Source organism: Anopheles cruzii, chromosome 3, assembly GCF_943734635.1.
Source record: "Anopheles cruzii chromosome 3, idAnoCruzAS_RS32_06, whole genome shotgun sequence".
NCBI classification, from domain to species: Eukaryota; Metazoa; Arthropoda; class Insecta; order Diptera; family Culicidae; genus Anopheles; species Anopheles cruzii.
This window is the reverse complement of record NC_069145.1, coordinates 66,949,109-67,020,757: the sequence shown is the minus strand read 5'-3', so window position 1 is coordinate 67,020,757 and position 71,649 is coordinate 66,949,109. Positions and strand designations below refer to the sequence as shown.

At 48.9% G+C, this 71,649-nt stretch overlaps 4 protein-coding genes across 4 annotated transcripts; 2 read left to right on the top strand and 2 right to left on the bottom strand.

Moving 5' to 3' along the window:
- Positions 1 to 15,019: 15,019 nt before the first annotated feature.
- LOC128270828 (uncharacterized) lies at positions 15,020 to 39,899 on the top strand. The gene is made up of 7 exons (XM_053008250.1): positions 15,020 to 15,023; positions 37,232 to 37,922; positions 37,980 to 38,438; positions 38,505 to 38,918; positions 38,994 to 39,154; positions 39,345 to 39,521; positions 39,700 to 39,899. Exons 1-7 carry the CDS (start codon positions 15,020 to 15,022, stop codon positions 39,822 to 39,824), a joined length of 2,031 nt encoding a protein of 676 aa, XP_052864210.1. The 3' UTR covers positions 39,825 to 39,899.
- A 2,172-nt stretch (positions 39,900 to 42,071) lies between these two features.
- LOC128273170 (uroporphyrinogen-III synthase-like) lies at positions 42,072 to 43,092 on the bottom strand. Its single transcript, XM_053011094.1, has one exon. It carries the CDS (start codon positions 42,991 to 42,993, stop codon positions 42,214 to 42,216), a length of 780 nt encoding a protein of 259 aa, XP_052867054.1. The 5' UTR covers positions 42,994 to 43,092; the 3' UTR covers positions 42,072 to 42,213.
- A 415-nt stretch (positions 43,093 to 43,507) lies between these two features.
- On the bottom strand, positions 43,508 to 44,243 carry LOC128273171 (exosome complex component CSL4). Its single transcript, XM_053011095.1, has one exon. It carries the CDS (start codon positions 44,170 to 44,172, stop codon positions 43,528 to 43,530), a length of 645 nt encoding a protein of 214 aa, XP_052867055.1. The 5' UTR covers positions 44,173 to 44,243; the 3' UTR covers positions 43,508 to 43,527.
- A 906-nt stretch (positions 44,244 to 45,149) lies between these two features.
- Positions 45,150 to 62,672, top strand: LOC128273172 (putative odorant-binding protein A10). The gene is made up of 2 exons (XM_053011096.1): positions 45,150 to 45,738; positions 61,554 to 62,672. Exons 1-2 carry the CDS (start codon positions 45,531 to 45,533, stop codon positions 61,694 to 61,696), a joined length of 351 nt encoding a protein of 116 aa, XP_052867056.1. The 5' UTR covers positions 45,150 to 45,530; the 3' UTR covers positions 61,697 to 62,672.
- Positions 62,673 to 71,649: the final 8,977 nt, after the last annotated feature.

The following is a 71,649-nucleotide window of genomic DNA, read 5'->3' as shown; positions in this document are numbered from 1 at the left end:
GCGCAACTTCAGCTGTCTGCACAAGTAGCTACGCAAAATTAGATGATGAAGTTGATATTGAGGCTCTCCAATCAATTGGTTCCAGTGTCAAACATCCCGGGCCAGACACTGCCCGAACTCGTTCCGTGCGCCCCCGTTGCCCGACGGGACGGGAAACCCCTGCTCGCTGACGGCCATTTGTGACAGCCGGCAACGGAGCCGGGGCCTTCGGAATTGGTTTATGCGCAAGCAGTGGCGCTACCTTAAAAGGAAGCGTTGATTGAACCTCTTAATCTTCGGCGACGAAAAGCCGAAACGAAACGTGCGGTCCGGGGACGGGTCCCGCCCGGGCCTGCGCACGAGTGAAAGAAGACTTGAACTAATTTTCTGCCTCATTTGGGCGTGCACGGCACGGTGTAGACCGCGTGCGCGTGAAGCTCGGGAAGAGTTTTGCGAAACTCTGACGTGTGGCCAAGACGGGCCACTAAATGGGGCGTTTAGGGCGGAAAAATAAGCGTGGAGTAATAAGCGAGGCGACGGCGTCCGAAATCGCTCGCACTGACAGTTGAACCAAAGGACAAGCGTTTAACGAGAAGGCGTAAGGAAGCTGCAGCGGGTTGACCGGTAGCAAGGTTAACTACGGCCTGCCAGCTTACGCCGTCGATGCGAGCAACAAGAAAGGCAACTTCAGAACAACTGACACCAAGAGAGGCGGGACGTTTCAAGAGCCAATCCTTACGCCGTTTTATTTACACACCTCTTCGAGACTCGTGCCCAAGAACACGGTTGACAGCATTGAAAGATGATAAAGCGTTATTCATTTGGACCCTTAAAAGTGGTTACAGAACCTCCTGCCGTGGCTTGAAATTGAAATTCGGAAATATAATTTGAAATTTTGTTTCGAAAACTTTTTCCCATCCGCCGATCGACGATCGATAAACGACTGGCAGCCTGGACTTCAAGCGACGTCCAGCGCCACGAAGCGTGAACTTCCACCACATGGCCGGCATGGTGATGCCATGCAAATCGGCCATTAATGGGTTCATTTTTGCGACCAACCGACAGTTTCGTGGCCGACAATTTTATGTTACCCAGGTTTCATCCCAGGCACCCTTTCCCGGTGCCCTTCAATGTTTCAAAAGCTCTGTCTCTCTCGCTTGTCGAACAAGGCGGAGCCGATCCGACGTGTCCGTGGCGGCCACCCACAAACTTCGAATGGTGGTGACCACCGCAAAATCGAGAGTCCGTGAGGCCATTCTTTAGGTGGCAATTACGCCGTCGTCGTCGTCGTCGGTGGTCCGAAATCGCTTACCACCGGAGGCAAGGTACGAGCATTCTGCGCACGAAGAAAGTGAACCATTTAGTCCGAAAGGCGCAGAAAAAGCCATCAAACCCGCGAACTTTAGTGATGGTTTTTCCGTCTCTTGATTCGCGTGTCCTTTCCGACCAATCTGTTGCTATAAGTCCCTTTCCTTTTTTTGTTGTCCGACGCAAATAACCGGCGGACTGGCGTCGGGGACGGGACGCACAATAAAAGTACCTTCAAACAGGTAATTAAATTTGTGTGTTCGCGACTTGTACTTTCTGCTAGCGAACCATAAAAAAGCATGTGCAGCCGCAGTGCATGGGGAATTCGGGCGCAAAAGAGGAACGTGGGCAAATAACGGGCGCGGCCTTATCAACAGAACAAGACACAAAAATCGCACCATTCGGCTTGTGGTTTTCTCCGTTCCCACAATGTCCCACAGTGGCGCAATGCTTCCGCCCGGAATGCTCGGTTGCTGATGGCAGAAGTGTAACGATAAGGAATGACTGGGAACCTTTCTGGGTTCGTCGATATATCAGTTTGCAAATGCAGCCTGCAGCCTGCAGGGATGGGCTGTCGAAGATTGTGGAGCTGTTTATTTGCTTCTTAATTAACGCAAATTATCGCGTTGCTGGCACAAAGAGCGGACACTGCATTGGCTTCTGTTATATAAGATACAATTTGTGGTAATGAAGCCTTTTTTGTCATTTCATACGTTTTATTTTATGCTATGACAGCATAATATTTTGAACATTCTTGTTTGAATTATCTTTCTGATTTATGCTACAGCAACCGATCATAAGCTGTGAAAATTTGAATTCCCTGTTTAGCTTATTTATTCAAATTTCTTTACTCTTTTAAAGTAATACCAGCAAAAACGAAAAACGGACACTTCAGAGCGAGTAAAAAAATCCCTCTTGAATGTTGTAGCATTAAAGCACACCAAAAACCCGTGGCCGCCACCAAATTTACGAGCAATCGCAAAGCTCATCAAGCGAAACATGAAACCGAAACCAAACGGAAAGCTTTGAACAACATGACGAGAGCCGCCGTTTGGCGGAAGATTTATAGATTTTCAGCAGATTGTCCCGATTCGCGCCGAAGACAAAGCGGACAAAATGTACGACTGCAGCACCGGTGCACATCGTCGTCCGCGCAGCAGCATAACCTTTGCCACCAGCCAGCCGGCCAGGCCAGTGTGCGCCCCTTTCAAATTCACCGATACCGTGGCCTGCCGCCGCCGACCTGCGAATGTCGGGAATGTCAGTTTACCATTTCATTAGCTTGGCGGTTACGGGTTGACACTAATTAGGCGCGATCGGATCGTAGATTTTTCTCGCAGATGCCTTTCGCCTCGCGAAAACCGGATGGCAAGCGACCGGGGCCAGGCGATTGGGCAGGGCGGCTCGCGATAGCGGACTCATCCGGTATGGCCCCACCGGTGCGCGGGCCGATTCAGGGTTGCGAACCGTTGAGAATGCCGGGTCGATGCGAAAACCGCCACATTAACAGGGCCTGGCACGTACGGGACCCCGGAGATCGGCGTCGGTATTTTTGCACCGTTTGGCCGTGATCGGCATTATGCATTATGTATATCGCAAAAGGGTATCATGGAGCTCGCGGAGCCCGGTCAACCGTGGACAGACCCTCGGGTCCGTTTAGTGTCTAATGGTTGGCTTTCGCTTATTCGACAACCGAACAGACAGCGCACTTCAAAACACTTGCAAACAAATTTCATACATTCATTCAACAGTTCCCTGTGGCTCATTGCCTTCCCGGGCGCAGGAGCACGTGACTGGTGCCAACGGCTGGCACAAGCGAAGGCCCACACCCTAAACAATCCGCCCAGCGTTATGGTTCTGTCGCACTGCACGTGGGGCACGTCGTCCATGCGCGGCAACCCTTTGGGGTTGCCGCGAGGAGGTGTAACGATTTTGACATTTAAACGCACACGCCTTGCCATGGCAGTAGGAAGGCTTAGTGAGGATGCATTTCGGTGCGCTCCGTACGTCGAATGTTTTGTAATAGACCATTAAATCACACATAATTGATCTCACTTGTCACGACCTTCGTTAGGCGCGTGAAATTTCGTGTGGGCCGAAACTTCAATAGTAAACCAATGCTAAACGACAATGCCAATCGCTAGTCAACACATAACGGTGCGCCGTGTCTGATGGTTAGAAACGGTGACGGGGCCGGACGGACCTCGGACTGGGGCAGAGAATTTGGAAAACAACAAACACCGTCGGGTGACAGTAAAGCTTAGCTTTTACTGTCGCATTAGGTGCTCCCGTACTCCCTGCCGCTTGAACTAGATTTCCTACCGCCGGATGGACGGCGAAACGTCGTATCTGATGAAACCTGTCCTTCGTGTTTATTCTCCGTTTCATGGCATTCCTTTTTGACAGGTCCGCTCTTTCGTCGACGGCTGGCCAGCGGAGTTGGCGGCGCTTGGTGGCAATGTCGATCTCACCGGTTTGGGAGGACTTTTGCGTGGAATTTTCAATCTTCTATGATAACTGGTACCACGTGATCGCTCCGGCAGGATGTGCCGGGAGCCACATGAAAAGAGCTCCTTCTTTCTTGGCGCACTCCAAAAAACGAGTTTCTGCTCCCATTGCCGTCCGGGTCCCGTTGACGGGCGAAATACTTTACATTTGTTAATTAACTAGTTGTGAGAAATGATTGTGAGATAGGCGGCAAAATATGCCGTCTGGCAAAACTCGAGCAGGTTGTCTGGGCGTGATCGATAACATTTTATTCCGGGCGCTGGTTCTCATGGTCCCGGAATCTACAAACTTGCACGCGACAGGGGTCTTGAGTAAAGGTGCTTACAGATTTGATGATAACTTCCCAAGAGTTCCGAATGAAAGGCACTATAATGTCGTGCGGTGGCGAAAGCGACGAACCTCAGAAAAACCAACAAAAAAAAAAAGCCAACAACCGGTGGACTGTCTCCCGCGGTTGTGTTAAACTAATTGGAAGTTTACAGTCAACCGAGTTCCACTCTGGTGACCGGCGAAGAATGCGGGATTCATGAGTGCTCGCAAATCATGTTGATCGTTTGCTGAACCATCAGCCGAGTGCGTAGTGTCAACATAAAAGTGTAGTAAACAAACACGTTACTACCGCGCTGAGCTTCTGGACGGCCGCCGTGGGCTTTGGAAAAAAAAACCGAGGAAATGTTATAATCAAATCCAGCTCATGATTTGCAAAGTTGGCCCCGAGCGGGTCCCGTGCGGTTTGCCGTTGTTACGAGCCTGCTGGAATCCGACGGGCTAAACCGTTTCGCTTTCTATTTTGTCCGTCCGGCTCGTTCACGGAACGGTCAAATATTTGCGCCCACCGGCGCGAGGCCGCTGTTCACTGGTGTTTGCTTTTCCAGACAAATCTTGATAAATTGCGTGCGGCACCTGTGGCCGGTATTTGGGTTGTGCAACGTGCGACGTATTTGTCAGGATCACGGTTTCGGTCAAAGAGCACGGCAAATAATTTCTTCAATGAAGTGATAACTGTTCGTGGCTCCACACGTACTCCGTCATGTTTTGTTCGCATGCGGGCTTTCCATGTGCCCATATGGGGCCACAGAGAATTGTATTTATCGCTTTAGCTTTAATCCCGTTTTGTGTTTGCCACGAATGCTTGATCTGAATATGTGAGAAATCAATTTAAATGCAAATCGGATACAAAGGGAATGGTGTCAGGAACTGAACGTCCCCGACGTGGCAGAACCCTCCCGAAAACAGCCATCGGCTAAACGCCACTCGACGGTACAAGTGCTCAAATAAGTGGTTACATTGAGGGGCAAAACACTGAAATGCCATTTGGGGTTAGGATTTAGCTGCCCCTCGCGAGAAGTACGGCCACGTGAAAGAACCCCCCCAAAAAGTCAACAAGGTCAATAGCCCCGTGCATATTTTAACCGTAAAACACTTCCAACAGCAGCGCAGCATAATCAGGAAATGAAGTGCTTTCGAGCGGCTCACGGCCAAACCAACCAACAATTTTTTTTTTTTTTTTTTACTGCATCCCTCTATCACTTCCCGCGGCACGCAACAGGTTGCGTGGCCGCCCGGGGAGGGGTGGCCCATTCTGGGCCCCTTATGCTGGGGCAACCAATAAATTCAATAAGTTTATCTTGCACTCAATATCTTTTTTCCCTCGCGGCCAAGACCGGAGACGCTCGAGACGTGTAGCGTCGTCTAGCGTTAGGTGTTTCCCTCGGGCTGCCATTGTCCCACTCCGGCCCTGGCGCAGTGGTCCACCGCAGGAGATTTCGATCGGCTCTTGGGGAGGGGGGCATCTGATTTCGTCCGATAGTCCGATCGAGTTGATGTAGAAGAGCGAAAGAGACGCTACGAGAGCCCCGGGTTTCCTTGGCTATTATTAGGTCTGTATGGTCCGTCCACCGACTCAAGTGCAAGATTCCACTTTTCTCCGGGGCCGGCCAAACTCCGCGCCCCGCACAAACACCCTGCCGCCCGTCGCTGCGGATATTATCGATTGGCGATTTTTATCGATTATTAGTCGCAGCTTATTAACTCTCGAATAAATTACGCCTCGCAATGGGTCTATCGGAAGGTGCGACCCGTGGGGCGCTGTGAGTGAGTGTTGTGTTTGATGCCGATGCGGTGCTGGCTGGCTCCGATGGTGAAACACAAGCGGCACCAAGAGAGAGAGAGAGAGAGACCGAGAAGCATACTGCTCGAGGACACCACTCCGGTGCGGTGGCGCAGTGCTTTACGCGAAAGGGGTCCCGCGATTGTGTAGCGGGCACCCTCGTAAGATCATGTGCGAGGTGAATCGATTCGAGTTCAGTCGCGGTTTTTTTCGCCGCCTTTTTCTTGCCGCGCGCGCGAATCGCTGTCTCTAAAAGCTACTTCGGCGCATAGTTTGCATACAGATTCGTCGAGTTTATGTCACCTTCAAGCGACCTCGTCCTGTCGTAATCATGGCGGCACTCACGCTGTTTACGCTGGCCGCTGGCAGGTCGCGGCATCGCACCGCCGCCGCCGCCGCCATCAGGAGCCAATTACGAGAAAGCGCAAGAAAATTTGCATTTCGGGCTCGTAAATTAGACGCAAAAATTGCGCTCACACTATCGTCCCGTTCCGTATTTTCGATTCGAGATCGTTGTCGGTGTTATCGCGCCCCGATCGCGCGTTGGTTGAAAGAAACCACAATGTAGCGTGGCGAAGCGCGGACACCTGTACGCGGACAAGGCATCTCGCCCCGGTGCGCTTTATTGATTATGCTCACGGAATGCGGCATATTTAATGTGCACAACAAATTTCGGTTATTGTTTATCTCACCCGGGCAGATTGGACCTATTCGAACATGTTTACTTTAATTAATTCTCACTCTTTGTGTTGTGTATCTCGCCTCAATCTGCCCAGCATTTCTACCCCATGAATTCCCGTTTGTAACACCGGCCCTCAAACACCGAAAAGGGGCTGCGTAGTGGGAAGAAAACTAATTAAATTTATATCAGATAGACGCATACATCTGACGCCCCTGATCGCCACCGATCGACCCGCTGGTGTGGTGGTAGCCCCGCGATTTGGCCTCTGGCTGGTTGTTTTGAAAAGTTGCTCGACAAACACTTTACAGGCCAACGTGAGCTGCAGGGCAGACCGCATGTTCGGCCACACACGCCTGGCTTCAACTTTTCTGAAAATCAAACAAACAAGTGACAAGCCTACTTTTCTCTGGCTACGCACCGAGAGGGAAAAGTCACGGAGATCGGGCATCATGCAAGCCATGTTGCATGATGCCCGATCGGTGGTTCATGCAACATCGCAGCGGACTTCGAAGAGCGAGATATTTTTGCATGACAATTAAGCGTTGCGCGAGAAGAAAACCAGTGATTCACTTTTCACACTGAAAAAGTTCAATTTAAAGAGTGTATGATTTTAAAAAGTGATTTCGAACAACGAAAAGTCATCGTCATCTTATACGAGGATCAATAATAATGATTCGATATTCATCATACGTGAACGCGTGCATTACATAAAAAATGGGGAATTCAATCAAACACAACATGCAAAGAAAACAAAAACGTTGAAAATAGTCTGTAGATTCTTCCTAAAACCAAATATGTCTGCCTCACCCATACAAATTCCCCACAGCGCGACGTCGAAGAATTAAATCGAATGGGAAAACTTAATGCATCCTGCTTCGCAGCTAGAATTGACACACACGACACGCAAGTTTATAGCCAAATAATGGTGAGAGACTTAAAAATTTATGAAACACCTGAGAAATAAATTATTTCGTCCATGGCGATCGGCAACCTATTCCGGCGAATTCCGAGCCGCCATTAGCAGTTTGCCATAAAATCGGCCACTGGTCGGTTATCGTTTTTGCCTCTCCAGATGTGTTTTATGTTCCGCCAGAGTGAGTGAAGTCAACGAGTTACGATCGTGTTCCAAAAACGTGAACTTTTTGGTGCGGGTTAAACATTATTTTGACCGAAAGTCAACAAGTCACCCGACGATGGTTCGATGGTTTCAGTTATCTTCGCAAGTCCCGCGCTGCCATGGGGGCCACTCCATTAGGTGCACTGGGACCGCGAGGGTCGCATCATAAAACGTTTCATCCGTTATTGTCACATCATTTTTTCAGATCTCTTCCCATGCATCCCAAGCAGTGCATAAAATGGACGGTGACGATTTATTTTAAGCCGATCGGATCGAACGAAAGCACGAAAGAGCTTTCGGGCGATGGGAGCTTGTACTTTATGGATTCATAAACACAACAGCTAAGTGTGGTGCTAGCTAATCGGTTGAAATACGCCAGAAATCGGTAGCCGATAAGCGATAAACGCATATGGAAATGGATGGCACGAAACCCGAGGCAAGGTTTGCTTAATGTTTACGAGCGAGTGGTTCATGAAGGAGCCAGATAGCTTTCTTCCCTTTTCACAACACTTTACATCGTGCGCGTAAATGTGCTGGAAACTTACACCTCGGCTCGGTCAGAACACGCCGACGTAGCCGACCGGGGCAAGCCGATTGACAAACTGGTTCCCGGGCCACGGCAGAACGCTGGCGACAGGTTGCGGTGTATGAATTATTGTTAACCTCCTATAAAACATCACGAAAATTGCGTCCGGTCGCGTGTACGTTTCATCGCATGGTAATAACTTATGCTGGGGGCGACTCAACATGTCGCCCATCTTGCCGCCATTCGCTCGATTTTCTTCTCAGAATCTTACTTCTTCTCGTTCGCTCCACTGTCGTGTGTGTGTGGCGAAAAAAAAGGTTATTTAATCTCCAGACTTCTCCTCAGCCTCCGCCACCACCGCATGGCCGCCGCATGTCATCGGCGTACTTTCCATTCATCTAAACTGACGACGGCTGGCGGCGTCCCAGGCCTTTCTCCGCTGGTCCGTCGCGAGGAAACATGATCAAGTGTCGGCGGTTCTGTAACGGCGCGCCAACGGAAGAGGCGTCCCGAGGCGGGCCAATGCAAAGAATGAACCGTGCGCCGGGCTCAAAATATGCTTCGCAGGCATTCGGTGATGTGTCGATGAGCAGTGGAGCACCCGTGGAGAGTGCGTGGAGCCCGATGACTGGATTCTCCGCGTGATTCCCCCAAAAGGTCTGCCCACGGGCACCCGTGGAGCACGTCGCGGAAGGGCACCGTTCGGCCCCGGGCCCTACGCTCACACAGCACGCACTCCGGCCCGCCGTTACATTGCTTAATTTGTTGAAATGTAATATATTTTAATGGTCCGGTCCATTGAACCGTTTTATTATTTATGATGTTGTTTATGCTCAATTAGACCAAATATATAAATATGGAGAAAACCGATGGGCCAGACATCGACCACTCGCCAATGGTCCGTGACCCAAACCGTGGCCCAAACCCTTCTCGTCTTCTCTCGGTGGCTCGTGATCGTGGGCAAACGCGAACTGGAGCGCGAGTCGTCTGAATGGCGGCCCCGACTGCGAGCTGATGGCGGCCAAGATGGTGGATCATTGTTGCCCATTTGAAGCCGTTTTTTGGAGCAGACCGGTGGTAAAAATCCCGCCGTTGGAAGTGGGTTGGAAGAGGATTGAATGCCCTGTCCACTGACCGAGGGTCTGTGCATGCGAAACAGGGAAGAGCTTTGGCGCAGGAATGATTTATTGATTCCCTGTTGAGGGCCACAACATATCGTGCGTCGAACGCAGGAAGACTCGTTTAGGTGTGTGGCTAGACCTGAAGCAAGGAACACCGCAACGGGCGCTTGTGAGAGGCAGCGGACGCGGTAAGAACTAGATTGGTTGTTAGATATGGCTATCGCTCCGTAATGTAGCCCGTCTGGAGCATGAGCCAATGTTGAGCGAGCGAATTTATTGCACGCTGAACCCTTTTTGGGAACCTGCCCTGGTTCGCATCCTACTTCGGTCGGCACGAACCGAGCGTTCCCGAGACTATTGTTTGTTTGTTTAGTCGAGGGTTTCCACTTCTGACACAATCGCTCTTGTAAGGATCGACGGCTCGCGTTCCGTCGATCGTTTACGGAAAAGGCACTTGCTTGGCATATTTCGTTCACTTTTACTTCAGTTCTGACAGATTCAGTTCTGGCTGAACACAATGTAGTGGAAACAGTGTTGCTAATTTTATTATTTTATACCGTATCGGTTTACAGTCGACATTGTTGTCGTCCGTTTGGCCGGGCCAACCCGGGGCCATACGTTAATGCGATACGTTAATTGAAAGGCAAAAACTCTCCCGCGGATCATTTATTCGCGAGGACAATGATTGACAAATTGGTCCGTCCTCCGTGGCATCCACATTTGGGCAATGGCTTTATTTCCATGGCCCCCGGGAACGCGCCTTGGGGCGCCCATCGGCGGTGAATCGGTGGCCACCGTTCGCTTTTCGCGGTTGCCGCGCCTGTTTTGTTTGTTTCCGACGCCAATAAAAGGCACGACGCCAACCGCGAAACTGCAAGAATTGAAGGTTGTGACAAATTAAAATGACAAAATTTCTCTGGACACGAGGAAGCGATTTTCCCTTTTTCCTGCACCTCGCCGCCGCCGGCAAGCCAGACCAAAAAAAAAGGGGGCTCGCGAAACTGATAGCCTTGTTGCAGGCGTCAATTTGTCATCGGGTGGCAACATTTTTGTCATGTTTCGCCGAGTGGCGAAAGGTGCGGAAAGTTTTCGAAATTTTTCGCTGTCTTCGCCATTTGTTGTGACGGATTCGTGAAAACCAAGGGGTCCGCGAAAGGACCAAAACCGCCGTTCGCTTGTAAATTATTGGCTTCCATGGTGCTGCTTATTGGTACGCATAATTCTTGGCACATTTTTGTCCATTTTTGTGTTAAAGTTTTTTTTTGGCGCTCGTTTCATCTTTGGTCTGAAAATTATCGGCATCGTCGGTGCGATGAAAATGGAATCGCGAACGGAAAGATTAATGACGCACCACAACCCGAGGACCACGGTGAGGAACGTTTTTGGCGGCGCCGTCGGACGTTTCGCACCATCCTCGCGGTCCTCGCGGGCTCGCCGGGATTGAATAATCGTTTTCTTACAAGTCGCTCCTCCAGAATGCAATCGGCATTTCGGAAAAAGGACGCTACACTCGTTAATATGCCCATTTATTTGCCATTAGCCGGGGTACAGTGGTGACACAGGCTGTCGACACCCGACGGAAGAAACATTTGGGATGCGGAATCGGAATGCCTGGCTCGTTTAGTAGTGTTTACTCTCGGGATTCTTTTTACAGAAATGCGTTTTACAATTTCTCCTTCTAAATAAATAATTATTCAAGTGCAATTGATCAAGCAAAAGCAAAAAAGGCAAATCCTTCAAAACTAACCATTATTTAAATGAGTTTCAATCAGTCTTGCAAAAGCTCATTAAGAGTTTTCTTGCGGCCACGGGTAATTGACCATCTGTTGCGCTACGACGGTCTTCGCGGCCCAGGGCAAACGCGCTCCCGTTTGTCGCTAACATGCACATTTACGATCACCGATCATAAAAGAAGACCCATTCCCATAGCCTGAAGGTGCTAAATTTATGAGCATAGCGTACCATAAAATAAATTGCGTACAGTCGATGGGAACGCTCGCTACTCTCGCTGCTGCTCTTCTCCCCTTTAATTGCCTCTGAATGTGGCCGGCATTAAAACACCGCCCAAGTCTGGGGGCGCAGCGGCGTTAGAAAAGCAACGGTTTGGCACCAGCTGCTGGTTCGGGTGCAGTTGCGCGTCAAGACAGCAACCCAGGCCACTCGCCAAGCACGAGAAGGTCAGCTGTTTGAACGGCCGATGAAAGCACGACCGCCGGCAATGTAGCGGTGCATCGAGTGCAACGAATCTGCACGCATCATCTCTCGTGCACCGTACAGCGGGCCCCAGCGTAAGCGTGTACGGCCATTTGCATGCCAATTCATGCAAACGGAATGCACACCGATGGAAAGGACTTCACCACAATGGAGCACGCAACGCACTGCACTCGGCTGCTCGGCCACGGGGCCCCGTGGCATCTCTGGGGCATTATCGAATAATTGAGTGAATCACTTCAATAATGAAAATATTCATCACGCCACACGACCAGCGGCGGTAAAGATCGCAACACAACACATCGCCCTCGACACGACGCCGACGGAGAGACTTCAGGGTGGAATTTTGCAAATTCTTTTATCGCCGTTCGCTTGCCGGAGCAGGCAGAAGGCCAACCGAACTGAGGGCTGAGGCGCTGAGCATCCAGATGCATCATCATCATCATCACGATCATCGGCGTCGGCCTCATAATTGCGAACGATGCATCACACTGCACTTGCACTTACACATTGTTCGGACTGCGAACCGTGCGCCGCGGGCAGGGTCGGGCGCAGGTCAGCCGCCGGTTGCGGCGCAAGCGCATCGCAAACTTGTCATGTCATCGGGGGTCATCTTCTTTGCAGCACACACACACCACGTCCGGACACAACCACCGCGGATGGTGGACCGTACACAAACACACCAGAACAGGACGGACCACGATAATAACGGGCGCGATGGATGGGATCGATTGCGCAAACCACACAGCGAGACTGACCCGGACGGCGTGGCTTCGACTCACCTGCTCTCGGAAGATGCGCTTAAATCCATCGATCGAGTGCTTGTCCTCGCCGAGGATCGCGCTCAGCTCGGATATCATCAGCCAGCGGCGCTTGTCGCGGCGCACCTCCAGCTCCATGGCACTGACGGACGGCTTCCGTGGCTCGGTCTGCCCCGACGGAGGCTCGACGCTTCCGCCCAGCCCATTAACGAGCCCGGCCGCGATCGGATCGAACGGTTTTGGGTCACTGGGTTTCTCCGCCACAGCAATTGTTGGCGTGCTGCCACCACTGCTCCCGTTGCTGCTGGACGTGGTTTCACTTTCGTTCGAATGAACCGATGCCCGCCGTGGTGGACCTGCCACGACTGTGCCAGAACCCCCCGCAGAACCGTGCAGATGGTCCAGGTAGCTGTTGTTCTGGCGCAGGACAAACACAAACGGGTTCTCTTCGACGGCCCGGCCACCACTTTCACTTTCGTTGGGGAGCCCCTTTTTCTCACCCACGGCACCGGACGGAAGCGATTGCGGGAGCTCATCGGAAAAGGACACTTTTTTCGGTTGCTTCTGACCGACCGGCAGCGGCGACGGTGAGCGCGAGTTGGGTGCTTCCGTTGGAGCACTTTCGATTTCACCGGTGGCCAGTGTGGCGCTGGATCGGTCGCCGGGAAGCGGATGGTCCGCCATCGCTACGGGGCCAACTATTCCTGCACTTGGACTGCGCCGAAAAAATCACTGCGGCACGTGGACAGTATCGTGGGTCGGGCAGATAATGGGCATGAAAATTAAATACAACAACCAAACTAGCACTCAACACAGAACCGACCGAACGCACGAAACAAGACCCCAGACGGGAAAAAAAACAGTCGCACCAACGCGCCGAGCGAACCAGAAGAAACAAAAGACTTCAACGCGTGGCTTGGGCAATGACAGCGACGAACCCCGGCTTAAATAAAACCGAAACGAGCGCTAAGTGCCGTCGTCGTCATCGACGGTTACACTTGTATCCTTGTTGATCGCACCGACGGATCCGCGGCTGTAAGCGGCCAGCTTTTTCCCAACACACGATCGATCACACATACGCGCACACACACACACACAGACACACAGACACACAGTGTCAGGAAAAAGATATCACAAAACAGCACGGGGCACGCGCGCGAACCTACGCCCTGGCGCAAGGGTCCGTCGGGACGTCGGATGTCTGTCGGGGGGACCCACCTCGAACGCTGGCTGTCGAACGAAACGAAACGCGCGAATCGAAACGCGAACGATCGGGGCTGAAACTGAACTGTGACATCGAGCGGCACTCAGGCGCGAACGCAGCGCCGCGAAGACGCGCTTCTTGCGCTGCGCGAGGAGCGTGGTGCGTGCTGCGTGTCGCGCATGAACCACCGTTCTTTTGGTCTCGTTTTCGCTTCTTCACCGGCCAGTTCGCGCCGCGGGGACCAGCAAGTGAACCGACATAGCCCGCCGATTGAGTGGCGAACTCCACGCGATCCACGAGGCTAGCCCGAGCCGCCGGAGCTCGGATCGTGACCGAGTGTTGGGGTTCACCCGAACTCGAATTCGTTTTATTTGGAGCCGTTGCCGGCGCAGAGCCCTACCGCATTTGAGGGTTTGTTCTGTGAATCTGTTGGGAATCGTCGAATTTGCCTTCGATTTCTTAACGGTCACCAGAGGGTTGGTTAGACACATTGACTTATGGGGCTGTGTGAACACTGTGTAATAGGATTAAATCGAATTAATTGTATTCAAAATTAATCGCTTTTTTATGGCGCGGCTGGCAGCGAAAAGTGCAACAGACGCGTTAAGCTTCACTTTCACTCGCGCCGTGGCCATTAATTTTAAGAAACACAAAGCGCAACACAAAGAACCAATGCTCATCGATATTAAGTTTTCGGTTTGCGTGATCGTTTAACACCCAGCGGGTCCCGGTGCCCCGTCGCCCTGATGGGATTAGAGGGTCGGGTAAGTGATAATTATAAATTGAATCCAATTATGTTCTTACGATCGGTGGGCGGGCGTTTCAAAAGAAAGCCGTGCGGCCGTGCGCCGGCTCCTTTCGCTGACCGCTGCTTATTAAATCCTTCCTTGCACGGAGAGCACTTCGGTTTAAGCCGACTTTATTTTCATTACCACTCCGCGTGCCGCTAAAAGGCGCACGCGCTCTCTCTCACTTTTTAAGATGACGCCGGCCAAACGGGTGGCCAGACAGTTTTGGAGGACTCGTCTGTTTTTTTTTTGTCAATTTCGGCGCGATTCGATTGATCCGTTCGCGCTGTGGATGGGCTTATTATTAATGAACTTGAGGCCGGCGGCAATCGGAGTGACGGTGGCTCGCCGTGAGACGATCGATTAGTTTACCATTTTGTGAAGCCACCGGGTCTTCGGTTAATGCTTGCGTCCGGTCGTTCGGTCGCGTTTCCGTTTGACCATGTACGCACCGGGTTACTGGAACGGAAGCTGCGATTTGAAAGTCAACGGTCAAAGAACTCTCCGTTGATTAGGGTCCGATGGATGTGAATGGCAACCGCCCGAGTCAGGGGCAAAAATCGCCGATGTGAATGAATGCAGCTTGCGGCATAGTAATGTTTGCGTAAAATGCTTAAAACAACTTCAAACTTTTGGCCCCAATAATCGATCTTTTCAACACTCTTCTTGATAGGTACTGCAGTAAACGGCAGACACATGCAGTGATGGGTAAGGATCAGTCACTTACGGCCAGCTGTTGGTTTGGAGCCGCAGGTTTTGGAGCAACCCCGGGGTTCGCAAGTGCCCGCTGCGAAGGAGCGATGAAAAAGATCGAGAGCAGATTGGGTTTCATATAGATCGCCAATTGCTTCGCCGAACTGCTAGCCGGGCTAGCCGACCGGAGAATCGACCGACGGCCTGCTGTGCTGGATCGTCAATGTTGCACACCACGCCACCATCATCGTTCACCCCGTTCGTACCATTCGAGCATTGCACCATTTTGCTCGAGCACCACCGAACGGCCGGCGGCCGGTAAGGTACTTGATTGCGTTCACCGCTAAAAAACATGATAAACTGTCGTAAAATGAGTGTTCCCCGGCCAGCCCGTCAAGGAGGACGCTTTATGTGTTTCGTTCGCTAATGTGTAGTTGCTTTCCTCCACGAGCGTGCGCGCGCACAGCGAAGGGACAGCCCGGCCGGCCGGTTCGGTTTTATTGAAAATTGAAATTTTAATGACCGAGCGTTAAAACTGGTGCAGCCAAATCCACCCCGGCCGGCGACGGGTCGGTGTGATTCGGCCGAAGATCGCACGGGTGCCGGACGGTGGTGCCTTCGAAGCGGACACAGGTGCTACACCTTGCGGCCAGTGCTTCTGGGAGCATGGCTTCGCATGGCTGGCCTCCAGGTAGACCGCCCGGTCTACGGTGGATCGCCTGCGGCAGTACCTTTCAATCGACGAATCGTTCCCTTCGTGCCGACCGTTGACAAGATCCGAAAAACCATCAACCGGCGACGCAGAGTGTAATTTCGGTGTTGTTCCGCTTCGAAATATTAAGATTAATTGGCGTTGTTTTTCATTCCGCCGACGGCTCTGCTGTGGCTGCTGCGGCTGCGTGCTACAGCATCATCGTGCGTCAAGGGACCGGCGGATGCCATGGCCTCAAGGCTGAACGGAGTAAAGGGCCGAACAATCGGGCCGAAAGCGCGGCCAGGAAACAATCGTCTGAAGGGTACCTGAATGGTGAGAAAATTTTTGACAGTTATTGCACGTTTTCAATCACTCATTTGGGGCCCCCACAATTGGACGGTCCCGGATGTTTATCATAATTTGGTCGATCGCCAGAAGAAAAAAAAACAACAACCAATAATGAATTATCCTTCCGCAACCAACGGTGAAACAATGGCAAACGATGTACATTATGATAAATGGCCTGTTCGACACGAAATGTAATGGCTTCAGCCTCACGAACGTGGCTGACCGAAGGGTTCTGTCCCGTTCCTAAAGACGTGCGCCTTCAAAAGGTTCCCTGATCCGCCGGGGCCGAACATTTGCTACAGCCCCATAATCACTCGAAGCGATGCTTTGCGGCGTCCCTCGCGGTACATAATGTACCGCATAACGGCGATTCAATTAAAGCAAGTAAATCAACCTGATAGCGATCGGTAGTGAAAAGCCTCGGTGCCCTACAGCGACGCGACGAGCCAGCAAAACCGTGACAACCGTGGAGCAAACCACTACTGTGCCAATCCAATCTGCAGCCCAAATCAATCCACCCAAACGAATCGTGAGTACTTTGCGCTGAAATTGCCTTTAAATTATGCAAGTCCTTCTTAGCTGGTCCCAACATGATAAATCGAAAATGGACATTCTCATACAAAATATCAACACTTTCAGTGGCAGGGCGAGATATGGGACCCGAATCGGTAGCCACAACACGCGGACATCTTTCTCTCTCTTTTTTGGAAGGATAAAATAATCGCCGGACCGACGCCCACCGCAGACGGATTATTGAATCGAACAACGGTGCAATTTCTGGTGTTTCTTATCGTTTTTGCAAGAAAATTACTGCACGAGCGGCGCCTCGAGACGCCCGGAGCATAAGCCGAATTAACACAGTGCACGACCGATCGGTGGAATGATCGGTGTTTTCGGGCCGCGTCTGGTAGCACCCGGGTGGCTTGAATTCGTCCTTCGCCCGTCAAAGCCAGGGAACACTCATTACCACGGATCGGGCGGATCGGAACGAGAGAAAAGTTCGCGCCGCCAATGACGTGTACTTTATTTTGTCTCAAATTTACATCATTATATCAATCACTTCAATTACAGCGCTGGCGTGACGCGTAGTTTGTTGTCCGGGCCGGATGGCGTGACATTATTCGCGGTGCGCCTTTGCGGCGCGCGCTCTGTTCTCTTTCGCCTCGGCGGAGGCGATAAACATATTCACTTAAATGCCGTGGCTTACCACCGAAGACGACGGAAGGAAGGCCAGAAGGAAGCTTTAATTGTGTGGTGTTTTATTTATGCGCTTTAAGATGCGTTTCGGGCCGCCCGATCGATGCCCGAGATCGCACTTCAGCGCGCTGTGCCCATGCCGGTGGCTTGAATAAATTAGTGTCGCGGCGATGGCGGCGATATTGGACTTCAACGTTGGTGGTTGCTTTCTATGAAGAGGAAGATAATTTGCATATAATTTTACACACAAAAACATTTCACCGTCTGCCTGCCCAGTCCAATTTGGTAGTGTTCGTAGCACTTCGTGAGTCAAACTGCCTCGGGGGAAACTTCAATGCTAGAAACAGTCGTAACCTTGCCGGGACGAAGACTCCCGAACAAGGGCACGCGCACCCAGCGTAGCTTCACTAATCTTATTCACCGAATCTCCTTCTCCGGAACAGATCTGATTCATCTTCCGGCCCGCCGCAGTTCCAAGCTGGGCTGCACCAATTGGAAGGGCCACCATGTGGGCTCGAAATTAGTGCCACTTTGTTTCGCTAACGATGATTAGTTCATTCATTACGCCGATCAGTAATCGCTCGCACGATCAGCGCCAGCCACCAGCCACAGTAACAATTTATCAAAGGCAACGCTGCGAAGCATCGGGGACCAAGCAGCTTCATCTTCATCAGCATCGGCTGGGGTAGTAATGAGAAAATGCTTACTCTCCGCGGGCGGCACGGATGTTGCAGATTGGACTGCAGACGGATATGATCTCAAACAACACGGGCCAGCACAGCTGTTAGCCACCATGCTGGGTGTGATCTATGGGACCTGCCGACGGGGAAGTCCCAAACGGCCGCGCAGACATACTTGAATTCGGCAGATTCGGTTCCTAATTGCCGGTTGGGCTGGGCCTCAGCCTCTTTCCTGGGTCAGCATGAATTAATGGCGAAGGCCAAACGCTGTCTTCTGCCTCGCTTTTCACGGCACAGCAGCTTGCCGCAGAGCACTGTGCCGGAACAATGTGCCATTCAATTCGAACGCGACGTTGGGCGAGTCGCACACTCGGGCAAGGCACAACGGTGGCCCAAGACGCAGGACGGATGCTACGCCGAGCGTCTTTCGAGGTCTGCCGAAATTACGATTACAATGAAATTTTATGGTTCTATAAACTTCACGGTTTATAACGATCATTTTATGCTGATCTGGTTTTTACGCCACTCCGATCGGCACTGTAAGGCACTGGTAAGGATAATGAAGATACACGGTAACCGACAACAACGTACCGATGCTGCTGCTGTAGGCGTGACCTTTTTTGTGGGCTGAATGCCACGCATGCAATGCAATATTTTAGCATCTTTACCCAAAGCTACGCCCTGTTGACTGGGAAATGGATCCCGGTTCGGTTTCAAACCTCAGGAGAGTATAATCGATTTATGTTTTACCACAAGTGGTCCCAGAAGACACAGTTATGCAACGTGGCACCGCACCTTCAAGGAGCTACTTTAAATCCAATTTTAGTAAGAAAATGAAACATTGCTCCAGTTATTTATGAACCTTGCCGTGGCCCCCACCCGAAAGGTCATCGCGCATATATAGTGCAGCGGGGTAGAGTGCAAAGCAAACATAATAACAATGTTACCATGCAGTCGTGACCGTAATTGAACGATAATTTTCTCGCGCAACGCTCCAGACCCGGGATTCGCGGGGCACCGAACGCGAAAACTCAGGCTGATGCGGTTTTAATATTCCCGCGCAGGCCTAACCGGAGGCGCCGATTATAGGGAGCCACCGGAGGGCGCTTGAAATAAGGCACAAATTGTGGGGTTATCGAGAGAAACTTACAGTAAACCCGGGAGTACAGTATCGTCTGACGTTACAGAACTGTCTTAATTTGTATCACGGCACACAGGGGGGGATTGATCGTTAATATATGTGTTGGAATCAATGCACTGACGTAGCAACTATCAAAATGGGAGACTATTATTAAAAGACTAATTGTCAAAAAGGTAGATTGGTTGGATGGGATTTTCTTAATTTGTGCTTCGAACATTGTCCTCTCTTCGTGAGAATGCGTTGCGCTAATAACGATGTGCGAAACCAGGATGCTGTATAATATCCTCAACCTGTTCGGTGGATAATTATATAAATCATATCCAGCTCTATCTAATCATTTTCATCCTCCTCGCCACGCATTAGAGGGCCAATCGTCAAGGGCAATAGCCGATCGACACAGGGCCCTCCGCCACCGGGAGTAGATCCGTAGGAAGCGGATTATGCTTTCAGCAGTCTATCTAGGCTTTCGCACACAGAGGGCAGAGAGGGGGAAAAAATAACCCATACATGATCTATTGATCCTCTGCTGCTTCGTCGTTCCTCGGCCCCAGCCCCGGCACCCGGACCGGATTTGTTCGCAAATGATCCCCTTCCGTGCGCCCGGCGGGCGCGCAAAAGACAAAACCGAATATGATTGATGGTTTCGCTGAAAATGTAATAATTAGATATGCTCCGTGGGTTCCTCGCGCTCGCGCTAATGCTACGTATGGCACGACCTCCTGGCACGCCGGCCGAGGTCTCGATGACGGAATCCGCGCGCGGCAAGCGCGCGACCGTCTAATAAATGAAATCAACAACGGTGCCAACGGGAAGCCGATCGCCGTCCGACATCGGGACCAGGTCCGACCGCCGTCCGCACGCTCCGATTCGATCTTGTTTATCCGGCACCCCAATAAACGGCTATCCAAACAAATCCGGGGTCCGGGCCGCGGACATTTCGCGGAATCGGTTCGATCGCTTCGGTTTTTGGTGCATGTTTTTGGTTGTCGGTGGTTGGAGGAGCAAAAAAAGCAAATAAAACAAACACTAAACACACTGAACCACGCAACAAATCTCTTCCAATCGGGCTAAGCTGTCGTCAGCCGTGGGCTGAGTAGTGTTGATTTGTTTTAATTATTTTAAAAGGCTTTCACCCCCGACGAGGTCAGCGGTGGGACATCAAATGGGTAGTTTTGATGTTGAATGTTTGAACATGATTTAATTTCACCCATTCGAAGGCCGAGGTCTGCGCAGGATTGACGTCACCAGCGGTAGCGACCAGACGTCGTTAAGATTGATTTTCTGTGTGTCAGAAACGGTTCCCAAGGGCAGTCTTTTTGGGCCATCTGGGTTTACATATATTGTGTCTGGGCTTTTCCGTAAATTTACTTAAATCAAAATGAGGAAAACTATTTAAATGACAGTACAGCTAAAACACAAATTGTAATAAACATAAAACTCCATCCCGAAACGGTTGCGAACCGTGTAAACCGTAACTCGTACATGGTAATCTACCCATTAATTAAACCTTCGTTAATCTCCATCACCGTGGCCGGTACGGTACGGCACTTCTTTCTGGTGCGCTCCGTAAGAAGGCTTCCGAAATAAGATAAATGCGCCCATAACTCTGTTTCACATCGAGCCGCCTTTACACCGGCTACGAGAACACCGATTAGCGTACGAACCGAGCGAGAGTGAGTTCTCTTTTTTACTTTTTTGCACGAGAAAAATGGCAACCCTACCATAAACGCATCGGTGCCATTTTTCACGCATCCGCACCGTAGGCACGGTTTCCCACTCGAATCGACGCCGGATTTCGGTACGGCACATGTTCCGCAGCCGCACCATGCCCTGCCATCTGTGGTAGCGGCCGCCAGCGATAAAGGAGCATCCCTTCACGATTCGGCAATTAAAATTCAGCATTTCGCCGTGCACTGACCGGCGGCCAGTGTAAATTTCATTAAAGCATCGCTCTCTCTCACGGTCTCGCTGGTCAAGAAGCCCCACGGGTGCCTTACGAATGGTTCAAGATCAAACGCTAAAGGTGGGTGTCACACATCCGTTCCATTTGTCCGTCCGCCATTTGTCGGGGAAAAGTTATGAAACGTGACGCAAGCGAAAGTGCGGCGCGGGGAGAATAAATCACTGCGGACCCCGGAGGTCACACCGAGTAGTACGCATAATTTTAATTCCACTTTATCGCAGGTGAAGTGCTCATTTTGGGGACTATTGCGCAGCTGCTTCGTCTGAAGCAATTCGCGCAACATTCGCGTACAATGTTGCCGTTTGATTGATCATAAAAACGATCTCCGGTGTCGTTTATCAGCTGCCAGCGAACAGCGAACGGCACTCCACGGGAACGTGCTTTTCTCCGGTGGCATTCGTCCCGAACCGGATGCCACCTAACTAGGCAGATGATGGATCGAACCACGGCAGCTGCGGCCGATGCAAATCAAGTCCGAGAGTACGGGACCAACCGGATGGTAATCGAGCGGCCGGAAAGAAGGCCAAACAGATTAAGATCTAATGTCCGATCGACGATCTCGATCAAATGTAGCCCGACCCCGCCGGGAAACCTGATTCTACAAAGTATCGGTCGCAACATTATTTCACACCCGTTTTACGCCGTTACATGGTTCGGTCCTCTGGTCTCTGGTCAATGCTTTCCATTTTACAAAATTTGAATCGAAATACATACAAACCGCACAGCCCTCGGTGGCTGAGAACGCGGCCATCGACAGCTCGTTACAGACGATGACTTTCCGATTCGATCGCGGCCCGATCGAGCATTGTGTCGCGGCGGAATTGCCACCGCTTTGCTAACGACATGTATTTTCGCCGGTCCATCGCAGGGTCATTTGCGCAAAACGCCTCCATCGCTCCCGAAGGAAAAGCCGCAGCTGGCCTCGTCGTCGGCGTAGACGATCTTATCCCTCAACCGCAACCGGGGTGCGCAAAATTCGTCGCTTCGCTTCATTAATCTGGGCAGCGCAATGAGAGCCTCGCATTGACTGTGGCTCGGAGGTCTGCTCGGTCGTCCGATGTCCGATGAAAAATCACGATAGCTGTAACTGCCGTTTAATGTGAACCAAACGCGCATCGCGACCACCGGACAGCGGTGGACGTCGTGCAGATCCTCGTGTTGGCGAAAGATTAGCCGCAGGCCGACAGCCCCATCATCAGTCAGCCGGCCCGCCGGTCGTAGGGATCTTCGCCCGGTCGGCTCTATTCGCCTCCGAAACGCAGATGAATATTGATGCAGTCTGAAGGATAGGTGGCGCATATTAAGAGCTGTCGGTGGATACCGGCAGCCCCCAGCGCCTGCAGTGACAGACGACATGAGATGGAACACTCGACTAGGGACCTTCCGTAATGCGATGACAAATTGATTCGAGCCCATTCGGCGTGTTTACCTTCGATGTTGTGATACGCACATCTATCATCTTCTGCCCGTTGGCTTGAGGAATGATGCTCGCTAGCTCCACGGTGACGGTGCTCTAGTCGCGGCCGAATTGCACCGGGTAATTGATATTAAACCTTCAATTGCATGGGCAGCGGATGCGAGTTTGGAGGGAACCATAAATCAAGACGTCATATTTGCTGATGTCACTGCGCAAGACACGATCAGCAGCGATCATCGGCCTTTGGCTGCGTGTGGCTGTTTTATTTTCGCAAGATCCTACGCGCGATCATCCTTAATTGCCCCCCAGAGAAGTCTGAGCCGGCTAGGCTGGCCTTTTAAAAGTGTACCGTTTGGGGAGCGAGTTAAATGAGTTTTGCACTGTTGTGACTTGCCTTAGGCAGCCAATTGAAAGCTGAAACCCGTTGATAGGCTGCACCGCACTGCGCCGTCGATTTATCTACGCCGACTGACAATTCAATTAACATATTAATTACATCGACGCTAAGTGCTAGACGCTGTACCCCGAGGGCCGAGCCTCCGAAGGAAGGGTTTCCTTTGGGCAGAACGTCCACGTCATCGTCGCCAGGTTGCTACCAACTCCGCAATGGCCCCGGTGATTCTGTGTTCCGATCCCGCTACCGGCACCGGGAAACTCCAACGCGATCACTTAGAGCTTCGATCAGCCCCGATCGCCATCCATTACCGGCTCCGGCGGCAAGTTCATGGCGTTCCCAGGTCCCGGTTCACGTACACGCTCCGGTGTCGGGTGGCTCGGGTGGCCGACGCCAACGAGCACGATACTCACGAGACGTGTCATGTCCCGAATGGCGCACCACCATAAATTATCCGTCTACGAGCCGAGGCTACGAGCCGAGGCAACAGTCCACGGGGCCCCCGTCCGGAGTCACTCGAACGCCGAACGGTGACGATGATAATCTTCCGGTTGGACGCATTTCCTTTTCCCTTTCCCAAGAAAAGCGAGTCCCAGGCCGGAGTCGCTGGCGCGTGAACCCGCTGGTCTGCTTACGGGTTTCGATGTTGTCTCGAGATTCGTTTGCCTCGCCCCGTGTAAGCGTTGCGTCTGCTTTGGGCCGGTACGATTCGGGCAAACGATTCGCCAGCCAGCCAGCGGAATCGATATGTCGAGCCTTCGACGAATATCTAATTAAAACACCGGTTCCGGAGCCAAGTGCATGCCAGGGTTTGCCGCGCGACCGTCGGTTGGAGCAAGGACCAATCGAAACCGTCGATCGATCGGAGCGGGCGCACTGCAGCGCTAATGAAGATGCAGCTCCAGTGGGGACGGCACCAAATTAAATTAGGTTAATAGAGTCGTCCTGCGGTGAGCGTCCCGTATCTTCGCGCTAGATGTTAATTTAATGGCTGCAACCGATAGGCGGTTGCGATTTTTATTTGTCAGATCAATGGAAGCAATTTAAATGTTTCACGGCGCCCTTTGGCAGGTTGCCATTCTATTTTGTTTCCCGACTTTACTCGACCCCTAAGACGGGCCACACCGAGGCCGTGCGCTGCAGCTCTAATACGGGCTGCATATAATATTCACATGTTTCCTAATAAAATGGGTGGCCGTGGGTGTGGCAAAACATTTCTAATTTTTTTTTTGCGGCGCTTCACCGACATCGTGTGAGGCTCGTTCGCGTTCCTCTAAGTTTCGTGTGTTTTTTTTTTGCAACAAATGAGTTAGCATTTTCCCTGACGATACCCTCATAAGTTCAGTGTGTCTGTGTGTGTGTGTGCCTACGGACACGACACGCAAAACCATCGAATTCAGCCCGAACCCCATCATCAGGGTCAGGCACTTCGAAGCAGCCCGAAATCTGAAACATGCGATCACCAGCGTGATAAACCATCAACAACTTCCACCTCGGCCATGCCATGGCTGGTCGGGCCGGGCCGTGGTGTGCGCCACGGCCGCCGCCAGAAGGAAGCCAAGTGGGTGGACGAGCGAAATTCCCGAACATGGGGAAAGAAAAAAATCAATCGCGTGCTCCAAAGTGAGATGTTTGCCGATTTGTCGTTTTTTTTTCTCGGTTGTGTGGCTCGCCTGGCGTGTGCTGCATAAGTTTCGCTGTTAGCGGGTGCCGCTCCGAGGGCCAATCGACCTGCCAAAGATACTATCGAAATTTCAGGAATGTAGACCACCGATTACGACGGCGGTGGCCTTCTTGTGGTGCTGCCCCCAATGGCGCTCTCTCTCTCTCTCTCTCTCTCTCGCCGCCAGCGTGACTTTCGGATAAAAGTGAAAAGCAACACGGACGAATAATAAATCTGGGTGCACCTTTAAAGTGGCCACGGTTGTTAAGTGAATTTAAATAGCGGTCAGCGATCGCGATCGCCAGAAACCGGCCGATTGGCGGTGGGTTTGAAAATGTGTTTATCCGACATCAGGCCCCCCCCCTCCCGATCGTATCGCGAGTCCTGGGGACAAATTTCGTAAAGGCGTCCCGAAAGTGCCGGCAAATTATCTCGGCGCGCAAACGTGCCACAATTAGAGCCTTGATTAACGAGCCCTGTGGCCGGCCGGCGATGGTAATTGGAGTGAAATGAGAGCAGCTTCCCAGGTCCTGGTCCTGCACAAGGGCGCTGAAACGGGTCGATCGTACAGTAACGTGTCGGACGCTTACGCCGGAGCATAAAATGCGCACCACACAATGGCCGATCAAAAGACAATATCGTAATTATGGAGAAAATGGTGCCCACCAAGCGGTCGATCGAATTGTTGTGTGCGTGTTGCGTGGTGGTGTGGAATTTTTCACCCCAAAACACGGTGACATTAAAGGGCCGGGCGGGAATGCCTGGCCCTTGGGACGCCTTTGGGCAAAGGGCACGGGCCCAAAGTAAGGTAAATAAAATTAACGACAGGATCGAGCAAATCTTTTATCGATTGAATGGACAATAAGACAGGAGGTTGCTTTATGTTATGGGTCCGTGCGTTAAGCCCCTTCGGGACATTCACGGGCAGGGTCCCGAGTGCATTCCGGACACTGTCGGCCCAAGCAATTGGTGTGTAAATGGTCGGCCGAAATTCGCTCAAGTCGCCATACCGTTTCAGCAACACTTCGGAACTCTTCCCTGCTCTGATTCGATCACTCACCATTAGCGCGTACCGACGGTGTAGCACTAATTTTAGTGCCCCATCAAACGAAATTACCCACGCCCCGGGTCAAAGTATGGGCGCAGCTAATTAATAATTATCTCTATTTGCTCGAAAGCCAGGCCAGCGAGTCTAGGCCGAGGAGCACCATCACCCGCGGGACCACTAGTTTCCGCGTGCGCCGTCGATCCCGGTCGTTCGTTGGTGGTCGCCGTATCCCGTCATACGTTGATGCCGACGGTGGCATCCGGCGTTCATTTATCATTAGAAAATTCTGCGCCCGCAGCCTCTTCAAGCGGCGTCCAGACTGAGCCGGACTGAGCCATCAACGGTACGCAAATGGACGCAGACGCGGGAAACAGGCGAGTGGAGCAGAAACAACCGTCTCCAGTCCGTGCCGAGCCAGTCAGCCGATAAAACTGGATCTGGGGCCGTAGCCGCAGAAACCACTTGCGAACGAGGTTGAGAAATTTGTTTCCCGTCATCGAGCGGATCGTATTGCAAGCGGCGTGTTTCAGTTTCCTTTCCAGCCCGCGCGATATTTTCGGTCGGAGGTGGAGTTCATAAATTAGAAAAACACATATGAGCCAAACAAGTTCCCTTTCGGGTGCCGCACGCTCAGCGGCCGATGGGGCTGACGTGAGTAATAAACTAAACAAACCCGCGAATCCTCGGGATGCCGATCCAGACAACGTGGTTATAATACAGTCATAATGGAGGCCACTGCTTATCTACTGAACATGATGGCATTTTACATGCGCACCAAGTTTTCACTTTAAATTTCAAGCTATTATTAATTTGTTACCTGATGGCAGCAGCCCCAATCGCGGCTCTAATGTGGTCCACACTGGGCAAATATTCTTGTTCCCCACTAAAACCCTGTGAAACCGTTTGAGGTGGCGTTTTCGAAGTCGCATGCCGTAGCGCACTTTACGGATCTCCATGAAAGGTTTGCCGTGGCACGAAAAAAAAAACGCAAACCTTCATCGCAAGGATAAAAGCAGCCGTTTCGCCAAGGGGATCGCCTCGCGCAGCGGCATAAATTAAAATGATAAATTGATACCGCGCCAAACTAACTCCCAACATTCCCGGGGTTGCGTTTGCTTGCACAACCGGTGTCGCGTTGAACATGCAATTAGCTTTGGCCAACATTATGCGCCGCAAGAACGCACCTAAAACACGCTGTCTGCGTGCACGCAGGGCTTCGGCAGCACCTGACTTGTGCCAATGGGAGCCGATGGACTTGTCGGGTTGCCACAAAAACTCCTCTATTGCCGGCGCGACTCATTGCAAACTTTTGGCGAACAATGTTTTGTAGATCGCGCGTTAACGCTTTTCGTGGCAATTTAACGTGGCGTGTGTAATTCTGAACACTGAACAAAAATTGGCACACGTTTAATGTGCGCTGAAGTGTGTTTAATAAATAACGACAGAACCCAGCCCTTTTTGGGCAACTGAAAGCATGGACTAATCACCTCGCTTCTGCGAAGCCCCCGAAACCCCGGGCCAGTTAATAAATTTGCCCTCTCGACCCCGAACCCAGCGAACGGACAAAATGTTCGCTTCTTGGAATGGCCGGATCGTATCGTATCTTTAATCGCTGCGGCCACTGCGGACAGTGTGAGGCCGTTGCAAAGTTTATTCCTTCCCCGGGGGAGTGGCAGGGCTCTTTCGCGAGGCAGACGTCGCATTCCCGGCTGCCGTTCAATCAATTATCGAATTACTTCGATGTCAAAATATTGCCCAACGTGTCGGCGCTGCGTCCGCTGCGTGCGTGGTGTCCGACGAAGGGAAAAGGTTGCAAAATCCACGCCGTAAAACGTCAATAATCCGCCCGATAATGATCTGGCCGTTTGGATGACGTTGGCAGGACACGGGCACCAGCGAACGCACGCGTACAGACGCAATGGCGACCCATGGACGGATGTCGCTTTAAGCCGGAAATTCATACGCATGATTCACGCTGGTTTTGGGGTTGGACGCCAGAATCAATGCACGAAACATTACGTAGACAAATAAACATTAAACGGAATTGATCACTTCCACATTTCGAGTTGAAACAAATTGTAATAAAGCTGCCTGATAAATGAGGCCATTTAGAGAAGTTATTCATATTATATGTAAATGTGGTTTTTGCATTACACATGAATACAATTGTATTTCCATTGTAGGTAACTAATATGTAAATGGTCAATAAACATAATTTAATTTCCGGTAACTGGTTGAAAGGATGTAAAGTGTCGATTTACAGCTTAACAAGTGCTGGAAACCATTAACGATCATGTTGAGCAAAAGTAGCGATCAACCGTCTAAGAATGATTGAACTCGTTACTATTTTTTCCTAATTAAAAACACGATCGCTAGTGATTCAATAAACTTGATATAGCTATTAGACCTAGTTTAAGCAATAACCATAAAGTATGAAAACTCCACGACCGTAAACATCGGAACCGCACGTGGGACAGTAGAACGGCGATGATCAAAATGAAATGCTACGTACAAAAGTCCGCAGTTTACGGCCATGTCCTACGTCGGGAAACATGTGATTAGAGCGACGAAGCAGAAAATATTTACCTCGCCCTCGGTGGAGTACCGCGAGGATCAGTTCAAAGTCTGCTCTAGCGTCCGCGCCACAACCAACGCTAAATTGGACACAAGATTGAAGTGATAAAAGTAATGGAAGTTTCTTATTAAAGCGTCGGGTAAATGAAGACATTACACATTGTCCGTTAAGCAATCGGACTACCGGTGGAAGGCTATCTGGTGTCATATAAATGCTTAATGGTTCATGTTGCCGTGCGGTACGCAGGAATTGGATTAAAGTGTTGACTAAGTATGGCGATAGAAACTCTTTCCTAAGAAAAGCCTGTGCCCGTTCGAAGGGACGATAAGATGGGGGATCGTAAACCGGCATCCAGTGCCAACCGCGGCGATCGAGTCCGTATGCCTTGCGGGGCACATGCACGGGCTGCCGTCACTTCGTTCCCTTCACTCACTTCCTTCGTGCGCGTGGCCCCCGATTTGAAACATATTTTTCCGACTCATAAATGCATTACCCGCCGATCGGTACGCCATACTTTGCCGCACCCGAGACACGGGCGTAGCCTTGCGTGCTGCTGGGTCGAGCCCTTAGCCTAGGGGATCATGCGCTGGGTGCGGAGGCTGGCGAGCGATAGTTGTTGGGGGGCGATTCGCTGACCCCCGGACACCGGATGGCCGAGGAGAAACAAGCCACAAGCTTCGTTAAGAGGCTTACAGTGAGCGGAGACGGTAGATGGGCCGCCGCCGCCACCGACCGAGCTCGACTGTCGGTGTTTGCATTAAATCAACGACAAGTAATGCATAGCCCGGAGGTAGTCGGTCCGAGATCGCCTCCCTAAGACCCGGTGTGGTCTGTCAGAAGTTTGTGCTATTAAATTAAACACCGGCTCACACGGTGGCTGTTTCGCGGTGGATGCCCGCCGGCCAGTGCTTTGTAGGCAAATGAGGGGCAGCATCAATAGGACCTGACCCGGGTCCGGATGGGTCCTCGGACAGATTCATTCCTTCCGTTGGGCTGGAAATTCCGCGCCATCTCCGTGTCTAGACACTTGCCCACCTCACCTGCCGGGGGAAGTTGAAATGAAGTCGAGCTCGAACTGCGTGACTCGCACGTGACTCGCCGAACCACCTGGCTCCCGAGACAGAGACGAAGCTAATGAGGTGCAGTCGTGCGCGCTGCTTCGTCCTCTCGGTGGCGAGAGGTGTGTTTTACGAAGCGACTCCGTGACTTCATCGCGCCGTCACCCGCAGGCGTCCGAAAAGGGGTTGGTCTAGACGTCGGTCACCGCACGGTGGAGGGATCCCGAGTCGTCGACTCGGGTGATTGAAGGTCTCGCGATCTACCACCGGCCAGCCAGGCACCACCGGCCGTCTCTGCATCTCTCGTTCGTGCGCGTATCTCCCGTCTCCGGTGGACCCGTGGCCTACCCGTGTCACGTGATCTGCCTATGCACCTCCCAAGAGTTCGGGCGTCGATTGGACGCAGTTTGGTAAATAAATCACTTCGCGTGTGTGCGGCGCAAAAACGAGACGGACTGCCCACCGGCTGCCACTGGACGTTAATCCCCACCGCCCGATGGCTACAGGTGGCCTGGCCAACTTCTTCGCGCCGCGGTCCGCCAACGGTGACAAGGTGCGATATTACATAACCTGTGCGTCAATGCGATTAGCTCCGCGAGCCCAAGATGGAGCCGAGCCGACCGGCCAGCCATCGTCCGCTGCCGGTTTGGCACTTTATTGCTCCGGCACGACCGGCCGGACCCGCGAACCTGAATCCATGAGTCCTGGTGGCAATTTTTCTCCTTCACGTCGTTCGTGAGAGACTCGGATTACAAGCGCATGATCATCGAAGCGGCCGTGCACGAGACCTAGCGCGCTGGAATGGATACGATCACTGCGGACTTGGTCCCAACTTGGACCTCGGGCATGATAAGGTCCACCGGAGCTGCGGAGTGCATTTGCAAGGTGAAATGTGAGACAGTTTTGCTTGCATAGCCACTGGCCTTCTGTGAATGCTAGAGCGTCCCCCACGGATGGTCCCTCCCAATCTGAGGTTACATTTTGTCAAGACCTTCAGTTGAACTATTTTAGGCCAGCGCGTTGAGGGTGACTTTCATCCAACTCTTATCTCTACTTGTTGCAGTTCATCTCTTACATTGTTGGGAAACATGTCGCGATCGGCAACCAACACTAACATCAACACATGCTACCCTTCGCGGGAGGTAACCAACACATTGAACGCTCCGGTTCGGTTCGGCTCCTTGTCTGTCCGCCGGGGATTATTATAAAACAATTGACGTAACGCGGAATGTCAGCAAAGTGTTGTTGAGCGCAGCCCCGGAGCTATTAGTTTTATTGCCAGCCGGGCGAGGGTATGGCCGCGCTGGCTCGCTTCGAAATGGCAACCGGCCAAAAGCGCCGTGCGGATCGCATAAAGATCGAGCACGATAGGAAGCTGGAGCGCGACTTTCGACCGCCGTCACCAGTCCAGCGGCGTCCTTCGACTCTGGTGGTCTCGAAGCCGTCGAAGTGTATGACGAGCGTTATTAATAACGCGCACCTCGGCACTCGGCACGATCGGCCCGTTCCGGCGGAACGGGGCCACCGAGTTTGGTGGCGGCAGCGGACCGATCGATCAGCCAGCGCCACAGTCTCAGGCGGCACGACCCTGGTGACATTCTAAGCCGCGTGACACAATGTGACGACGAGTCGGCCAAGATTAGTGTGTGGGACCTTGTCACAACCGACCGGTATTGGGACCGTTCCAAGGCGTGCTTTCGACAATGTGCCAATGAACACGATGAAAGGCACGATAGAAAAGTGGAGCTCTCCGGAGCGCACGTCGCAAGGGAGAAAAAAAACGAACCCAAGCGATTTAATTGGGGCTTACGTGCGCTGACGCCGCGACCGCGAACCTCGCGAAAAGATCCGTGGGATGGGAAACGTCACACTCTTGGCAAACGATGTGTAGGAGAGCAGAAATTAAAAGGTATCAGCGAAGGTCCGACCGAGAAGGGGCACATTGACAAAAAGCGAAGCTTTTTTCTCTATTCGCTCCTGTCCACACTGTGATGATCAATAATTTCGACTGATTCGATTTGGCCCCGAAAGTGTTCTTCGCTTCTGCGCTCATTTTGATCACCACGCCAGGGTCATCGAATACGGGCCAGCAGCCAGTGTGTGTGAGCGACGACGACGACGGTCGAACGAGGAGGTGACAAGTCACGAGGTGCACCTCGAGCCAAGAGATTGATCGGTCCGGTGGGAAAACCCCCCGCCGGACGGACAGAAGGCTAACTTCGGTAGCATCGGACGCCGTCGGAGTGAAGTGATGCTCCACACGCGCCGAAACATGCTGAAAAGCCGAAAATCATGCACTAATTGGCTTTCGGTGTTTATGTGTTGATTAGTGCGACCGGCCGGTAATAAGCATCGGTTTCGACCGGAGGCTGTGAACTGTGGGACGTCCCGGGCCGGCCGGTCGGAAATTACGCTCGACTGCTGTGGGCCGCAAGCGACGAACCGACCGAGCCAGGGATGGCCGCCGGACGGTTCGCCGATGGAAAAATAATGATCTTGCCCGACGGCAACAAATCGGGTCAGTGTGAACTTAAGGTCAGCCCGGGTCCCGTGCTTATGTTTAAAACCATGTACGATTGTTTATTTATTGTTTGTTTTGTTTCATTATTTTTTGTTACGAAGGGCAGCAACACAGCGCCACTTGTGGGCTGCTTGAGCTACAGTGTTTGTTGAGCCCTTTTGTATCATCAATTGGACTAAAAAACTCGCTGATGTGTTCAAAATCAATAAATTGTGTAATTTACGATCATAAAAAAATGCTTCTAGAAAACAAAGTTGCTATTGTAGACCAATAAATGGGCCGCGGGTCGAGCGAACGTAATGCAAATGAATCTGAACCTGTCCGTTTTTACGACGCTCCACAATTAGCTGATTTATGTTAGCTGGGGTTGCGAAAAACAGAGGCACACAAAAACGGTGCTTCGCCAGAGCGGACACCATCATGTCATTAAGTCATTTAGCTTCATCAAACTGGCGTCGTGTGGCCGCTTCCTTCGACTCGGCTTATCCACAAGACGCGTTTCTAAACATGCCAATTTAAGGGATCGTACGGCGTCTGCGGTGTCCACGAAAGACCGGTGGCCAGCTCGTGCGCATGTCCGATGGTTCGTACCAAGAACGATGAACACCAGACACACGCAAACGATCCACATCCGTCCGGGCGCAGGGCGCGCAAATACTCAAACTAACAGCGCGCCAACGCCATAAACCTTGGCGTTCGTAATTTTATGTGACACGAAAATGTTTGCACCCGGGGCACTAGTTATTTCACAGCTTCTGGTGTTTTTTGGCCAATTTTCTATCAGCACGGGCCGCGCTAACAGGCACCGTCTTCCAAATTTGGTGTGTCCCGTTTTTTTGCCACTTCTCATTTTTGCTACTAGCAAGGTGGGATTTCAGCGAACGGGAGATGCTTCCTGACGAAGACCTAGCCCGTCGATGGCCGCTGCCGATACGAGACGGCCGTGTCGTAAAACGTCTGACAAACTACGCGAACGCAAACGAAACGTTTGCGCAGGGTCCGTGTTGTGTTTACGACTGCCCCGTCTAGGCGCTCTGGTTTCTGGAGGCAAATCGAGTCCACTCCAAATGTAGCCTCCAAAGGTAGCAATAGAAATGACGAAATCGAAAGATTGGTTTGCTGTTTTTATTAGATAAACGTGGCACGGATCTCCTGGTCTGTTGGCTGAGTCAACTCCTGTTCAATGGCAAGTTTATATTTGTCAAAAGAAAAACGCACACTTATGGCCATTCACTAGCGACAAACTGGGCACATGGAAACCTTCACTTCAACTCCCCAACATCCGGTAGGCCAACTGGCGGGGTCCGCCCCAAGCAGATCAGATAGCCCGAGCAGTATACAGTCCCGCACCGATAATCTACAATCTCCAGCGCACGCACCGCCCGGTGCGGATGATGATCACCCTGACGGGGCGTCTTAACGATCATGCTCCAATTTCGCCACAAACCAAAGCGCGGCCTCCAAAAACTCTCCGTCTCCGGAGCCTTGCCGCGGGGTCGTAAAAAGTCCACCGCGGTAACAACTGTCGCGATCTGTAACCGTTACCCATTTCCTGGCTTTCGGCCAGAGCGACCAACCTGCCCGGGCGACGCGGACACCACCATCGGCCACCGGTACTTAACGCACCTTGATTGGGGCAGTCGTAAAGGAAAGTAAAGAACGCTGCTTTAATCTTATCACAGTTTAATTGGGTCGTTAAAGCCAGCCTTTATGGTCCATTCGGTCGGTCCTGGCGACCGGTGCATGAATGGGTATTGCACCGGCCGGTGCGCCCAGCATTCCAGCATCCTTCAACCGCCGTATTCTGGAGGAACCACCAACTGTTTCTTTTATTCATCAAAGTCGGTCGGTGGAACATGTGAATTCGCACATTTTACGACGCAGCACACAAACGCCCAAACGCAAAGCGACCGAAGAAGACCGAGGTTGATTGAGTTCAAAAACGCTTCTCGGTCCTCGCGCGTCCCCGGACCATTCCTGGTGGATATTGGATTTTATATCACCGTCGGCGGTCTCTGTAATCGCCAACGCTCCCTCGGTACCGTTCCCTGGTGTCGATCGAGATCACCGGATATTAGAGGCAGTAAAGCTGGTTTCAAGTATCTCTCGCTCGCACATAAACCACCTTTTGGGGTTCATTTTTCGAAACATATCACAACATCGAGATACTAACGAGCAGACACAATTATCATCACTCTCTCTCGCTATCGCTCTGGTTGGCCCTTTAATAACTTTGTGTCGAAAGCATTCGTTTCGCAACAGTTGATTTACGAAGTCTCACATACCCGTCGGTCTGCACACGACTCACAAGTGCAACAATGGCACGGAATCGTGAGGCTCCCACCAGGACCCAGACTGTACGTTTCGATTGCATCTCCTGCCCGGTTGTAGTGGCCGCAGGGAAGAAACAATATAATTTACGGACCATTATCAGCCCACGCGCGTCGCGTACGGTCGGCAGCCGTTCTCGGTGGCCTCCGTTAATAATTTTGACAACATTATTTCCACCTCAGCCCATGCAGGAAACTCCAAAAGGAAAAGCAACACGGACACGACGGAACCTTATTGCGTTGCCGTTGCCGAGATCCTGCCGATCACCAAATCACTCCACAGGTTCAATTTTATGACCGGTGTACGGTGCGGGGCACGAGTTTGCAACATCAGCAGCGCCCGGCCCACCGCACTCGCACACCTTTGGTCCGCATTCTGGAGCATAAGTCCCCTCCCGACCGGTTGCCCGATCGTTGCCCGTATTTTAATTGCCTTTTGGGCTGGCAATTTTATTTCGTTTATCGTACAGTCCGAAAAAAATGGGAAGAAACCTTGACTGCTTCTCGCTTTGGCGCAAATTCATAATTATAGTTATTATCGGTGAGTAAATACGTGTTAAAAAATCGGTGCGTACGGAAAGCATGGCGCCAAAAACAACAACCCGAAATAAGGTAAATAAGGTAATCAGCACCATCGTCGCTGTCTTTTTGGGACTATTCCGTCTATTTTGTGCATAGTATCGTTCCATCTGAAGCGCCAACGAGGTGCCTCAGATAAGGCACAGACTGAAGACAATTTATGCTGTCAGTTGTGTGATATTTCAAAACCGTATAAAAAGTATTGCCGTGCCGGAAACGACCTAGTTCAACTGTGTTGTGTATCTCAGAATCAGCAACGAGCATAGATCGTGTACCACAGTTTGAAACATAAATGCATTAATGCCTGCAAATTCTTGCCACATGATCCATGTCGATCGATCGATTCCGTTTCTTTTGCCCCCCCCCAAACGCATTAATTCAGCGATGGGTGCGCAAGATCGCGCCATCGGCACCCATGGGTGCGCAGTAACACGGCGGCCAGCGCTACATGGGGTCGGTAGCATAAATGAGAAACGAATTGACTTCTTAATGTGCCTAATGTTCAACGTACGGCCCGACGTAAACGAGGTCCTCTCGACAATCGGAGGAATTTTGCTCTGCCCTGCACCACATTTCTCGGCGACTCGCCGTTCGGAATGTTCTGCCAATGTCGGACGGAATCCGCCGGACGTGTCGTGCGAATTCCTCACGGCTGCCGGCACCCGAAAGATGAAGGCATCTCCGGACATTGCGCGACACATAAAGTTGTACGGCCCACTCCAGCCCCGACGGCAGGAAGCAGTTGTGTATGATTCTCTACCGGAATGCACGCCGAACCACGCCGCCACATCGGTGTCCCTCCTTGTCCGCCGGATTGTTGAGGCGTTGAGCAATTTTCTGGTCTGCCAATCTCCCGTCGGAAACTGCCGGGAAGCACGTTCAGTCTGGACGCAACGACGCACGGGAAGAAACCCCGCTGAACGGTGTCCAGCTTTTCAATTACTCGCCAACACCGCCGGGGTCCGGCCATAATTAATAATCACTAATTGCCGATATTATCTCTGGCGGGTCCTGTCGCGTCGCCACAAGGAAGCGCCCGTCCGCCATACCAGGACGCCGGACCGGACCGGAGGCCACAGCAGCCGCCAGATCGTGGGCCCAACCGGGTCAATGTTAATGAAATTGTTGAATATCTTCAATTAACGGTCGCCCCATCTGCAGAGCGGGTCGCCAATGATTGATGAGCGCCGATAGGAGGTCTTTCGATTACTTTGCGAATTTCGCGCGATCGCGCACAATACCGGTGGCGGTGTAGCAGCTGTCGGATCGGACACGAACGCCGTGTCTCGTAACGCACTTAAACTCACCGTGCGTCCGTTTTATCGGTGCTCACCTTCTTATCCATTCTCATCTCATTCGCGCGGTCACGTTTTGTGGCCGGACGGTCTGCATTTTAGGAAGCAGCCATTTAAAATATTAATATTCGATCCACCAGCACCGGGGCGGCCCAGCGTCCCAGCGGGCAGCGCCGATTGCAGATATATGGCACACCGTGCACGGAGGACAATATAAAGCTTAAATTGCATACGCAACGGGAGCTTCGTACGTTACGCACCGATATTTGATTTATCAAAATAAATGTTTTTTTCAAATAAGCGCTTGCGTCGTTAAAAACGACCAGTAAACTTTCACATCAAAAGTACTCCCTGTGAAAAAATAATGCGTTTTTTCCTGTCTGGAGATGCCGGGTATTGATCCCGATACCTCTCACATGCTAAGCGAGCGCTCTACACCCCCCTGTTATCGTTTAATGTGACACGGTATCTGCCATATCCTGGGCCCGTGATCAAGTCTCAAATTTCTTTTCGCAGCTACGTTTCTTCGCCCATCGTTTGTTTTCGTTGCTCGTCTTAATGACGATACAGTTTAGCGTTTGGAAAAAAAGAAAGAACTCGATGCCAATAGTAGTACCAAACCGATGGCTGATTGCGCCCCAAGATAGGCCCCGTATCTTCACGGCGTCTTATCAATTGCATCGCCGATAACGCTACCTCAAGTGTATCTTCACGTAAAGTGCGAGCTGCCGGCAGCGGTAGTATTTTAGTCATTAACCCCTTTCAGTATGCTGGTGACCAAAACCGTGGCCGCACAACGAGCTTTCACTTCACCCAACGGGGGTTCATTTCCGTGTTGAAACTGCGGGTAATGTTGCGGTGTAAGATCAGCAAACGCGCTGACCCGAAGATAATAGTTAACCGCACCTCGGAGGCTTTGCACTGACATCGAAGGAGCCTGATATTTTAGAAACAGCCAAGAAAAAATGTTTCAACGACGATGGCGGTTTGCTGTGATCACACTATTGTTAGGGCTAGTGGGTAAGTTATCGGACAATAATTGAACAATTAGAATATCCGACCAACCGTGCAGGATTATGGAGATTTTCTACCACATTCCTCTTAATGGACCAATGATTTTTTTTGTGGAAAAGCCCCTCTTGTCCATCGAAAAGAAATTGAATGAGCAAACAACGGAGCGATAAGATAAGTCGTAGACCGCAACTGCTATTCGCAATCGGGCTGTGTGAGGCAATTGAATGTTTTATAGCGACGCTGCAGTGATGCTTTTAATTTCTGGTTAATGTTAATGAAATTGAAAAAAATATATCTACATTCCAGCCACCAGCAAGTTTGGGGTGGCACAGCAGGAAGAAGGACAAATCGCTCAGGAAGTTGCTGACCTGGCACACGGCGAACCCGATACAGTTCCTGAAAAGGATCCACTGCTCGATGACTACGTGATCTGTCCGCCCGATGAAACGTCCGCGGAAAGAATACTGAGTGATGGGTCACCAAAAGAAGGACAAGATGCTGGCGGCGGTAAGTTTGCCGATTTCGCACCCCCAAATGAGACTCCTGATGGTCAGCGACTCCGGTTACCCGGTATGCGTCCCGGTCCGCGCGAGGAGGCCCAACTTGGCGAGAGACTACCCGTCATCGATGAGCAGCAGGATGTGGAGCTTCAGGATATGACGGAAAACATTCCGGTAGGAGATGGTTTGTTCATTGGCGATCCCAAGGAGGGATCCGGAGACGATGAAGAAGAACCGACAAAGGCTGATCAGTCCATCCGCTTACCCATTCAAATGCCGTCACGACCGGAGACAAGCAGTGAGGCAACTGACAACGCTAACGAAGATGCAAAGAGCGGTCTGAAACAACTTAACGCTACGACCCTATACGGACTGGCCGAAGGTGAAACGCGAGAGCAGGGCGTGCAGAAATATTTGGACCAACATCCGGAAGAAGTTATCCTGGAGTCTCCGGGGTATCCCAAGCCGTACCCCAACGAAGTGAACGATATGCGCAAGTAGGTGAACTTTTGGGAACACGAGCGTCGGAAAGTTACTAATTCATCTCTGAGCAGTTTCTCCATTGACGGTAGCCGCGGGGTGCAAATCACGATTCATGACCTCGACCTCAACCCGACCACCGACTTCCTGTACATTCGGCCGGGCAATGTGGGCGACGAAAACGAAAAGGGACCCGTGCTGACGGGAACCTACCAGGAACCGATACGATTCCTAATCAGCCACACGACCGTCTTCACGATCCACTTCGTGGCACAGCAGAAACCGGAAGTGGAGCAGACACATCGCGGTTTTCGGCTTTCGTACGCCCCGTATGGTGAGCTGAATTCACCGACAACCCCGACAACGACGGAGGTAATCGTACCGCAGGAGGAGCTCCAATGGACGATCAAGGAGCTGGTCATTACGGCCGACATGATGGAGCTGCAAAGCACCTGGACGACGATCAAGGAAGCAATATCGAATGCGAGCAATCTGTACATCGGCAGTCACAACCTTAGCTATATGCCCAGTCGGTAGGTGTCCAGCAAGGCGCTGGCCAGTGGAAGGATTAACCCATGTTCTTTTCCGAAAAAAAACAGATCGTTTGATGTGAAGCTGTTGGCTCGCAAGTGTCCCGATTCATGGCGTAACTTTGAGAATTGCGTCCGACTGGAGTTTGCCGTTCCGCTGCGACCTATATTTTACGAGCTGGGGGACGACGACGAAGGACTCGACTTCGGGTTCGGTAATAAATTCCTGCAGAAAGGTTTCATATCGATCTCGACGACTGAAGCTACCGAGCCTGCGTACGAACTGAATGTCGAACGGTTGGAGGAGATGTGGACCGAGTTCGGACAGATGGAGCTCCAGCGGACCGGCATCGAGGTGTACATTATGCCGGAGAACGGTCGCATTCTGATCACCTGGATCGCCATCAGCCTCGCGATCGTGGGGACGTTCATGTTTATTCTGTACACAATTTGGAAGATTGACATTTTCAAGGACTACCGGAGGTGAGGGCTCTCGGGGACTTGATCGTATCAGCGAGCAAAGGACAGCTTGAAGGAACTTCTCTTCATCTTTCCCAGAGTTTCTCGCAATAGTCACGGCTTCTCGGCGGATGACGACAAGAACGAGCTCAAGAAGAAAGAGTACGATATTTCGATGTTCCCATCACCTCACCAGGTTGTGCCGACGTTCTTTCCAACTGGCGATCCCTACAACCCTGCCGAGGCCGAGGCACAGTACGGTAAGCATTTGCAGGACCACCTAGTTGTTGAGATACACTTTAGGTACAACATTCTAAATAAGTATAAAAGTCTGCCCTACAAAATACTTCAAAAGAACGTCCAAATAAAAGATTTTCAATATCGGCAATTAGAAAATATCCAAAACTAATACGATTTTCTTTATCGATCCTTCAACGCCATCTCATACAGCTTACGATAATAACACCATGAGCCCTTGGTCGGAAGATTTCAACGACCCAAGGTATCCCGAAACGTCGTTTAACGGTGGAGATCCGCATGGCAATCAGCGGAGTACGGTGGCTCGTCCGTACGAACCGATTTCTCCGGCGGAATTTACGCCATCGCACGCGCAGATGGATTTTACTGGTAGGTAAAAGGGGATCGAAAAGGGGATAAAACAAGAACAAATATGACGGCATGCTGAAAGCAATAGCATAAACAGTGGTAAACAATCAACTTATTTCTTATAACACCATACACTGACGGAGAACCGCCAAAAGCCAAATCTGATGTTCCAAAACGCTTACCCTTCTTTATGACACAGAGTCGCCCCGACTACCGTCTCCCTCGGCCGGGAACCGAAATAATCCATTTTTATCGCCTCACGAAGGACCTCGGAAGCCTGCCGGTATCCCGCCACCTCCGCCACCACCCGCTACGCGGCAATAAACTGTGGCCAAGTTAATTAAAAATATGCGAAATACCCCAACAAAGCCCATAAACAACTTCGTGAGATGGTGGAGAAAAGTGGACGAAATGGAAAACGGAAAAATAATGTTCGAAGCCGAAACCTATCAAGTATTTAAAATGTCTTGTTTTGCCACACAGCGGTCCTCGCTCGAAGCCGTTCGTAAGTATCCTTCGACTCCTACGTGTGACCGGTCGGTCCGGTTTCGGCGCCGGGGACCGTCGGGAGTAACTTTCGTGAATTTTATGAAAAGTTTGCCCTGCCCCGGCTAGTTATGCTGCGCTACAAAGGAAGTCACGTTTCGTTCGAAAAATCAATTAATTAATTTTATGACGTTAATCTTCCACGCGGATTCTATCTCGACCGTTCGATCGATTGGAGCAGACCGTTTCGTAACGAGTCCGAAAAGTCGATCCAATTTCAAGCTCTCCAATTATCGGTCCTTCAGCGCACGAAAACCAATCAACTCCTACGACCGCTCGGCCAGCTAATCAACGCTGTCGTCCATCAAAAGGAGATCACCACCCGCTTTTTTAATCAAAACTCACTGTCCTATACCCTGTCCAGTGGTGTGCAGCATGTTTGTGAAAGAGTTTGCGAAAGGACAACCCAACAGATAGCAACCGGGAGACTGCTCCTCATTACCATACGGCTTCTGGAGCGTGTACCGGTTCCATTCGATCAGTGGACATAAAAATAATATTGATTTCATTTCTTCATCTGCCGCAAATTAAGATCCGTCGGCAATCCCGAGTAAAGTGCCACCGGCGACAGAAGCCACTGGCCGTCCGTTCCGCCAAGGAACGTCCAAAATAAGATATAAAATGCTGAAATTGTGGCATTTTCTTGATGCGATAATGATGGTCGAATCATGCCGTGTGTTACCGCATTTTTATATACATTTATTCCCCTCCAGCTTGAAAGGTTTCGGGCATTCGCTTTTTTTTGTGGCCCAGAACTACCACTTTTACCTAATTACCAGCGCATATATACCGCCGGCGATAATTATAATAATACGTAACAAGCGAAAACGGTCAATATTCTGCAGCGGCATGAAATTTTTGTGTGTTTTATCAGCCTGTACTGGTAGCCACGAGGATCGGTCGCTCCTTTGCGATCGCAGAATTGACGTTGTCATTTCACTTTGGATATTCTTACCGTTTTTACGGCGCCATGCCGCCGAAAGATCGGCTGAATTTCGAAATATCATTTTGGTAACGTTCGTTTTAATATCTCAATCCAAAAGCTTTTAGCTAATCATGAGAGGAGACAAATCCTTAATGATAAAAGATTTCTACTAACAATAATGTTGCATGCATCAATAAACAAAAATAGAAAGAAAAGGTGAAATTTCTACGCATTACTTTAACTTCTAATAGAAGCGAAAAAGGGTTTTCAATAAATATCTAAAAAGCCTCATGCGATAGTGAAGGAACGGCTCACTACTGGGTTTCAACGTTCAACATTCTGCCACACATGGCATTGGTATTTCTTTATTTCGAGTTCGTCTCTCGGTATTTAGGTTTAAGATGGTCGAACAAATAAGTCCATACTGCTAGCAACTAGCTTATATAAAAATATTGAAAGATCTACCGAAGGGTTCCCTTTTTCTATTGACGCTTCTGGTATGAAAAAAATACATGGAATAAACTAAAAATGTTTTCGAAGAAAACGGATTATGATTAAATATAAATCTCTTTCGAGCTCAGTTTCTAGTTTCTTTGCGGCTAGGCCGTACTACTACACATCGATGGAGCGAGGAACTTAGTGTTCGTTATTGTTTCTTCTTTTGGCTTATCGACATACGTGTATTCTGTATAACTACTACTTCCCGTCTAAATCGTCCCGTTTCTTCGGTTCTATAAAACAGCGCTAAAAATTGACCTCTTTTCAGTGCCGCATTGCTAAGGACACTGGTAATTAACAGGTTAATAGTGAGAGTAGAAAAAAGGCGAAACAACTAAGCTATGCTATGTAGATTGCAGGAAGGGCAATGTTACGGAAACAAGTACAACAAACTCCGACCCATATTAGTTCCAACTGGCTAGTATACTCTCTATAATGTAACAACGTTCCGATAACACTGACTTCCAGTAGCCTCGGGATTAAGCTTTTTTCAAATTCCTTTAAAGATTTAACAAATCCCACATAGTACGCCCGACACAATCCCCCGCCGCAGTGTACACGTTCATAAGGGTTCGATCTTTCTAGTTCGTCTTTCGAATCAACATTTAGGAAAATAAACATCTAAGACGGATTGTTATTGCACATTCGCATGGCGCTCCTGTTCGGACTGCCTCTGTCTTGCTGTCTCCGTTCATCGAAACATCTCGCATTTTCCCGGTCCTTGGTGTTCTGTGTGATGGGGCCTTAGGTATCCTGCAAGAGGGCACTGATCACATAATCGGGAGACGGCTTTTCTGCGGTTCGGTGCACCGTGATGCCCTTGTTTTCGATCGCTTTCTTCGTGCTCGGTCCGATCGCCACGATCTTTTTCCCGGCCAAATTTATTCGATGCTTCTCAAACACGTGCGCACAGTAATTGATGCCAGACGGGCTAAAGAACAGTAGGCTGTCGATTCGACGATCACTCTTCTCTTCGCGCTCATCCCGAAATAGGGCGAGCAAATTGCTTTCCAGTTCCCGATGAGGCACCGTTTCGTACACTTCGACCGAATCCAGCGAGTAACCGTACTCGGATAGCTTGTTCTGCAAGACGTCCTGCTTGAGGTTTCCGCAGGGAAAGAGAAAGGGCATCGTTACGGTTTTGTTGTACAGATCGGTCTTTATGAAATCGGCCAAATTGCTCGCATTCCCCGCGTGGTGACCCTTCGTGTCAAGATCGAGTGTTCGCTGGATCAGATCGCGGGACGTTTCCCCAACGGAATAGTTCTCCAGCGTTTTCCAGTCGTCTTTTAGCTTCTGACCCTGAACAGCGTCCCGGACGGCTGTTATGCTCCGGGGACTGGTGAATATCAGCCCTGAGTATTTGTAAGGCGAAAGTAATCGGTCCCGTAGAACGTCGAGGTGCTTGAAGGAAAACTCCAGCGTCGGAATGAAAACGGGCTCAAACCCATGCTTCTCCAGCAGCGCCCCGTAATTGTCCGTGTTTTCACTTTCCGATTTCAGTATCACCACCACCTTACGCATGATTAGAAACAAAGAACAGAACTGGCTTTATAAAACTGACAAAGTGCCGCGAAATATTGCTGTGGAGCAGTGGAATAGCAAAATTGGTGCTGATTATGTGAAGTAAATTTTCACCATTTATCGATGTTTTTGTTTTCTCGTCACTGTCACGTTTTTGACAGCTGTGAATCGGAGATGTAAACAAGTATTTATCCGGCTTCACGAATTTCCCTTTTTTGTTCAATGTTAAATATTTCATGGTGCGCATTTGCTAGGAAAATATTCGTTCTTTGATTCTACCCATTTTCCACGGGTGCATTTTCAGAACAATCCTAATCAATATATTGCAATGCCGAATGAATCGTCCAGCCTGCTACTATAAACGTTACTGGCAGGTCCTTTGCTTTTTAACGAAAGACTCACGAATGTTTACTTTGAACGTGAAATGAATCGATTGATTTTTCTCAAATGTGCGGAATACACGGGGAAAAATCCTGTCGTAAAAAACACTAGAAAGGTCGAGTTGATATAATCCGTGTCATTACATTTATTCCATCAAAATAATGCAAGCGCTGTGCTCAGCGGTCCACCCTTCTCGGGCACAACTTTTGCCACTTTCCGCGGTTCTTTGACCAACGTTACAGGACACTGAACTTCCGTCCAGCAGACCGGCACCATCGGAATGGTATCTGCTCCCGAGATAGCTCGGGAACTTGGCGATATTGCAATAACGACGCCAAGCTCATTGTCCGCCGTCGACAGGTGGAACACGTTCAGCTCGATCTGATGCAACACTCGTGCCAGGACGATATCGCCAGGTCGGAAGCACTTGTGTAGTTCAACCCGATCTATTTCCGTTGCTCGAACGTCCTCCTTCCGGATGATGCCACGAAAAGAGCGATTGAGAGCGGTTTTGCCAATGCAAAGAATGCGACACTTTGCCATCCGATGGTGTATCGCAGTAATCCGGGCCGTTACGATGTCTCCTATTACGGGCACTGTGGCACCGCCACCGAACGAGACGACCGAAATGTAGGTGCTTTTATCGCGTTTCTTCAGCCGCACGATACCGGCCAGTGCGGCGTGTATGTAACCCAGCTTCTCGTACGTTCCCTCGCCGGCCAAGGTAGATTCCGATATGGCGCATAGCACTTGGCCAGGCACGCATATTAAGGCTTGTTCGGCGCTTTCTTCACTCATTGGCGATATGTTTACGGAACTTTTCTTTTATCTTACAAAAGATTTCGTATGGTAAAACTCCGCAAAACAATCACAAATTCTGACTTCGACGAACAAGGACGTCAACATTGGTCCCGATGAAAAAGGTACGCACCTCAGCAGTTGACGTTTGACGTTCAGTATTTTAGACATAGAGGGCACTGCCACCAACAACATTACTTTTGAAAAAAGTCGTTGGGGCATTTCTATTTATTCTTAGTGCAACCAAAATGAATCCTTTTTCAACCGTGCTTGTGCTTATATGTACGATAAACAGCCGTTTGGAAGCTAGATAATGTATTCGAATAGTAAGTAAAATCAAATTTTTGATCTCATACGAAGCTTTATCATTGAAAATTCTAACATATCTTTTATGAACAACACCAAAACGTAGTCTCAAAAACACTGAACAAAGAACTGAGAAAAATGAAACCATTTGTACACATTCAGCAGTTTCCCGAATTTGTGTAAATAATCCATTTCTCCAAACCCAAGAACGGTGCGAGAACAAAAGAAAATTTGTAAACATTGCTGACGACGTTACATTAATTGGCACCAAAAGCAAACATTGCTCATAAAAATCGGCTCGGGGTCGCATTTTGCTAATCGTTTTCTGTTCGGTTCCGACAACGTGCTTCCATGCAATGTGGAACCCGAGAGAAAGGACAACATCGCCCATCTCTCAACAGATGTCCTTTCGCTTCGCTCGCGCTCAATAGGCTCGCTCTCACGACGTGCAAACTCGTGGCATAAAACACCGCACACCGTTTCGGTATAAAGTCAGTCTTTGGCGGGATTCCAACCTATCCGGACAGTGATATCACGTGCGTGCAGACAGAAGTGGCGATAGCGGTCCGCTGGTGAAACCTCGTCCACCGCGTACATCATTCACGCACACCCCACATTGGATAAGTGACGGGAGCATCGGGTATCCGGAAGTGTCAACGCTATCATCATCAAATTACAGTCTGCGTCCACTTCTTCGATTTCGTCACATTCGCCAGTGTGCCCGTGCGTGCTTGCGAGACCCCACTACCGGACCTGGGCACGTTTGAAGGCTTTTGGTTTACGTTACGCCATAATAGGCATTAATTTATTACATTAACGCGCCACCGCGAAACCGGAGCCGTCGGTGTAGGGCTTGTAACAAAGGTTGCCGGTCAGCGAGTGTGAGTTGATACGTGCGGTTCCCTCGGAGTTGACGCGGTCGACAAGCGTGTCGAAGCAGTGATCCTGCCACGCGGATAAGGCGAACGAACATAAAGAAAAATCACCACCAACAGACTTAGCATCAAGCGACCGACGGGCGGACGCAACACGACGACGACGACGGCACAGAAATGAGTTCAAAAGCATTACCAAATCTATTTATGCTATCAGCGGCAGTAATTGCGCTGATGGCACTGCTGATCGTCGGCCCAGAACCGGCGGCAGCCAACGATAGCCAGAATATTAACCGACTGCTGAACAATCAGGTGATTGTCAGCCGGCAGATCATGTGCGTCCTGGAGAAGAGCCCCTGCGATCAGCTCGGCCGCCAGCTAAAAGGTTCGTATCCGCCGATGCGTTTAGTTACCCTAATGGACTAATGGATTTCCGCCCTCGTGTCTTGCGGATGGTCCCGCACTCGGGTTGACCGTTGAAAGTGTGTCCGTACAAATTGATCATTCTGGGTTAGGGACCCGATTTAGATTCAATTTGACTGGACCGATTTGGGCAAAAAGGGCCCACGGCCGTTGCTTGTTATAGTATCCAAGATCATCAGTAATAGATTTGTTATTTGTTTTGAATTTATTAACATTTCGCGATCAACCCAAATTGATAGCAAATTGATTGTTAAAATATGGTATTTTTTGTTTGTTATACCTTTCTCTTTTAAAGACATTCTTAGTGAGGAACTTTTATTCATAAACACCAAAAACCCATGATTTTGAGCAACCCAATTTGAACAAATACGCAACCAAACGTGATGAAACTTATTTTTAATCAAATCTTATCGTAAAAGCTTTTACTATCAACACCTAAAACTGCCGCAAAGTGATGACAGACTGACTGAACGAAAAACATTATTGTGCTGTAATTATATGCCGTCATACCTATCTTTCCATACTTTACGCAACACAATTTGCCATCGTTGTCCTGTCGATTTGTTCTTTTATACACTCCGACATCGCACTCGTGGTCTCGTGCCGCGTTCTCGGAAGCAAACCGATGCTGTACACTATCCGTTTCCACGAAACTGGCACCAACGACCAAACGGACATCATACACGGAAGTTCAGGATAGGAAGAAGAACCGGAAAAAGCCCGGGGAAGCATTCTCAGAAAATTCATTAACGGTACTCATAATGAAGTGAAATAGGAAGAGATTATGGTGGATTATGGTTGAATTGTTTTTGTGTTCACGAACGGTTTGATTCAACCGCTCACCGCCAAAAGCATGTGATGAAGCCGGCGGACCGGCAACGTAAACAGTGGGGCCATTTGCTTTCCTCGGCTTTTGCCGCAGCGCCCCGGAGTCGGCGGCACCGGTTCGCTTCCTAATGTGACTAAAGTACCGGGCGCCTCCATTGTAAATTTCCACGACCTTTTCGCAGTATTTGTTCAGTATTAAGCTTGATATCTGCGTTCGACACTCTCTGGCCGCAAATAATTTTAAAGCACAAAGGTAAAATCAGCAGTATTTAGGACCATCGCATTATGCCGTTGGTTGAGTTTATTTTATATACATTTCCGCCGAAAAATCGCCAATCGGCCATCGTCTCCATGCTTCACCGTACACTCTAATATTGGAATATTCTCCTCCGGTGTCATCACGATTTTTGTACCATCATTAAGATTTTTTTTAATTAAAGCACTTTCGTCCAAAAACGTGACCAAAGTGATGTTAAAAACAATGTGTTACCGAACGGGTGAAAGGTGACTGTTTTTGCTTCACCTCTTGGCATGGTTTTCAATTTTCTGCCTCTGCAACGGTGCCCTGGTCTGGCCAAAGGACAAGCAAATAATGGAAGTTTGTAATTCTCCATTCAAGGGTACGTTTTTGTTGCCTCCGGCTTTTTTCCGTAAAAACAGAAGATTCGCTGCGATGAAGTTGTTGATTGTGTTTTCCTCCATGAAAGATTTTTTTTGCCCGTGTCAGATTATGCCTCATCTCGTCGCTTCTGCAGCCTCATGCAAAACAGGTTTTCCTGTTTTCTTCGTTCGGCGCCAGGAAAGGTTTGTTATTGGAGCATTATTTATCTAACGATAGAATCTGGGTCCCCCTTTTACCGTCCATTAAATCTTCTATTTCTGTTGCATTAAGAGAGAGAGAGAGAGAAAGAATGCGAATAAACTTATGGTAATGTCGTCTGCAGTTTCACCGGCCACGCAGCGTCCTCGTCTGTGCGGACATTTTCTAAGAAGCCTGTTGAATGTCGGAACAGGAAACAAGCTAACGGGCCGAAGGCAGTAATCCTCTTTCGTGCTGCCGGTGTGTGGTCGAAGGAGATTGTGCTTCATTAGCAGTACCGATTATTCTCTTCCACAAGCCCACTCACAGGAATGCAAATAATGAAAGAAGTGGACAGCACTGGACAAAAAATAGTAGCAACTGATGTGATGTCGCTATTTCTTGCAATAACAGGAATTGGCGTTTAGTTTTACCGATTTCTTCTAGAAGCTGAGAATAACGAAGCGTGCTAGACAGAAAGACTGCCTTCAGCATCAGCGTAAGAAACTTGTCTATTTACTGCACTCGAAGACTCAGAAGACAGTGTCGTTAAATGCCGATCGATGCAGAAAGTCACCCTCATAAAGTCCACACGGGAGGAGCATATTGCACGAAAATGTGTGAAAATCATTCTTTTCTTCCTCAGATTGGCTATGAAAAGGAAGAAGAAGCCAACAAGTGTCTGGGAAATCACTCCCATCTTTCCGGCTGAATCGAGCACGGGACATATTCTTTTGAATCGTTCTTCGTTCCGTGCCTCGAAGGGTCTGTTCTAGCTCAAGGTTGTATCACATTCTCATTCGATGTCAGGGCATGTTGACCTATATTTAAAATGGCTACGTTTAGCGTCGCAAAAATTACATGAAGCAAAATATCAGCATTGATGCTAACTTGAAGCAACTTTACCACACTCAAACTAAGCGTTTTTATCTAATGTTTATGTTAATGTTAATCTTTTGCTCTATTTGGCTATGAATCTGCTAAATCGGCTATCCACCGACGAAATAAATTGACACGAAAGCCGTGTTTGTTCCTATCGTTTTGCTGCAAGCTGACACTTAATTGATATTTGCAAAATGTGGCAGGGAACGTCTATAAATTGCTCGCAACACTCTGCAGTAGCGGAATGCATCGCGAGGCATCCTCACAGTAATCCACAGTCGACACGTTAATGAAGTACCTACTAGTACCATCGCGTTCGGCCAGTTCCCGCGTCCTTACCACACCCAAGCGGAAGAATGGTTCAAGCGTTTACATGGTACTAGATTTGTCATCTCGTTGCATTCGTACTATGAAAGTGTTTAATCCTGCCAATCCTGTCCCTTTTGCTTTGCCGTGGAAAGATTAATGCGTTTATTTCCACCTTCGGGAAAGCAACCAGCGAAACGAAATGGTGACAAAGGGCAGAATGGGAAAGCTATAACTCACTTCCCAAACCCTGTCAACAGCCCAATTTACAACCCTCATCACGGACGATAATTATGTCATGACAACTTCAGCCGACAGACTTAACAGTGACAGAATCAGAATCAGACAATTTGCCGAATCGTCGTCCTTAGTAGCCGTCGGCGTTCGGAATTTGAGTAATTGAGTTCAGGTTCAATTTTTCAGTAACGCATCGAATGTGGCATGTTCGTTTAAGGTCTAAAATTAAAGCTAATTGCAAGCTACAGTGTCATGTTCAACATCCCACACCGGACCTGATGATGGTAGTTGAATCACAAGCACGTACTGACCGAGGTTAAATCGAAAGCTGGCTGCAGCAACTGTTACATCTTCTATTTGTTATGAAATTGGACTCGATTCCTAACCAGCCAGCTTCTCATTTCAGCCCACTACCGAGACCGAAACGAACCGATGTTGGCGTTCGATGCGTGACAACTGGAGTGATTTCCATATCCGCAGGCCGTACGACCCTGATGGTGGCAAAAAGTCGCAATTTCGGATCGTAAACTTCTAGAACCGTTCGTTCCGGCCCCAAAGGATACACGGGCATAAATTCCATCTCGAAATTCCAAAATTTCATTGAAAATTATGCTGCCCGTGGGCCTGAACCCATCTTCCTACGGCTACCCACGGCCGGGAGCCGTTTAGCAAAAAGGATGAAAATGGTATAGCCCTGCGCAATTGCCGTTTGGCCTAACGGTTTTTTTTCATCCCAAAAATGGGAGGGTTTTTAGCTTTCTGAGACAGGATCAGAACCCGTCCGATGTTTAGTTGCGTCCTTTTCGAAACGGCGGCAAAATTATGCCACCGGGCCGGACCGTTACGGTCGTCTTCCGGCCACTGCCTTTCGGAAATCATTGCAATCTGATTATTTTCATTCGACACGGAATGGAATTTCATGTACTAGCGGGGACTTTAACGATCGAATTTAGGATCTATTTTTACTCACCTTCCTTATGCCGGGACCAATGTTCGTAATCTAATGCTGCTTTGCAATCGTATTTGAACCGGCACTAAATTTTAAGCCCCCGAAAAGGATGATTTTTATGAGCCCCACCATAAAATGCTCGTTAACCGTACCGCATGCTGATAACCGTGTGCTTGTCACAAATATTGGCACAAACAAGGAAAGTAAAAGATTTATTTGCCCTCGTAAAGCATTTGTGCCCCTTTATTTACTACCGTGGCAGCTGTTGCAGACACCCTGCGGTCAGCATATTGCTATTGAATAGAAGGCAAAGGAAAATTGTTTTATTTTCCCCATTGCAACTGGCCTTTCTCGATGCGCCAGGCTATTCCTGAACAATGATGGACGACTAAGTGCGTCAACAATCGATACATTTTCACGGTGGGTCCACTTCTTGTGCGAAGTGTAAAATTCATCATTAATTTCAACGGCACGAATAATGCCAGCATAAGTCTGGCTTGTTCTCGTTCACCGTAAAAGGTTGACCCAAAAGTTAATTAAACCGTCCCAAGTATTTCAGCAAAGTAGCGGTTCAGAGTTGTTAACCCAAAATTTCGCTATCTGACCTTCTCCACAATTTGTTGGACTGAGTATCCGACTCTGAACTAATACAGTGTTAGTTGAGCGACCGTGTGGCCAATGGAAAAATGGGGAAGAAAGTTACCTACCTAAAGCTACGACGTTTCGAGCAAAATTACCGTACAACCAATACTTTATTTATGTTTATTAAATGTCAGTACTGTGCTGTGTGTGCTAAGCGCATGCACTAAACTTTTTACACCATCTGCTTTGTTGCTAGTCGTGGGACAGATTCTGAGGTCGGACACTCTGAGGTTCAGATTTAACCTCCTCTCATCCAACCTCACAGCCAGCGAACAAACACACCGCAAATAACGAGAAAATTACTCACCAGCGAACTTTATGTAACTTTCTGTTGTTGCTAACATAAATTGAGCTGAACAGCTGATGGCTTGATCGCCCACTGGACCATAGACCACCAACCGAGCCAAAGGCTTGCCATTCGAACGGTCGTGAAACAGAAACAAACTTTTGGTCCCTCGGCAGCAAGCATCATCAACAAGGTGTACCCGCATCTGGGAAAAGCTCATCGTCTGGCAACCGGAACATAGAGCTGAGCACGGTCCCGTCGACCAAACTTGCCCCGACGACGAAACTTGCAGCGAATCGAATTCATTTACCATTTTCGTTTCGCCAAGAACATTGAAACAAAAAGGAAAATCAATCGAAACGAAACCGATACTTTCCTCCCCAGGGGGTTTAGCGTGGGAAGCGAGGACCCGGGAAGGTGGTCCTCCAGTAAAAGTATCGTTGTGATTGAAAGTGATTGAAAGCACGATGGGTTGCCCCAAAGCCCATGCGGTAATTTGCTGCTTTTATCGGCTTTCAACAGGGCAGAGTGAGCAAATATTCATGGCACCCATTTGCACCACTGGGACACTGGGGGCTAAATTTCAAGCACAATTGATCGGCATGGATAGAGTAGACGAGTTCCCACGAGAAACGGCAGCATATTGCAGCCGGCGAACCGTTTGGGGACAGTAGTTGGAACGTTTCAATCGACGAACTTGCCTGCTGAAGCCGGCTCGAAATATTCATGAGCATTTCTTCCCCAAACAAAGGACTTTAATCCGGAAGGCCTACCCTGGGCAACAGATCCCTGCACCGGGGCACTGCTCTTTATGTCGCTGTGTTTGCAGAAATTTACATTGTTTCGGCGGAAGGCAGCAAATCCTGCTAATGATGCCGGTCGATCGTCGAAGGGATGATTGTAAAAATCCCTTAATCCCTCCAGCCGTCGTCTATTCATCGACCGATACCGACATCACCTTTCGCCAACGCCGTGATGGCGGCCGGGACCGGAACAAAGTGGGTTGCTGGTGCACGTTCTGATCCGGTGGCGTGAAACGTGACACTCTCGTGCCGGGGATGTAGCACAAACGTAGACGATACTCGACACATGAAATGAGTTTTGTTGCTCAGCGCACTGTTTGGCGCTTGGTCCCCAGGCCCCGTGCCACACTGGCACTGGTCTCAACCCATTTTCTGACGTGGTGCCGTAAAACAGCCATCCTTCCTCGTCCATTCGTCCGTGAAACCATGTTCCGGTGAGGCAGGGGTTCCTGTACTAAATTACCTTCTTCCTGCATCGATCTGGCGCAACGCTGCGGCGTGGCGCAACTTTTGAGCCATCCAGCTGTACCACACATGGCTTATCGGTCGGGCGATTCTGTGGTGAGCAACCGAACCACGCCAGAAAAAGCACATGGCCCGAACAACGTCAAAATTCCTGAGAATGACGGGCGCAAGCGGGAAAAAATGCGCTCGTCAGCGCCCGTTTCCACCCCGAATGACGGGTCCTTTGGCCGTATACCGCCACCGGGTGGAAAAACCTAAACTACACCACACGAGCACATCGGAACCACCGTTGACGACTTTTGCATTCTAACGACCCGAGCCCGAATCCGGACCGCGAAGTTGGTTTGGAAGGCGCGACGACGAAAATGGCGAGGAAAAGGTGCGCCTGGCCTCATCATGACAAAGTTTTTGGTGGAGCACCCGACACACACTTACCGGGGCACCATCTTATCCACCGCCACGAACCATTCGATCCGTCATAATTTATTCAACGTCGTTAAATCTTATCGCCAACCGGGGGAAGGCACTGCCGGACGGGCTGTGGCACAAGATCGATCGGACTAGGTCGACGTGCCCTCGGACTCGAACGCACCTAGGACTAAAGCCAAAATCCATTATAGCTGCCGCTACTTTTGCTGACGGAACCATCAAACACTGCAATGCGCCGTGGTCAAAGTAAATAAATTACCAATGAACCTCGGCCTCGGGCCGGCCCGGAAATGAACGGTGATGGCTAATGAAATTTTATCACCTTCCTGGCGCTGCGATGTGATTGATGATCGGTCCACACTTTTCGGGCCTCCGAAAAGTAAACCCAAGGAATTAAAGTGAATGGACTTGAAAGGCACGCCAATTACCCTCTTCGGATGGCTTTCTCTGTTCCATACGGTGGATTAGGGCTTCCGTTTGGAATGATCAGCGAAACCTTCTACATATCTGGAACCACACTACATATCCGGCCAATGAAGCGGAGCTTCGGACATGCAGTGCGGGCATCTGAGCACAGGGCGTCTGAAGGAATTCACTTGATAAAGAAATTTAATACATTCTATATCCGTTATCGCCTCTCGGGAGCAGCAATTTATCCGCAGGTCAGGGGATGCTTTTAATGAAATACCGATCCTGTTTGCGCTCCACAATGGACACTTCTTTGGACGGACAGTCATGTGGTTCGTTTTGCTTGGAACGGACGAGCTTTCATGCTTCGCTTGCAGCAAGCTCACCATTCTGTCGTTGGGTTTCAAATTGAACGATGTCTGCCTCAAAGCATAATATTTAAATGGGAGTTTATCACACTTTAAATTGCTTTAAGTATTGAAAATGGTAATTTAATTATTGCTGGCCAAGACATGAACGTTTTTTTTTCGCTCATTTTGATGCATTGTAATAACATAAATCACAACCCGAGTGTACCGCACAGTGCACGGAACACGGAACTTGCGCGGCACCCGGACAATTTAAACCGGATTGTCATGGCGCGTTCCGTTACTCTCGGCGCTTTCCGGAGACCGTCGCATTCCGGCGTTTGGCGCTCGCGGGGTAAAAAGTTTCGTGTTTGTTGGTCATAAATTTGCCAAACAAACAAAAACAACGCCATACCGCCACGGACCCGTTCGGAAAGTCGGACGGTTTGGCGGGAAAAGACGGAAAACTGTTATAAAGCACCGGCGCGCCACTCCAGAGGCCGAATGCGGGGCGAACGTGATAAATTTACCGTACTCCGAAGCTGACTGATGGAGGAAACAAGATAAAGTTCCGGGACAGGTTAAGGACAGCAAAGACCGGGTGGGCGCAAAAATACCGGGCTACGGAACAACTGTTAAATATCGGGCCGCTCACTATTCCCTACCACTCCCGGCCGCTGGTGGGTGGCGGCAAAAAATAGCGCCTGCCCCCGGGGGTTGCTGAAAGCTGCCAGTCTACCAGCCTTTTTTTGTTGCTCCGGGGATTAAATTTCCCGCCCAAAACTCAATCCACCTTCACAAAGGCCCGGGCCGTTTACCGGTTTTCGGGGCCAGACAGTAACGAACGGTGGAATGTGGGTCCCACTCCGAACACGCCAGGGGAAAAATCGAAACGAGCGGCGCTAGAAACTTTTGCCCAAACGGGCCAAACTCCAACGCAACTGATTAACATATCACGCATCAGACGTCGGGGCGATGTTTAACATCTCTCGATGGTCGCCCTCCAAGCAGCCCAAATGAGGGCGGTGAATGGAATTAGGCAAACACAAGTCTGGGAAATTACTTTCGAACAAAATTAAACTTGTGCGCGCCCTCGCATTGTCACGTTAGGCCTGCTGTGGCCAATAAAGGTAAGTTCCGCGGAAATGTGGCCCCTCGCACGGAACGGAAGTCGAGTAATTGGTGGCAGCGCGCGCGTTTACGCAACCTGCGGCAGCACGGATCGCCTACGTAAACAACTTACTACGTGTCGTGTTTTCCTCCGACTTGCCGAAGACTAAAAATGGAAAATCACAACTTCAGGAACAGGCAAACTGTGGGGTGCTCAGGGCGCACCAAACGGGCCTGTTTAGCGTCCATCAAACACGCTCCGACTGCTAAATGCTGCACACTCGAAAACTCCGCGAGAAAGGGAAATTTATTCATTGCCGAAAATTGTATTCTCCATTTCGCGGCTCAATGGGCTGGCGGAAAAGAAAAGGATGCTGGAAAAGTTTTAACATTACGCAACTTAACCCCCGGTGGCGGCGGATATCGCGCCCCTACGCGTGCCCGTGAGAGCGCCGATCTGCGGGTTCTCACTCTGCTTAGAGTTGATTTTCGGCTATTACTTTTATTTCTCAATCTTCCTCCCATCGGTCGAAAGAGAATAGGAAAAGTTAATCAAGCTTCAAACACTCGGCTGACTTTGACCGTGCTACGAAAGGGGCCCTCAGGACTCTCAGCCGATGGTAGTAAAGATGAACATTTAACGTTTTCCAACGTTTGCATGATGCTTCCCCAGGGTCGGGTTCACTGGACGCTGCCCACTGCGTTAAATGGCCGCCTGATAATCGTCTTTCATGGATGTGGTAAAAAGTTGGTTCCATAATTGGAAAACCCTCGTTTCAGACCGACGGCCTCAAGGTGGCACATTCAACACGCCGGCAGTCTGGGTCGCGAATGAGCAAAGTGGGCCGATAGGAAAGTAAGCAGTCATTTACCTGCCTTCACGCATTTTATTGGCTAGCTGACTGGCCGATGAGGCATGGGGGCGAATGGACGAGGCAGTTCCCTGAAGTCGCCTTAAGCGTGGCGCTCCCGAACGCGCTTTCCGCAAAGGAAAGGAGTATGCGGCAGTCAGTCCTACCGTTGGAATTCCATTCACCTGGGCATCCTGAGTTAAAGAAATTTATGGAAATTTGTGAATCCCGATTCTTTCTTCAAGACATTAATGCTTATGAAATACGAAATGAAATGAAATCGAACGATAATACAATCAATCGGTTTACTTATTTTTTTACCGCGCCAACCTCCCTGTCACGCCAGTCATGGAAATCGAAACCATAGCCAGCCGCATGAACTACGCCGAGCGTCACCAACTGCCCTATCAATCGGGTTACTAATAATTTTAATTGCAATGTTTCCTAACAAATAATTCAGATCATCAAGACAAAACCAATAACGACAAACCACAGCAAACTATAAACATCCGACAACGGAGCAGGCCCGGGATTAGAAATGCCACTGCTCCTGGCGTCGTCCATGATGCTTAGTCGTTAATTTTGTTTAGTCGATAGAAGTAAGAATTATAATTTATAAATACACCCCAGCTAGTTCTTTAGAATTAAAAAAAAACCACGGTAATTTCTTAAAAGGTACCAGAAGCAACGGTTCCTCGTTGATAAGGATTTGATGAGCAATTTCGCCCCCTCTAGCCAAAGGCCATAAAAAACGTTCATTCGCCGTCACATCTCATTATTGTATTACACGCGGATCATAACGTGCAATGAAAACTCCGGTAATGACTTTTCCATCGGCATCCCGGGACGGGTATTTGCGCAGCCCCCGCTTTGCGCCAGTAGCGCGGATCGGGGGTTGAATCATTCATCAAGAGCACTTTGCCATCGCGAAGACGGCCCGGGGCCCAGGAAGGCATTTAATTTGAATAATTAAAATCTACAACAACTGCATGGCCAACATAGTACGGAGCTGTACACTGTTCTGCTTTTCCCTAGCCGGCCGCTGCTGTGTTCGCTGTCCTGGCGGATGGTCCTTACGGACCTTCTTCTGGGGCAAAAACATGAGCCCGAGTGTTTCCTTTCGTCCGCGCCCGCCATTCGCTGGCGACGCTAGGCGATCGGGTTTTTCTTTCTTTTTAATTGAGATAAATTACAACCTGCCACGTGGAGTTACTTCGAATGGCCGTGGGCAGTGAACGATTAGAAGGACGAAATTGCTTGGCCCACAGCCAACCTCATGATCGCCAGTAAGCCGGACACTAGAATACGGGCTTGAAGTAATTAGTTCCACAAAAAAATGGATACATCCATCGATCGACCCGCCAGGGCAGGGCTGAGCAAAGGATCGGCAAATTGAGGTAACTATTGCAAAGAAAACGAGGAAACGGAAAGAATTCCCCACTACCACAGGGTGTAGCGATAGAAGAAACTTTACAAAAACCCCAGGTCCGGGAACTACTTCGAAGAGCGTATAATTAGATTCTTGCACCATCCATTAAAAGTGCAGAGTGCTGTTGACTGCCTGGTGCCTGGTGCTGCTGCATCGGAAAGCACCCATCAAGATGAAAATCTGCACTCCCGTCTCCAGGAAGTATCTCTTCGGAGCGGAACTGCCACATGGCAGACGTGCGCCCACTTGCCTCGGGATGGCAAGACGCTCGGAACAAAACTTTATCAATTAAACGGAAGCAGCCGGAAGCGACGACAGCATGTGTTTGGACTACTTCGATGCTGGCCCTTCCACAATATTGCGAGACGTCATCTTGTGCCGTGTCGGTAAAAGGGCTTTCAACGCAGGATATTCGTACAAATGTGGAAAATTTATTATGCATCCCGACTTCCGTCACCGTTGCATTCGGGCTCGAGGCAAAACAAGTAACCTGTTTTGATAGCAAAAACCTTCGTTCTTCGGAACATCATTTTAATACTCAGTCTAGATCCACGCCTGCGCCAACTGTCGTCCGTTCGGGTTACGTTTACGCTCTGCAATATCCTGCGGTTGCATGGGACCGTTGGCCTCGTGTTGACACATTGCATCAACTTTTGCCCGATAGGAAAGGTGTCGCAAAAAAACGGATGCGCTGAGAAGGGTTGAAAGAAGGAAAGGCGCAAATTAATAGGGTTTTTCTCGTACGTTACATCATAGGGATGCACCAACACATCGTCCGCAATGGCTTCATTGAGCAATGGCCGTATGTATGGTGCATCCCACGCCAAGCACAGTGACATCCTTCGTTTGCTCGACGGGGTGTGCATTCGAACCGGCCGAAACCGGGTTGGCGAACTGGCCCAACTTATCTCGCCATCCACTTTCCCTAACACCCATCAACTCTCGATGCCGTTTAAAATAATCCTTTGACTACGCGGGTGCGCAAATATTTTGCAAACTGGCAAATTTGCACGGTCGTTTTGCTTTCCGTTTTGCTTACGTTTCATTTTACCCGATCCGGGCCATTTCACTTTGGTACGGGTGATCATCCATTGCTGACGCCACCAGAACGTACTTCATCTCGCTTTCGCTCTGCGGCTCCGTGTTCGGGATTCGGCCGGAACCGGTGGATGCTGCCGAACGCCAAGCGCCAGCGCGGTAATTCAATTTGCCGGCTGAGAAAGAAAAATTAACTCCATTTATCGCCTTTTCACGTGACTTTTCCTGCCATGTGCTAGAGCAGTCAGCGGCAGTCAGCAGCTTTCCGGGCGGTACCTGGATTTTGGGACCCATTTTAACCAATCGAACGCGATCGCTGACGCGAATGTCGCTCACTTTGGTACTGCGTTGGTTAAACTCTACACCATTACGCGGTACAATTACATCCTTCTTCCAGGAATGAGGCAACCACAAATGGGACCCCAGCGACTGTTCACGATGTCAGCATTCTATGGGGCTTTAATTGCTGTTTCCCTTATCAGGAGCCAAATTTGCCCGAGTGTGGGACGAACACATGCTCTGGTATGGGGCTCTCGGGTCAACTTTTCCCACGAAACGCTTGACCACCGGGCGATGAACGCTCGATGTCCCAGCCCGTCCGGGGGACCCCAGCCGAGCTCGGCGTGAATCATTCGACGGGAGAAAGTTTTAATTAGAAAATAATTTAATCTCCCCCGGTGAATGGTAGCGAGAGCATGGGTGTTGATTACTTTTGGACGGATGCCAATTACTCCGGCCCCCGAAGGGAGGCCACATCCCATCCCAAATTTTCCGCCAGGTAAGTGATCCCGGAGGAAATTCTTTCCCAAGTGGCGCTTTACGAGCCGCTAAGTGCCATTAATGGAGTCGAAGAAATTGATCGATAACACTAATCGAAAATCTGGTACAACGCTGCTAACGACACTATTGGGAAAACTTTCGAGACATCCCCGCTAATTCTTGTCCAGGTCTGCGAACGATTTGGAACTTGGTTGAAAGCATAACGAAACCATCGACCATTATCGCAAGTTTTGTGTGCCGTTTGCATACTTGCCGAGATGCTGCAAATTGTTGTAATTTCTCGTCTGTTGAATAAATTTTACGAATTTAGTTCCAAGCACGTACGGTTTGTAAAGACATCTTATCGATTGCAAGACATTCCTGCGATGTCTTCTGCAGGCATCCGTCTGGGGCCAGCGAGCGTTGACTTGCTCGTCTACTGTAAGCCGTGGCCGTGCAGCTGTGCACGATGAAGTGATGATGTGAAACCAGGCCCTGTTTGAGCTCTGGGAACGACAGCTTGACTAAATGTATTGACAGAACATTACGACGTGCAGTACAACGGGGACAGTGTTGCATCGGGAGTTCATTTCCGGAAGATGATGAGATGGAGAACAAGATTCAATTTGTAACGCTACAGAGCCCGACCCGGGCCGTCTAGATCTGGAAGTTCTATGGTGCCTCGCACCGAGTTCCTTCAGACGATGCACGGTGCATCATTGTAGTGACGTTCTATCCTTGCCGTGCAGCTGAAGTGACTGCTCGTGCGCCTCAAAACAGCTCGTCGTTCAACGAACTACGGCACATGCGACGTTGGTGGAGCGCTGAGCATGCCAAGGATTGCGACCATCCCGGGGAACCATTTTCACCCTATTTGCACGTCATTGTGAGCGATCATTAACGCAATTTGCTTATGGCTCCGCTCCGAGGCCGCATGACTGCATGTCTGGTTTGTGGAACGGCAAATGACACTGCGGACCTGGGTACCCTTAACAATTTCCATACGGTCCCGTCTTTCGAATCGCTAATGGATGAGTGACACGCACGCTCCTACACATGTCAACAATGAGAATCCATCGCTTTGTGAAACTGCCGGCACCCGTGGCCATCGAATATGGTCGACGAACATGACGCAATGAATATGGAAAGCAACTCAAATCGATTTCAATTTTGATAATTGAACTACGAGCGCACATACCAATCAATCGTGACGACAAACAAGTACGTCTGCACCGGACCGGGATCATACTCGCTCGCGGCCCAAGGTTCCATTAGGAAACGAAGGCAAACGCAAGGATTATCAGTAACAACCGGTACACATCGGCGGGGACATTGAAAATATCCATCTAGCTTGCTCGTTCCCAATCGGAACGAAAGCATATCGTTATTTATTCCATTGCTACAAAAACTGTCTCCCGGGGACAACTCAACAAGATTGCAGCGCTCGCGCGCTCTCCCTTAAAGGGCTCTGCGAAATATGAGCTTGAGCTTTGAGTTCGCGGAATTGCCCTTCGCAATTCGTGCGCTCCCAACCATCTGCCTGCACGGTCTGTTCGATTCCCGTTTCTGCCCATCATTATAAAGCCAATTGGTTTCGCTTCACTGCGCTACTTGACCGACCGCAAGCAGCTGTTCCATTGCCGTCGTTGGTATTCGAGGCACAGAGATTTATATTTGTAGAAAGACCCGCCTGAATCTCCGTTCGCCGGCGTTTGCAATTTCCCGACCCGAGCCGGTGACCGGTGATCGGTGGGCTAGGTAAATAGTTCTTCCCGGGCGCTCGGCAGCTAAATGCACTCGGAGTGCTTCCTCCGAAGTGGCCAGAGAGTAAGTCTCAAATAAACAGTGAAACTTTGTCTGGTCGAGATTTTTCCGCGAACCGCTTTGGTTTTTCCACCCACCCAGGAACGTTGTATTTTGTAATTAAATTTTAACATTCTAAGCACTAATGTTTAACACTAATGCAATTAATGAGAATTAATTAGGTAATGGAACAACATTTGAACTGTCTGCTCATTCGCCGATGAATTTAATTGACTTCGTCGGCAATATGAGCTTTTCTTAATTCGCGCTTGACTGCAATATTCCATTAACCCTGGGCTGATTCACATTAGTTCATCCAAAGTGTGGTCCCCGGCGGTGCAATTAATTATGCACTACGGATAGCACGTGCTGTTGTAACATCAATTACAGCGAAATGTTACACCACATCCCATCCACTAATTAGTACTATTTACGCGGCCGCCAGTTAAGGACGGTGCTGGTACCCGTAGTTCTTTTTTGCTTTAGCTCACGCAAACAAACCGCAAAAATACTGCACGATCCGGCGAATAAACTAGCATTATTCTCCAACGGTGTATGATATAATGCGAATTCTAAATATGTGTGTTGCATATGAATGAACATTGACATTGCGGAACACCATAGATGTTAACAAGATACAATATATTGGACAAGAAAGGTTCTTCTGATTCAAAGTAATGACTTAAACGTCGGTTGATCCGTCACCGCTACTGGAAAATTAACGACAAAAGCTCTCGATCGGCCCCTCTTCCCGTGCGGTTGAGCGTTGATAACCACAAGCTTAATAGAGCTGGCAAGTAAACGGAACATCCTCCGTTAAACAAGGTCCCGGAAGACGTACTACACCAAACAGTAACTTCTGCTGTGTCTAGGTTAATTTATCGTCCTTGGTTGTGGTGCGTCAGCAAGGTAAAACTTTTGCCCCATCTTGCACTACTCAAACGAACGTCTCGCCACTTCTTCACCACTCTTGACGGCAGGGGCCGCCGATGCTACCCATCCATCAAACGTCGCCAACAACACGTGTACATACTGGAACTAGTTGTCGAATGTTTTCGACAATCTTCTCCTAACGAGCAGCTGCGTCAACAGTAGCGGTGGAACACTACATGGTAGTAAACAGTTTACTTTCAAGCTTACATCAGTTGCGTGAGAGAAAACTCGAGAGAACTCGCTTCCTCAAGAAAACTTCTTCGCTTCTCGAACTCGAATGTGGGAACTATCAACTGACAAACGATCGACGTCTTACTCCTGCAATGCTTGGCTTTGGCTACTTTGAAAGAAGGTAGAAGTTATTGGATGATACGTGATGACTGGATGATGATTATCCGGAGGACCCATTCGGAGGACACATGCTAACCAAACAATAGTGCAATACTAATTTTCTCTATCGTTTTCTTCCCTAGCTGCCCTGCCGGAAGTGATACAGCGCAATTGTCGGAACTGTTCCCCACAACAGGCTCAGAACGCACAGAAACTGACGAACTTCCTACAAACTCGTTACCCGGAGGTGTGGGCCATGTTGATACGCAAATACGGTGCGGTTTAAAGGAAATCAACCGCGGTTTGCCCGCCAGGCGTTGTCGGAACGGTTTTTGACCGAGCTGGGTTTTCTTCCAACCAACGACCGGACTGATGCTCGCCAAATCGTTTACTCGAAGAGAAGGTGTTCCAGGAAAGATTAAGTAATAAGCGTCAGCAAGCAACCGAACCGGAACTTCGGAAGACAAATCAATAGGCTAGGCCGTACAGCAAACGAACCAGATGTCCGCCGAAAAGGCATTGCCACATATCGAACGTAGCACCTTTAAGAAGAATCTCCACCGCGTCTGCAAACCGGACGAATGACGGCGAAAGTGGACGAAAAATTCATTTCCCTGATGCGTCATCCGTCATTCTGCTCACCGCAGATTACGGAGTAGACCGGCGAAAATATGGCACCACGCCGCCATGGTTTATGCGAAACTTGATTGTAGCGGCCCATACTCATGAATACCCAGAAATATTTCCATATCGTAGCCATTCCCGTCACATGGCGCAACCGAGAACCGAGTCCCTACGGAGCCGTTCCTTGGACGACTGCTCTTTCACAGTTGCTCCCGTCTGAGCTGCACAAACTCAAGTTTGTCCCGAAAGTTTTATCGCTCCTTCTGCTTACTCTCCACACTTGAGTTGTTTTTGCTTTCCATAACACTGCGTTTGGCGGCAAAAATCATTTTACTCTCTTCATTTCGGTCGACCATCCAACCGACACGTGGAGCAAGCCGCTTAACGAGTTTTCTGTTGGATGGTTTGCTAAACTTGTTTGCACGACAGGAAACAGTAAAGTACGATGCATAATCGGATTATGGACGTGTCTGTCTTCTCGTGTTGTTGCCAGTATTAGCAGCAGACACTCACATATCGTCTTCATCAGCATCAAACTCCATCGCGGTGGTGGAGCAATAGAAGAGTATAACATTAATAATACTGTTAAAATCAATAATAATACTATGTGATAGATCCATATCCTTTCGACAGAACTGGCCCAGAGTAGGAAAGGCGTGAAAAGCCTGTAAATTTGAGAATAAAAACAGTATCAATCACGACGCAAAGGCCGTCGGGAGTAGTTAAGTTTTGAAAACTCCGAATGGATGCCATTGAGTGTCCGTACCATTTCCACATATTCATTATTACTCGCCAGTAAATAGTACAACGGTAAGTTATCTTGGTAGGGCCTTTTACACTGTGCCGGATTGAAAAGCAGCTGAAAACTTTGTCTGCTCTCCTGGTGAATTTAGTTTCAGTTTGGTTTGATGTAATAAAGACGGTCGATAGTACGGATATACGTGTTTTACAAAGATTTGAGAACATATTACGCTTTTTACTATACATATACTTCAATATTTCAGCTCTAACATATTACACCATTACAGTTGAACGCCTTCAAGCGAGCCGAAAAATCAATAAAGACGATGCTTTTATAACCACACTTTCATGTGTGATTTCTGCAGGGCGCCTAAGGCATCTGATTTTAGTACACCATTCGGATGTACACTAAAAACAGCCATGTAAACAGCAGCCCAAAGAGGTCCCTTTTATCGCCCCCATAAAAGTGCGTTTTCCCGGAGATCAAAGAAATTGTTTCGCCGATATTCGGTAAATTATGATATCCTTATCACCGAACACTGGGGCGCTAGTCTATCGGCGGCGCAGCTTCTCGCCGCTGTGGTACGTAATCTCACGATGGTCGGATCGTAGTCTTTGATCGTAAAAGGTTTACTTTTACCCATTTTTCAATCACTGGAATCCGATGTTTTTGGTTGCCAATATTGTGGGCCATAATTTGCTTTTTCAACACACTCGCCGAAACATTGGGGCCGTATCCACAAATCCGCCTAATGGCTGAATGATTCAGGGACTCGGCCCGAACGCCTGAGCAGAGGTCACAGTAACGGGATCCTCCACAAGAATTCCGCTCGCCTGGAGATGAACCCGGAAACGGGTCACCACATGGCCGAAGGGAACAATACAATCCCAACAAATGTCCCCAGCGAGCGCGTTACGATTCCGAAGACAGTTTCTAACCAAGAAAGGGGATGCCCTCCGTGGGTGAATTCCTACTCGGGCACTGTGTGTGTGTGTGTGAAGGAAATCTAAAGCTACCTACGGGTTTGCTATGGGGCCACAGACACTCCTGGTACGTTCCCCAATACAATACGGGGGGGCTGCCCTGGGAGTTGCTGAACGGAAACCAGATAACCCTGGCAGGATATCGTCGTTCGGTGTTCGGTAAATTTATTATTGTTTTTATTACTAACGCGGCTTTAGGTCGGGTATTCTTCGACCGGACCCAACCCACGGGCGGCTTACACCACCACGGAGGTCAGTTGAAAAGGAAGAAAAACGGTCCCATCTCGGGTTCGTTAGCGGGACGATGAACCAGAACGCAGCACTGAGCTTATCGGCGAACAGAAATGGAAATCCGACGAAGCGTGTGAGGTAAAATATTGATTGAAATCAACATCTACCCACGCACCGCGGGAGTGCAGGAATGTGAGGTTACATCTAGTCTCCGGGGCGTATGTTGGGCTGCGTTGTAGTATTTATTTCTTTCGGTTTCATTTTATTTTCTGTGCGCGCTGCAGCGAAGAACTTTGTGTCGATTCCTTCCGTGCCGTATCGGTTGGAGGAATGTTGCCAATTCGCAAGTCTCGCTGCTTTGGCGAGAAACAGGAATTTTTATAGCGATTTTCTCCCAATCCCCAATGCCATGCCCGACATAACACGAGCACGGCACGTTGCTGATGGGGATTAAACTTGCTTATGCTGCCTGGGCGAAAATAAATTGTTTCACCGAGCCATGTAGGAATTTGGGCATCGTCTTCAAACCAAACCAACCGTTCTGGTGATTGTTAAACAAGCGGTGGTAATTTGGTTTTAATTTGCAAAATAAATGCACGATCTGAAGCTACAATTCAATAGTCATTTTCGTGAATTTACGATGATTTCGAGTTCGACTTATTGCCTTTGAAGTAAGTGTTGGAAGATGCCAGCCATAAGGTTGCTTTTGTATTTTCGTTTCGTTTATTTTACCGCATGCTCGAAGCGTTCATTACAAAGAAATGCATGTTTGTGTATCTAAAACGAAAGCACAACATTAGAAAATAGGACAGGTTACGGTAGGATGAATAAAACATTTCATCGCTCCATGAAACGCTTACGGTACTCCGTGCTCTATCCGAACTCTTTCACCCGGAAGCCCCTAATTGGAAGTAATACGCAATCTAACCAGAAGGCCACCCGAAAGGGCAGGTTCTGTTTCCAATTTCCAAAGACAGCGGTCGGAAATATAACTCTCCATTTCGTAGGAACAACATAATTTGGTAAATGCGACAGCTTGAATCACGCTTCGGGACATGGTTGCAGGGTAATTAAATTCACCCTTTTTCACATTTCACAAGCACAACTTGTGTGTGTGTGTAGAAAATGCAGTCGGACCGGGACTGGTGGCAACAATATTCTGCCCCGGCAATTAGGAATTGTCTTTTAGTATCTACTTGGCATAATTTATGAGCTCTCCATTCGGGCATGTTACTTGCTGTGGGTCACCAAAATTGGCAGCCTAGTCCCAAATATTTGGAAACCTTCAATGGAACAATACACGAAAGGGTCGACTCAACATATCACATGCACAATGGGCAGACGGAGCTGGTGCAAATTCGGGAGACAAAACTCGTTTAGCACTAAATGTACGTGTTCTTTACAGACTTCTCTCATACTTCCATCACACAGTTTTCTAAATGTTATTTTTCATTTTTGGGTAAATGCCCTTTACATACCCAAGAGGGGGTCATGTAAACAAGGGGTGTATATGAAACGTTCATCACTCAGGTTTTCTTGTTAACCTTCAAACATATTCTTCGCTGGATGCTTTATCGTCGCTTAATCGAGTTTTTCCATTTGCTAGAGGAATCGATTTCAAGTGGCATCAATTATCTCTCGAGTCGTAATGACATCTACGATGTCTCTCTTTGGGGTCAACCGCTTCGCCAGCTTCGTTATTTATTGCTTCCGACCCGCATGATTTGGTCAAGCAACGAAGAAAATAGGAATGGTGCTTTCGCACCATATTGAGAAGTTTGTTTCCTATCATTTCTATTTAACAGTATATTTTCTCACTGTCAATAATTTCCGTCGCTTGGTTTCCTGCTTTACAACGACATATGCATCTTCCAGCCAAGCTAACCCCACATTAAGGCATCGAAATGGTGGGATTTTCACCACACTAACAGCCGGCAGCAGCACATATGATTCTGTTCTGTGCTCAAGTTTAGAGAGCTGCTAGTAAAGAGTACTTCAAGAGTATTGAATGGGAAACAAATTAACCGACATCAGCTCCAAGTACACTTTCCTCGATCTTCGGTGCTGTAGGGGCTTTTTCGAGATTCACCTATGCCCCTGGGAACTCACCGAAAACACTTGAAACGCTCTGGTTGGGAAAAATTCCAAGCCATATTGGCGAAGACGAAAACTGTCGCCCTAGTTCGTGCTGTGAGATGCCTGCAGAAACACGCTGAGCAGTTCGAGGAGCGTAAACATACTAGGTCGATGCGTCGAGATTCGGAATTTGTTTGACACACAAAAATGTTTATAAAATTTGAATGCGATTTTCTACATTGTTCAAAGTATGTGCCATTGCTAGCTATACATTTCTCCTATCTCTCTGCTTAATCATGGATTCCCAGACGAAAGAACTCTTAGACTTTTTAAGTAAACTAATTAGTCATCCCATTTCGACTTCGTGGTAGAAAAACGAAAGGCTGCTCAGCCAATACGTGTCCCATCGATGAAAAAGAATGATATTCGGAAAGAGCCAAGTCTGGGGAATAACGCGGGGAGGGATAGCAGCTTTCATCCAAGTGATTTAATAGTATCCTGAAACAGTTTTGTTTTTTTGGGCGCCCAGTGCTTGATTCCACGGGCCACCAGCCGCCCCCATCGAAACCCCCTAGAATTGCATTTTGGTCATTTTTCGATCAATGCATGGTTCAAATAGGACATTTGTTATCAGTAGCGATCGGAATTAACGTTTGCATCAGATTTTAGGAGCTTGTGAAACACCACAACTTTCTGTCCCACCAGAAAGTTCGTTTTTGGAGTCCTTCAAGGCTTTTTTTTGTAAAGTCAAAATCGCCATTTTGAAATGTTTTAAACCACTTAAAGCACTGTGATCTTCCAAACACAAGTCCCGACAAGCATTTGGTGCGATTCCGAAGCAGTTTTCTTCAACAGGGGCAGAAAAATAATAATCCCCGCAAAACGTCATTTTCAGGCACAAATGTTGGCATGGTCTAACCCTTTCAATTATGGGTTGCAAACCGAAATATTTTTTTCTTCGACCTGGAATCATTTACCGGATATCAACACAAGGTAATGATGAATGAACAACAAAACTGGGAAGTCCCAATCGGCAGATACAGCCATCTTTTTAAAATTCCGAATCTCGACGCATCGACCTAGTATTGGCATTGATGCATATTTAATCAATACAAAATCGTATCTTCTCCTAAAGCAGTCGACCGAAGGGATCCCACCACCTGCCCCTACCAGAGCGACGTGCGTTTGGTAAACAAATTCTTAGAACCGATAGAGTATGGATCCCGAGAGCACGTGAGAAGCATTATAAGAAGACTGACCCCTGAATAGGACGTTGATTGGCACGGTCTGTCAAGAGCTGCCAGCAAATCAAGGCGTCCAAATGCGAAATATCAACACGTCACTCGAGAAACGCTGGAGGCTAAGGGAAAGCTATTCTATTATAAATGTTTGTTGTTTGCTAGCTGGCAACAAATCATCGCTGGCTCCATTAGAAGTGCTTGACTCTTTCTTCGGTAGGGGATTTACTGTTTTGAAGAACAAATTGAAGAAAACGTTTTGTTTGCTGTCCCACTCATCGTGTTTGGTTTGCCTTTTTCGTGCCTGGACATCTTGGGATAAAAACAACCCCAACATCCATTTTCGAATAATAGGTGGCGTGCTGTTATAAAATCAATAAATTTCTTTTGTAAACTGAACCCAAAGAACAAGCTTGTCGGTCCTCAAGTTTTTGCTAAAAGACATATAGGACTAACCGGTTAAGCTGAATGGATTTCCTTTCAGGATGGAAGCCGCTCTTCTTGCTTCGCTCTGCGCTGCAAGTGTTTCGTAATTGAACCCATTTTTCACTTTTCCAAGAAGAAAAGCCCGACGAAACTGTCAAGTATCGCTGACATCGTAGTCTACTTTTTAATTGGATTCACTCGACGTGCGCGATGCCAATCTGCCGAAACCCGGGCCAGCCGTTCCCGGTGTTCGCGCTTGCAATAATATGGCGCAAAATGTTAATCTCCATTAATCATGATTAATTAATCAGCTCAACAGCTTTCTTGGCACACACACTATGCGACTACACTTTACTCAAAGCTAGTCGATAAAATCGTGGTGCTCGTCTGCCATTTTACATCGGGCTATGCGCCTCCATCACTATTTGCTCGATAGGTTCACGGAAGGTACCGGGCGCCTCCATCTGATCGGGAAGGATCAACCGTTCGGGCAACGGCCAGTGTCTAATCTAGAGCAAGAAGGCAATTAAAATTTCACAAATTACTTTCTGTTCCGCACCAACCGTATCGCTCGTTCTTACTGGTTCGCTGTTCACATTTTTCTGTCTCGTCCCGTTAATTATGGTCCTACTTTTGTTCGGCCTTCCCTCGGGTCTGCAGCTAAATTGCTCACTAATGACTCTGCTTGCGTAACTAGCGGGACGGTAGTTTGTTTGCATTAAGAGTTTGCTGTTTCCATAATTTATTTCGCCGGACCACAAACACTCTTCGGAAAAGGCACGTTTGGCCCACGGTTGAGGTGAATGAATTGGAAAATGTAGAAAAAGTACAACACAATCAGCTTCTTGCTACGGGTTGCCCATTATTCGGTTAGCTCATATTTCACCGCTCCTGGTGTACCTCGATTTATGTGGAGCCATTAATTACAATGCAAACTATAATATTAGCGCACAGTGCCACTTCGCATTGGAACCGAAATTGTGGCATTTTTGGTCATAAAAGTAGCGTCAATTTGATGTTGTCCTCGGAACCGACAACATCTACGTGTTTCGTGTCGAGTCAGACCTTTAAACGGTGCTAACGTTTTGAAACAATTGTAATGGCAAGGTATAATTACGAACACGATTTATTGTAGCTTTACTCACATGCACACTTACCTTTACTTCATAACTAGTAGCTTTCGGAGCATGAAAAGAGCCAACATGGCGCCACGCTCCGGTAGTAAATTAAATTCATACTTTTTGCTTAACTTTTTTGTGAAACTTTTCTCAATTCATTCAAAAAACATAGTAGATGCGGAGGATTTTCAAATTTTGTTTCCCTCGGGAGTTTGCTAAGACGTTCAGCCCTTTAAACCGGAGTCGAAGTAAAAACTTTATTCCCAACGACAAAAACACACGAATACGTAGCATTCATAGCTTTGTCGGCATTTCTCTCGAACTGAGTTCATACTGTACTCTTATCTACTCAACTCCCTGAACGTTACCCGAACAAAAACATTCCAGATCCTGAAGCAAAATTTGGAAGGGCACAAATGAAACCCACAGTAAGGTACCGATAAAAGCACAGAAATGTTGTAAATGGAAACATAAGCATTTTGTAAACAGGCAGCTAGCAAGTTGAGCCTTTTTTCCATTTTTCGACATTTATTACAGTAGAGAATTTACTTGCATTAACCCTGAGCATTAACATTTGAACGACAGTGCCACTGATGTGTTCCACATTTGAGCGAAAAATTGAGAACCAATGCAAATTCAGAATGCTAGGTACGCTTCGAACTGTGTCTAGGCGAGAAGGAAATTGCCAAGAAAAACAGAAAACGACTATATGGCTTGATCTTAAAACTTCTGTTACTTTACACGAGCAGCAACTTCGCAGTGCCAGAGGACTTTCCCAGGTCGGGTGATTTGTTCCTCATTCTCGAGTACAAACTGCGATAAGACAGAGATTATCTTCTTGGCACATGAGAGAATGTAAAAAATACTGCTATATACGAGGTTTGTTCAAAAAGTATCGCGACTTTTCCATTTCCGCGGGCTACGTATATCCGATTTTCAAAATTTTTGTGGAGTTAGGTTGCTACACATGTCAGTGACTTATGGTAAAAATTTCGGCCATTTTGAGTAATCAGTAAATTTTGGACAGCTGTTTTGCTTGGGCGTGTTTTGACTCATCGTCGATTTTTGTGTACGCCAAAACTCTAATTGACCACGAAGCGGTAATTTAAGTTTTGGAAACAGAAAAAAAAGAAAAAGTCACAGGGGGCCAGATCTGGGGAATAAAGTGGCTTTGGCATCACTAGAGAGTTGTTTTGGCCAAAAATTCGCGCAGAAACAACGATGTGTTAGCAGTGTCGCAAGAGCCAATTTTTGTTTCTCCACAAATCCAGACGTTTGTGGTGGATTGCTTCGCGCAAATTGCACATAATTTTTAGGTAATATTCCTTATTGACCGTTCTACCCTTTGGCAACAACTCGTGATGAAACACGACCCTGCAATCGAAGAAACCTGCAAGCAAAACTGTTCGCAATCGATCAAAGCAGGCTTTTCGACGTTCACATCTTCTCGGCCTACTGAGAAAAATTTGAAACACCGATAAGCAATGCTATTGGTCTTAAAAGCTTCCCCATAAGCCACAATCAACATTTCGATTGCGTCCGAGCACTTAATTTCGTTTTTCATACAAAATTTGATAAAGATTGTTTGCCATCCATTTTTTGGAAGAGACAAAAATCGACGATGGGCCAAGACACATGCACACTAAAAAAATTGTAAAAAATTGACTGATATTTAAAAAATTTCAACTTTTCACCTAAAAATCACTGACATGTGTAGCAATCCAACGCCACAAAAACATCGGAAATCGGATATACGTAGCCCTCGGAAATTGAAAAGTCGCGATACTTTTTGAACAAACCTCGTACGTAGCTCGGCCACTAGTATCACAGTCGGATGAGCGCAAAAAGCATGTTTCGCGAAGCGATGATGTTTGAATTTTAAATTAATCCAACAAGAACTGCTAAAGGAACGGAAAGAAGAAAATACCGCGTGTTCGACAGCTGATAAGTCTTTCATCGTGTTCTTGGTTACTTTCGACAATAGTGAAAGCAGTTTTACCAACTAAAAATACCTATACGTACTCCAATTTTGAAGATCAGGCAACGAGAAATGTTATTTAACCACAGCCAGTGTGTGCACCATGGCGGAAGAAGTATCACAAATATTCTTAAACACGTTCTTCATTCATCGATGCAACGTGCTGGGATGAATATTAAACGATCAAGATCTTGATTACATCCCGAAGCAAGGCATGTACAAGCTCAAATTTGACCAACGCATACGCATCCACCGAGGCAACTCGCAAAGAATGTCCAATTTTACGAGAGTTTTGAACATCCGTCAAGTAAATTTTATTCTCCTCACGTAGTTCAAATTTTGTTCACAATTTTGGTTACGGCTGGTCAAACGAAACGGCCAACGAACGACCAGTGACTAGCAACTGACATGCTTAACTTGCTCGGTAACGACCGAGAGCAATCTGTAGGCGACCAATGGTGATTGCGTATTGAATTCAACACGAAAAATGTTGTTATTTCGTATCGTTGAAGAATAAGATTAACACTCTGGAGCAGCGATGTAAGCTTTCGCAACATGTAGGAAATATCACACAAGCAAAGTATACGGTACAGAGCAGCACTTGGTGTTGACTACTGATTGGCATTTTAATCCCACGGCGACGATGTAACAACTTTGCCTTCTGGCATAAACTGATTTGTCGAACTCGGGAAGCTGTAAAGTTGTGTTTGAAAATATTCTCTACAAATTTGAATTAACTTTCCAACAATAGTCTTTTGAAACCGGCAGAATTTGTACTAGTTGTGATGTGCTTTAGACTATGCCAATCTGCAACAAGTCATAG

What these genes read in the sequence shown, in the direction of transcription:
- LOC128270828 (XM_053008250.1), top strand. An exon ending in GAAGTGAACGATATGCGCAA is followed by an intron (nt 37,923 to 37,979) that starts GTAGGTGAACTT and finishes ATCTCTGAGCAG; the next exon opens with TTTCTCCATTGACGGTAGCC. An exon ending in CGAGGCCGAGGCACAGTACG is followed by an intron (nt 39,155 to 39,344) that starts GTAAGCATTTGC and finishes CATCTCATACAG; the next exon opens with CTTACGATAATAACACCATG.
- LOC128273170 (XM_053011094.1), bottom strand. Translation starts at nt 42,993, where the DNA reads ATGCGTAAGGTGGTGGTGATACTGAAATCGGAAAGTGAAAACACGGAC.
- LOC128273171 (XM_053011095.1), bottom strand. Translation starts at nt 44,172, where the DNA reads ATGAGTGAAGAAAGCGCCGAACAAGCCTTAATATGCGTGCCTGGCCAA.
- LOC128273172 (XM_053011096.1), top strand. Translation starts at nt 45,531, where the DNA reads ATGAGTTCAAAAGCATTACCAAATCTATTTATGCTATCAGCGGCAGTA. An exon ending in GCTCGGCCGCCAGCTAAAAG is followed by an intron (nt 45,739 to 61,553) that starts GTTCGTATCCGC and finishes TTTCTTCCCTAG; the next exon opens with CTGCCCTGCCGGAAGTGATA.